Genomic DNA, 51,769 nt, shown 5'->3' with positions numbered 1-51,769 from the left:
GGTAGCCCTTCCTTTTTGAAATGCTAAAAATTCCAGTGCAAAACAATATGTTTTATATGAGCAACATAATTTTCAAAGGAGCATGCAGATACAGAACATTTATCAATATCACATTATATTGCTCAATGTGAAAATCAAGGGAGAGACTACCAGAGGCCTCTGAAGCCTCCGCAGACTAATGACATCTGAAGGATCTCTGTCTACTTGAGCGTTTAATTGCTGGTCTTAAATTAGATTTGAGCAATTACTAGTTTATGCCACAGAGATTAAGGAAAGAAAAAGACATTGGTTTTATTTCTGCTTTTATATTAAGATAATTTAGTATTATTCTTATTATATTGCTCCCGGTGTTTGTCTGTTTTTTTGCAGCTTTTTACAGGAATAGTTTTTTTATTTGGTAAGTTTCAATTCTTCTTTGACAAAGTAATGTAATATGTCATAAGAAGAAAAGTGCTGAAAATATTCTGCTTTGCAAAAGTCTTAGACATTTTGCGCTATTCTACACTTTTCATTCAATGTTCTTCCATTTTAAACAGATATACAATTTGGGGGTAATTTACTGAAGTATTTGCAAATTGTTTAAAGCTAACAACTAATATTGATCATTTTTTGTTGTAGTGAGGTTTTGGAGAAATAACCTAATGATATCAATAATGAGCAACATATGATAAATTTTAAATTACATTTGATTGCTGTATTGCTACTATAGCACTTCATACTAGTTGCTTTTACATAGTTTAAATTGAGTTGTTATAATCGAGTTTTCTGAGATTCTCATCAACGTGAAATTCAAAATGACTTCTAAATAACAGACTTATCAATAACAAATTGTTATCAAATTGTTATGATAGTCAAAAACACTAGTGGAGGCCTTTATTTTTTGCAATAATATATTGTACAGTAGCTCCTGATTCTGTGTAACATAAGACCCTTACACTGCAGTTTATATTTCCATAAAGATATGAGGTAAAACGGTATTTTGTGCTTATCAAATGACCAATTCTCAAATTATCCTGCTATCGTACGGTATTATTTTTAATTTTGTGGATACCGATGAAGAAGAACTCAAAATACTTAAACAGCTGGCCGGCTGACTTTTTGGGAGACTTGTTTTTCCAAACATTTTACAACAGTTCACAGCACAGGCTTGGAAACAGTGGTTTTGACTTCCCTGTCAACCCCCAAGTGACACAACTTAGCCAAGAGTGAACAACCACAAACAACACATGCATAACCATCAAGACCTCCTTCTTTAAGTTTATATTTAGAGTTTTAGGAAACCTGAAATATAAAAGATCTCTGCCAATAACACAAAAAGGGTGAAATAGAGCATTTGTACGATTCACATTTTAACCAGAACTGTAGCCTGCCAAATTGTCACTTACAAGTGTCCAGTTCGCTAACCAGAGATAACATTTTCAAATCATAAACAGACATTCTGGCACCCACAAGCTGTTGCTAATTTTGACTCCTTGATTCATGTGAACAAATGTTTCACAGATGACCATTCCCATAAACGTCCCTTGGTAATTTCACAATCATGGATATAGATGCTAATACTTCTTTGGCAACAATACAGGCAAAATATATCATGATTAGAACATATGAATGAATAATAACTAGTAAGTATTAGCAGTGCAAATCACATGGATTACAGCAGTGCCTAAAATTCCAGTTGTATTCCTTATGATCCAACTTTGAAATTATAATTGTGTCACTTGTGACATAATACAATTTCCTAATTAAAAGAGACATTCCGCTTATCCCTAAAATGATCAAGTATGAACGGATAAACATATAAAGTTTGTAAATTCAATTAAACTGTTTAGATAACCGGGATTATTACTATTTAGATCATTCAGATCAAAAACATAACTAGATCGGGGAAGTAAGTTTTTGTTGTGACATAATTACATCATTAAACACATTTTCGGAAAAAGGAGCCTGAACATTACAGGTTGGTTAACTGAATATAATGAATTAGTATTGCTGTAACAGTTGATCACACATTGATCAGTGAGTTAAATCACTTTATAGTAAGATTGCCATATAGAACAACAGCCTCCTAAAGCTGGCATTAAGAGCCTTCTACTTAAAACTACTGCTGCCAAAACAATGTTGTTCCCTTTGACAAGCATTTGAAAATATTGCATGTTTTATTTCTGTGGTCTGGCATTGGCAAATAATATAGACTATAGGATAGGGATTTAAGAGAGAAAAAACTCTTTGTCAATATCGTAAAGGGTGATATTCAAGGTTTATCCCTAAACCATGCAGTCTAGTAGCATCATGTCATGATATTGCATTTGTGATGGATCCTGATATCTCTAATCAGGTTTTTGTATGTTCCGTAATGCTGTATTGCATTTGCAACTATAACTGTTTGCTGTGCAGAAACTATTCTTTACATGGTGCTCTCAGATGTGACAATACTATAACTGGCTCATCAACACACATGGCTGATCAGTCCTGGATTGATTGCTTCCTGTCGTTGAGTCATGCTGAAGGATCCAAGTGATGATGGACAGGTGGTCAACGAATAACTTCAAGGTCCTGTAACTTTACCAGAGCACATTCTTTCTCTCTTTTACTGAGTCATGCCTGAGTTAAGTGCCGTTCAAACTGAACTGTGTACCTTCTTCTGTAAGCAAACGTCACCTTTGCAGATCCAAACACACTCGTAAACTCAACCGACTGTCACAGGGTTTATTTTTTATAGTCCGGAGGTTATGAGGAGTAGAGAAGGAGTATGTGAGTTCTACTATCTATGGCGATATAACAACTACTCCTACTATCATACTCGAACAAATTTTAAAAAAAAGTAATATACCCCTGAAGTAATTCAGTATAGAGGCATGTTTCTCTTGATAAACAATGATACTATAGAGATATTCGTTTTTCCATACAGACAATAAACTAATTTGAGATTAGAAACATATCTAAACATTTCTAAACAATTTGTCATGTGACGTGGTTTCAGTTTTTACTGAGGGAATCCTTTCCAAGTGAACATGTTTTTTTTCTCTTCTGGAAGCTTAATTCCATTTGATTTGAACGAATGATCATATTCAGATGGCGTGGATTAACCTCATATGCAAAACACACAATTCTGAAGGTTTTGTTAACTTCAGAAATTAGATACTATAATTTCATTCCTTCCAAACTGTAATAAATAACTCAGGCACTGCAAACAATTAGAGTTGTCGAGTTATTAGCGTTATAAATGTGACTTCAAAAGAGTCTTCTTATAAGAGAAACATACTGAGCAGTTTTGTTAGATATTTCTGCAAATACAATTACAATCAGAAAGTCAGCTGAGCTTTGGTCGAAAGTTATTTCTAAAGAAATGAATGAAGATAGAAATAATAAAGGATTCATGTACTCTACTTGCTACAGGCAAAACACCAACATGATTTACCTTTGAATGTTTTTATAAAGTCATAACCATTAGACACTCCCATGGAAAGAAAATGTCAGTCTTTCAATTTCATTTTCTCTGCTCTAATGTAGAAGTGTGGCTATAATAACGAGCTCACACTTTCATATTGTCAGTGCTTTATATTTTAAAATATGTGTTGCCATTCTACATGGCAGATTTTATCAACATCATACATGAAAGTGAGAAAGGACGTGTTTATGTTACTTTCATTAAGTGTGTTATTTTTTGTATTTTGCATTTTTTTCTTGTTCTACTCTGAAAACCAAGGGAATTCCGGTCCACAATGCATTTTTCAAAGACCCCAGTAATCAGTTATTTTATAGAACACATTTTAACAGTGAATATTATCTCTCTTACAGAGATTCCAATGAGGTAATAGTCAGGTTTCAAAAAGTAATTTACACAAATACATTTACAAGATAACCTCTAATTTATCACTTGCTTATACTTTCATACAGTGTTTCAGACACTGCTATATTTATTACCGAAAAGCACTTGAAGATGATTTTTCTCTGCTTTGAAATACGATTGTCATTGTAGTACTGTTGGAAATTAAGTGGTATATTTGTGTTAATCATGTTTTGCTGACGGGTATACATCACCCATTGCCTACCTTTTTGCAGCTGAGAAATTAATATTTTTTCTAGCAACTTTAAATGCAGTTTGTTCACTTTGTAATGTGGGGATATTTAATCCTTCCAAAAATGTGGAAGGTCAGTGTGTCTAAAGGTTTTTTAGGTCTCGTTAAAGCAACAGTACCTGAAAAGCTCTTTACTCTTTACAAAGTTTGTCTTTGTTACATTAAACTGCTTACCCAAATATTTATAGAGAATACTGTTCGGTTTCTTTTATTTTGTTATGTTCAAGAACCACTGTTAAACTGCTCATTTTGTTAGGCATACCCATTTCAAAATCCAGACACAAGCTAACAAAATTCAGTTCAAAACATTTAAATGTTTACATTTTTAACTTTTACAATGTTTTATAGTGAAAACGCTTGGGAATTTTAAATCGAACAGATCGTCTAAGGACTGTATTCCTGTTTTACAATATGTCCCATAGTTAAATGAGAATTAAAACATCATTTTTCATAGAAGTAAAGAATACTTATAGCAGAATGCGCCTGACAGAACTGCTGAAGGCTGCTTGTAGCATCGTGCGAAAATACAACCTCACAAAAGGCATGTAACTTTTGATTTATTTTTTACGTCCACTTCATACATATTCATAGCTATATCTTCGCTGAAGAAGGGCCCCTAGCGACGGCCATTTGTAGTAACTGATTCACTCCTCTGTTCCACATTTCAGTGCAGCGCTGCAGTTGGTAGCGTTTTCACAGGAGGGCGTATGAGCTGGCCGGACCGACGCATTACAGTGTGCACTTTTTTCCTTGAAAGACAGAAAATTAACTCTCTCTCCATCACACGGATTACGGCTCTTTTTAAAAGAACAATAACACAGCCGCAGCCGCCTTATTTCCCCCCGAAACATTCCTGCAGCCAGCAGGCCTGTCAAGAAGTGGGTGTCTGTTCACAGGCGAGGAAGGCTGTGTTTCCCCGATGGCTGGCTGGAAAGACGGCTCGGTGCAGGAGAAGTACCGGCTCGTTGTGGTGGGAGGCGGTGGTGTCGGCAAGTCAGCTTTAACTATCCAGTTCATCCAGGTCAGTAAACCCGGTGTCTTAAGGCGTTGCTATTTTCGAGGGGAGCCTTATGGAGGAAGAGGCGGGGGGTCGTTGCATTGAGTAAGGGGGCTCCTACTTGCGGAAAAGGGGGGTCTGACCTGTTATTACGGTGGCTTAGGCCTGCAGAGCACCTATAAAATGATATTTCCCCCCCACCAGAATTGCTGGTTTTAAGGGGGCAAATGAAAGTTTCGGGGTTGAGGAGTAGTACCCACCCGCATGCAGCCGGAGGAGACGCTGTAGTTTCAGTGCAAACGGACAATGAAGGTGTGGACTTCGATTCCTCAGCCATGAATGACTTTGAAGTTGGTTTCATCTACTTTAGCGCTTTAGAGTTAAATTGCGGTTAAGTTCTTTTTTTAATAAGTAAGGTTAAGAATGACATTAGGTTTTTCTGGGGGACGTCATCTAAGATAAGGCTTCAGTGCGTGTGTTTTTAAAGATTCGAGATGAGTCCCTTCGCCTCCTAAATAGGTGTAGTTTAGGAGTATAACTGATTTAAGTCGTAGGTCACAGCTCCTTCCCCTGACTTGAGCAGCTCCCCTTTCAAAAAAAAAAAGTTTTTGAAGTGGTTTACGCATTCAGGTAATAGATTTCTACTCGCATGGCTTAAGTGCTACGTTTGCCCTGATATAAAAGTTCCTCTCAGTAGTTTGTAATTACTTTTCTTTCCAAAGGGAGCTGAGTAAACAATCAGAGTAACAGGGCGGATCGTTTTTTTTGTTCAGGGATCTTAAACATTTGGAAGAAAAAAAGAAAACATTTGCCCTGCGGTGTTACTTCTTATGTAAACGTTTTTAAAAGAAACAACGCCTTCACAATCGAGATGTTAGTTTTTGTTTGATCTCTCAGTCTTGTCGATACTTCGGGGAAAAAACAATGTACTGAACAAGACGCTGGGGTGTATCGTCTATAGAAAGTGCAAATACGCGAGTTTGTGTGATAGCCGAGAAAGTAAAAATAACTTTAATGCGCAGTTACAAAGGGCTGTAATAGTAGGAATATGCACATAGCTGAAAATAAAAAAAAAACTGGAAGCTGGAGCGGAGTTGAAATAAAAAAAAATATATTTTCGCTTACTAATCCACCCGTGTTGTCTTTTTAAATCGACACATTTCTTTCTATCTAGATGTCCAGATTTTCAATCTATAATCGTTCGAGCCACACCCGCTTTTGAATGTTTTTAACACAAGGCTACCAGAAAGAGTTTTGCTACTTTTGACTGGAGCTGAAGCCTGTGTATATGAATACTTTAAATTTAAAATGTAAAAAGTAATTGTTTGAATAATGCCGCATTTGAATAGAGCTCTTTTATAAAGCTCAATGCAAATGTGTAAATGTTCCGTATATTAATGACTTAAAGATTTTATTCCTGAATATGCGTGAAATCAGCATGTCAGTGGTATACTCTGTGGATCTTTATTTGTAATAACGGCATTTTGTTATAAAACACCTGAATATCTGGCATAGTTTAGGATGCTGTTCTTTTTCCAATAACCCATCACCCAAGGTCTGCAGTAACAAGTTAGTTGTGGCAGAACAAAGTGAAAGGCAGTGGTAGTTATGAAACAGCTGTCATAGAAACAGCTTTTCTTCAGTTGTCATTCCTCGCCTTGGCACAGATACACTAAATTCCAACTGATAGCCACTTGTCCCCCGCTTAAAGAAACATTTTTTTATCACAAAGCATCTGACTTCCCTTTCTTAATTTACAAGGTAAATCAAAGCAATATTGTTTAGGAAATGATAGGAAGTTTTTTAAAAGAACTTTTAGACTAATGCTTTTAGACCGTTTTCTGCTTTGAATTTAATATAAATGTGCCAATCAAAAAAGAAATCCTGTGCATTGATTGGCTGGAAAGCCGGTGTTTGAATTACTGATCTCTGTTCACTGACAAAAATGACTCCATTATCTTTTAACCAGAAGGTGGTTACTGCACATTCAAGTGTTTTTTTTTTATTTTGAGATCACTGGAATGCTAAGCTCATCTAACTCTCAAGTTTAATCAGGCTACATGTCCTAAATGTATAAAATGGAATGTGTTCAAAATAGTTTAGCAGCATAGCAGTGAAATACTAATGCTTTTGGTGGAATCTCTAGTCTTGTTTTTCTGAGAACAGGTAGACCCCTTGTCCTGTTGTTCTGTTTGTTTCCAATTTATAAGATAGGCAAAAGCCCATTATTGTTCTTTCATGGACATTAGTAGGGTTGGGTTACAGACTTGTGGTTGGTCCTAATAAACCTTTTTCAGTCTGATGAGACACTATCAGAGCTATGCTTGAAGTGTTGTTGCAGAATGTATAACACACTGACCATATGCTGGATTTCCAGACTTATTTTTATATTATGTTTGACTTTAGATATGCTGGTACTTTATTTTTTAGCTCTACAATCCTGAAGCTGTTATCTGCTCCCTTTGAAAAGCATAGTTAATGTCTAATAGGGCTGGGAAATGAGGAGTGTTTTGTGTTTTTTCAGTCTGCTATGTGTAATATCCAGACTGAGACTGTGTTTGTAGACTGTAGATGTATTCTGTTGGATTGCTTAGTAGGACTCTAGTCACATTGCAGTTGGCATAACTACATCACTGCCACTTTCTGTGAAGACGTCCGTACAAACTTGCTGAGTTATTCAAACCATTCAGCAGAAATTTTGCCCATTACTTATAACAACTTGTTTGATAGTAGTGGTTTCTTTTAGAGTGGACACAAAAAGTAGGAGGCTGTATTCATACCAAATAAAATAATGTGTCAAAAGAGTCGTTTGTTTTCTTGCTCTGTACACAATCTTACAGGTTATTTAGGTTTTAGACATTTCATTTTCTTGAATATTAAAATGTATGGTTTTATTTTGTTTTATAAACACGCTGTTTGCAGTGAATGTTAAAAAAATGTTCACTAATTAGCTTGTTTGAGGTTTTTATTTATTTTATTGTAGATTTAAAAAAAATAAGCATAAGGTACACACTAAGAAAACAAACATCTTATAGATTGTAACAGTGAGGCAGTGGAAGATGAACAACAACTTGAAGAACACTGAGAAACAAATCGCTCAGCTGTCTATATGTCTTCCAAGCAATTCTGTCGCAGAGGACAAATGGTTATGCACAGCATTTATTGTTTCAAGTATTCTGCCGACTTATTGGTATTGGACAATATCCAAGCGTCTTAAAGTGAGAACTAATTCATTCCTCAAGATATGGTACATATTTGTGAGAAACACTAAACCAAAAACATGGACATTTAAACACTGAAATAGAAAGCCATCTGCACTAGAAAGTAAAAATAATGTTTTACAAATTAAAAATTAGTACCACCACGAGTGTCACTTCAGCAACCTTTATGAAACCTATTGATTTGTCATTGCAATGAAGGGATACAATTCACCACAAAGATAGCGCACTCTGTTGTATTTACAACTGACTGGTATCACTGATAAAGGACAGGACAAATAGAATACCAATTTATACTTTCTAATCCATTGTTGTTCTTAGGGCAAGGGAATCACATCATAATTCATTCATTATAGGAATGGATCAGTTGGTTCCACGTATTGATAAATCATGCAATTCAAAAAAGAGAATTAATGATGCATTGCCAAATGATATCTACATAGAGATAAGTCAAATCAAGCAAATTAAGATTTAACTATGGAACACTTCTGTTTTATTTTGTTAAAATCAGGATGAAGAATAAGTTTTTATCAGGCTGTACATGTATCATTGCACCAGATATGTGGAGGTCAGTATACACAGTATTTCTGCACTTGGATTTTGTCAGTTGATGAGGTTGGGAATGTAGCTTGGGCCTGGAATCAGCTACTGTATGTTGTGATGTTCATAGTGGTTATTTGGAGAACACGTCCAAATTCCAGTGATATTTTTCTTGCGAGCTTGTTGTGAATAATTTATTTTTAAGCTACGAGTAGAAAGAGAAACGGTGAGCTCTGTTGTTTGATTGTATTTAGACAGCAAACAAAAAAAATATGAACAGGAATACTGGGTAGGAGGCAGCTAGACATTCTATAGCTTTTCAGTCCTTGTTGTTTCCTTTGTAAATTCATTACCAAGCAGCGAGAGCAAGTGGTAGAATTGAATAATGCACTTATGTCATCACTATCTGTTACCACAAATAAACTGGTTCAGAGGCAGTAAATTCTCACTGCCGTGCCCTTAAGGTCTACTGACTAGTGTAGGAACTACATTAATCTAACCTTGAGAAAAATCAGTGTTTTTTCTGTAGTTACCATTTTGAAACATTTCTTATGTGTTGAATTGCATTTGGTTATCTCAATGAAAGCATCATGTATTGAAAACTATGTAGCTGGTGTTATCTTACCTGTTTTGGGATTGTACTTGGTATATAAATTATTTTTAGATGTGTGTTTAAAGAAATAATTCTTATTTGTCACTATACTTGATTACAATTTTGTACGAGAAATTAAACAGAGAAGTACATGAAAGTTTGTGGCATGTAAATAACCTGTTTTGAAAGGAATAGTTGTGGTTGTTTGGTTATAGTGTACACAGAATGCTAATGTATTTAACATGTTACTGATGAATAAGATTTTAATGTAATTTATTTGTAGCATGTATTGTCCTTTCTCTCATTTAATTAGTAATTCCATTCCTCTGAAACAGCACTTATTCTGGGAGAATCATGAACTGCACATTTATAGTAAAGCAATGCATAAAGATATTCTCAATTCTTGTGCTGATAGTAAAAGAGCTGAGCTTAATAAGCTTAGCAGCTTTTAATTAACCTTTTGAAGACCATGTGAACACATATCCCCTGTCCTTTAAGGTACAGTGGGCTTCCATGATGTCATGATGATTACGTGCTTGTAAAAACGACATTAAAATCTAAATAATGTTTCTGAAAACAGTTGCAGGAACTTCTATTCTTCACACATAAATCGGTTAACACATTGTCCTTCAGAAAATAATGAGAGCATTATTCTGAGTCATGTATGCTTGATGGGAGAAAACTGGAATTATAGTCTTGGAAATGGGGATTCATCGTTACATTTGTTCTCCAGTGGTTTCTTTGATAAGCTTATAGGAGGGGAAGTATGAGTCACAATGTGACTCGGAGTACCTATGGGATGTTATCTTTGCTAAGCATTAGTATTGAAGTGAAGGGGCAGACATTAGGCAATGACAAAGTCAAGAGACTGGACTTCAGGAAGCCAGGGGAGTGTTGAGTGAGATGTTAGCTTTTTCCAAATGAACAAAATTTCCCTTTTATATTATTATTCTGTGATGAGATTATATTTTCCATCATAAAAATGTTTAAAACAAAAATTCCATACTTGCAAGCAAATTTCATTCTTTTTCCCCTGTATCTTATTTATTGTAGTTTTTGCTTTGTTTGCATAGTAACGTGAAATGCATGTAATTACTAAATGGGCTAAAGCAAAGATCAAGCTCTTTCTCTGTGTCCTTTCGGCTTTATCTGAAGATCAGTATGTCACTCCATATTCCTGTATCGGCCCCGAACTCATGGAGATGTTACCCCGCCTAGTTGCTCTTGCAGATTGTTCATTACGTCAGACTCGTAAATGATCTCTTCAACCCAGACCAACAAGTCTCCAAGGGGAGTGTCACAGAGGGATGCCATGTGTCCAGTAAATGTCAGCCGGGTGACTCAGCTTGTGAATGAGAAAGGTAACAAATCATTTGGGATTAAAATAACTCCCAGGTGGAACATTACAAACAGAATTCAAAAGAATATTATATTTCCTTGTGTCAGGCACATCTTCACATTTGTTTTCCCCAATGTCATAATATAGGCCAAACCTGTTGTAGTCTTCTTAACTCCAGAGTATATATTTGCTTAGAGAGAAAATAGAGGTTTATTGCCTAAAATGTTACTTGGAAGGGTGTGGTACAAGATTCCCGTTGTGAACATGGCTCTACTGATGATGAGCATTATGCTTTTTATTTACTAGCTCCACAAATGGCATGGAACATATTAAAAAAGGAAGATTGCTCTGGTAGGCATTCTGGAAATGTTTTCATTTACTTCCTCCTTGCCTTTTCCTTTATTAGTAGAGCTGACTTTTTTTTTTAAGGAAACCGTTTCTTTTGCATTGTCTCTGCTCAGGCATTCTGCCCTTTCCAGGCTGTAGCTGAGGAGGGTGGTTTTGATTATTAAGATGTGAGGTCATATACAAAGCATGCTGTGCTGAGGAGTAATTGAATAAATATAGATCAAGATAGTGAGGTTGTTCCTGGGTATGCTTAAGCTAGGTCATGTGTAGGTATAGGTGTAGAATACAAATGGAAATCATTGTGAAAATTCTACTACAAAATAGATAACCTTTGGGTCAGACGCCTGGCAGTCTCTCCCTGCAGATTCTGATGTAACTGAAGTATTATGATTTCATAGTACATGACCGCCTGTGACCCAAAATGCATCCCACACAGAAGCTGGTCACTAAACAGAAACCTCTGTGCATGTGTGTGCTATCCTTGAACGATCCATGTAAAAACATACTAATAACTCTTCAGCAGGAAGTCTCTCAAGCAGATTCTGTGCCAGAAATAGGCTGTGATCCCACAGACCAGGATTGGTGAGCTCATCTATAATATGCATCACTTATACTGTCCTGGGTAAGGGTGGAACCATATAATATTAACACCACACATATAATGGTATGCACATTGCCTTTAATACAAAATGTTTTGTTCCAAAGCTGGACATCTGTTATATTGTTATATCTGGTCTCTTTACACATGAATTAAGTGCCTGTTGCATTGCAAAACGTATTTGTTACGGCCTGTTAAATAAAATAATTATTTCAAAATGTAAAAAGACTTTCCTATGAAACTTTTAGATTGTTTTCAGAGAAAGGACTCAGTAGTCAAAGGTACATGTTCTCACCCATGCATGTAATGATTTGTCACTTTTTATTATAAAGTGTGTGAAATTAAATATAGTTTTATACCTAGGGGGTTTTGGTGTGTAGGTCATTGCAGGCAATGAGGGGATTTGAGTTGGCAAATTGTAAATTTGGTGAAACTCAAGAAAGAAAGCAAGAGCAAGTGTGGTGCCCTCCTGACATCAAGTCCTCTTGATCATTGAGGTGGGGTTTTGTATCCATCATCCTTATGAATGTCAGCAAGTCTGGTGCTGGTGTACAGAATGATGCATGAATAATTGTGTACAAGAGAACAGTTATTGACAAGGTCCAAGTGTCCAAGTCTGAGAAGGAACATCTAGTGACAGCAAACCTGCACTTGTGGTGATTGATGGCAGCATGACTGTGTGGTGCTACATTGCTCAAACCTGAGCTCACCTGCTGCCCTTCCAGTTGGCTTGTCCTGATGGTCCCTCCATGCACATCCTCATCCTGCACATGGAAGTGCTTGCTAGCAAGACATGAAGAGAAGAGACATGCTTGTTCGGTCATCATGCAAGGAATGGGACAGAATCTCACAAGACAGCATCTAAAACCTGGTAGAAAGCATTATCATACAATCTGCAGGCTGTATTATTTCCAGTTCTTTGCCATGCATGGTAGTAGCCTGTGATTTTCTTAATAAACACCCTCTTTATTAGCCCTCTTGATGACAGTGAGCTTGTTAAAAATATTGACTGTGAAAGTATTGCATTGGTAATACATTTCTCTTCTTAACTTATTCTTAGCACCCAAAATAGTGAAATTGGTCTATTTCATATAAAACTTCAAATATATAAGCTATATGCAAATAATTTTGTCTTCCTTGTACATAATTAGGGAAGTCTGTCATCATGTATTTTTGCATAGAAAAGTACACATTAGAGATGATAATTAGTGGGACATATTTGGGACTATTTACTGCTTTAAATATGTAAAAATACATCTAGACCTAAAATTAAGGTAACTCCATGGGATAATTCTTTGGTGTTTTTAAATTTAAATATATTTTATTTGCTCTCCTGCCACCTGAATTTATTCAAAACCAAAATGATTTAAACTGTTTACAATCACTGCCAGTTGCTGTGGTGAGATAACTTATTAGTTTTGTCTTGCAAAGCAAGTGTGGATTTTACAATGTATTGCTTTGAATACTGCTCACTATTTAAATGCTGACTGTAGGTCAGGATTTATAGAAAATGAGTTTTCTTCAATATTTAAAGTGGGAAACTTGCTCTTCTGTTAATTTTCTCACCTATTTGTGCCTCCTATTTATCCAAGTACTTGGCAAGGTGTTTCTTTAAAATATGTTTTGGAATTGCAGTGCAGTGATGACATTATAAAAATATTTGGCGTCGTTGAATGATTCAGAGTATGAATTCATAGTTGGTAAAACCTGTAATTTCAAGAATGTTCCTTTGCCTTAGTTGCCTGGTGAAGTTTATACATAAGTTACACATTAAGTAACTTTATTTGCATGTGGGGCACAGCAGGGTTGGAGGCAGAAATGTTGAACAGGGCAACAGATTTTATTTAAATAAAGGGTTACTGCTGCTTCATCCAGAAAACTTTCCAGCAGATCCTTCTTGCAAACAGGGATGCTTTTTTTCCCTAATTGTCTTGTGTTCGGGTCTCAAGATAGCTGATGAATCCACTCCAGAATTGGACTGCTTTGAAACACTTGAGAGGGAAACTCGTAAGGAGCTCATTGAATTGGTTTAGGGTTCATGTGCTGTTGATGGCAAAGCTAACTTCAGAAGGCCTTCTGGAGGTCCAGAAAGATCTCTGATTTTTGTCATCGTACAGATGATCCCACTTGGCAGCGTTATCCAGGCAAGGGAAAAAAGTAGATGCTTGATTTTAAGACTCCGTCTTTCCATGTGGGATGATGCTGACGTAGTATCATTTGCACTTAAATCTGCACTCCTGTCTCTTCCAAGGCTTGACTTGTAGCTTGAACATTGACGAAGACCTACAGTGTGGGTGTAGGAAAGGTACTGAAACATGTTGTTTGAATGGAAGACTCCTGAGTGGACTGGAAAAGCTGTTGAAATCAGTGTCCACAGAGTTCCTGATTAAATAGAACCTTGATCAATGGCAAGGGCAGGTCAGGATGGTTGCAGGTCTTGTTGAGGCCCTTGTTTGCCTCCATAGCTTCTGTGCATGTCTCATCATTTTCCACCTGCTACACTGATGGCTGTGCTGTACAGTTATTTAAGCTCACTGTTGTCAAGGGTTACTTTATAGGTTAAATTTCAATGTCAATGTAAGAAATAATTACAGAGAACTCTGTACAATATTTGTGGTGGTTGTTGAATAAGCTGATTGTTGATGCAGCTACATACTTATTTTTATTATTTTTTTCAGTTCATTTCTGTCCTAAATAATTTGTTTTGTAAAACCAGAGCAGCAATGAACTTAGGCCAAGTGCACTAAATGGTGCACAATTTCATTGTTTGCTTGCTTGTCAAAAGAATGATTCTTGACTGTCTATTTTAAAAAATGAGATCTATCTTATGAATTCTCTATAAAAATATTAACTAAAATCATTTTGCAGCTCATTCTTCTGCAATATCACTGTTTCTTAAAGAAAACAAAATAAGTACCTTATTTTGGATAACAAGATATAAATGTTTAATTTTGACAGTAAATCCAGGTATTTTTCTATTAGGCAATTGTGAAAGTTTTTCCAGATTAAATATGATGTGATCTATGCTGAGCCTGTTAATGGAGCAGATGGAATGGTACTGTTTGTTTTTCAACGGAAGAATCAACTGTTTTCAGTAGCAACAGAAAAAGCTAATTTTTTTCTGAATTCTCACGTTTGTGTGGCTGCTGCTTTAGTCCTTGGAAAGAGGCCATCAGTGAAATGTTTCTCAGCAAGAACACCAATGTTTATACATAAACACACAAGTACTGTAAAGTAGCCTGCTGCTGATAGCATTTCATATTTAATTTTGTGTCAAACTGTTCATCACAATCGAGTCTTGGTGACTCTGCAATTGCAAATATTCTTCAGTTTCTTCTTAAGTTGCATAAAGGGTATTACTAAGATTTATAGGCAGTCATGTTATAAACATTGTTAATGTTTGAAATTTAAAATAAACTTACAGCATTAGAGGACCTGCAGACAAACCAGTGGACCTTCATACACCAAAGTCATGTCTTTCTCCTTTTAGAAAGTACGTCTTTGTTTATTTTAAAGTGCTTGGCTAGAAGAGTTGCTTAAAATTTGATATAGTTGCAGACCGGTGTGTTTTGGGTAAAAAAACATAAAAATGGCAAAATGATTTCTGTGAATTCCAGTTATGCCATTCTTAAAAAGTCCATTAAAGATTAAGCAACAATTGGGTTTCAAGTTAAATATGTTGATTGTCAAAATACTTTTGCCAAAATATATATTTTTTTGTATTTTGTGCGTATAATAATTTATCTTGGCTACATTGCTAATTTACAATGCAAGGGATCTACAGAATAATTAGAAATTGTTACAAGTGGTTTATAAATTGGCACGTGGCCCATGAATGTTACAGTAGATTGATTTAGATCTTTGCTACAGACTTGGTTGGATTCTAACCATAAAAACGGATGTACAGTGTCAATTGTAAGACTAAGACTAGTCTGCAGTTAAATTGCAGTGTGCAGTGCTACTCTTCTGAAATAAACACATTGAGTCAACTTACAGTGCCTTCCTAAGGCCTGTGAGGAATTAATTTGAGTGGTTACAAAGGCCGAGAGCACAGTTGTTTAAGATGCCTTTCTGCAGAGGTAGGGAGCATTAATGGTGTTGGGTTTGATTAATGTGGTTCTTAAGCTTAGTGCACTGTACAGTGCAGCTATCATCACTTCTGTTACTGGTACACACTTTACTGAACAGGAACACCATTCCGTTCACCATTCCCCATTCATGCCAGTAGTGGAGCATTGTGTTTAAATTTTATTGTGCATTGAATTGTCCCACTCCTCTGGTGGGCTGTTTTTTAATTGTTCAAAGAAAATAATACAAAGTAAAATGTGCATGGTTACTTATTCTTGGTCTTGTCTGTTGAATGAATCTTTTCAAGGGGTAAGCGGAGCTATCTGTAGGAGCTGCCTTCCTTGAACAAGGTGTTAAACAGGTTCTATGGCACAGATTGTAAGCGTAGGAGTTTCAAACCTCAGTTTTTTGTTTAAATTTACTTGTCTTAATTGGCTTACCTCAATTTTCCACTTAATTCAACATGCATCATGGCTGCTCTGAGTTACTATGATTGGGTGGCTGTGGTTTGAATTGGGTCCTCTTCTATCCCCTAGGATACAATAACAATTTTAGTTTGTTTTAGTTTGTTTTATTCAGATTGTACGTTTAGATGTTCTCATTTTGATCTCTTTAATCATAGAGAGCATAAATCGAGTGATACTTTAGATACTCCTAGATACACAGTTTTCATGAAGCATCTGTTGTCATAAAGTCAAGATATAAGAATTGCAATTGTCACGTGATTATAGAAATAAATTATGTGAGTGTAATGAGGCATTTGTTTTCACAATATAAACCTCACATGAACAACACGTAAAGCAGGTAATTCATTGTTTCTTTTACTTTTGAAAAGTAAATTACTACATTTCACAGTTCAGAAAATCTAAGAATAATTTATTAATTCTCAGTTATGTAAATTTGATCATTTATAGATAAACCTTGAGATTTGTTTATGTATGTTCTTCAGAGGTAAGTGTTGTTTATTTTGGCTCAGTCTGACTAAACCTTGGAAATGACTAAAAGTTAAGATATGGCACTGAGTTGAACAGATGAGTGTTTAAAATTAAACATACAACGGATTTTCTCCAGTCTTATGTCTTTTAGTACATTTCCACCACACCTTTTTTTCAGTTGTCGCTTCGTATTCACGTGTGGCTTTTTCAAACGCTAAAATTTCATTTGAGGTATCCTGTTTACATGAACTTACTACAGGAAGAAACTGAAAACATTCACTGCAGATTTGTTTTCTCAATTTTTCTTGAAAAAAAAACTTTGTGCTTCCTTGGTTAAACAAAATAGAAACTTCAGAGAGTGTGGAATTATTTTCAAAGTAGGTGGTCTTATAATTTTAAATGCAAAGAACAAAACAAGAATCTAACCTATATTGTTTGCTACCTAATGAGCACGAAAAAGAAAATGCTTTGTTCTTGTGAAAAAAATGAAAAGGATTGGTGCAGTTAGCTACACACAGTTTGTAATTCATGTTTTCGGGCATTCTGATAACCTGATTCATCCCCAGAGCCAATCTTTTTTAGGTATATGTATACCAGATGAATGTAATCATGTTCTATCTCAGCATGAAGACGTACACATTAAAGAAATACCTAGCTTCAGGCTTTCAGGCTTCACAAAGTTTAATGGTTGCTGAATAAGTAACATAAGCTGGGAATTTAGAAGCATTTGTTTTAAGGCCTATGAAATGATAACCAATATCAATTATAGCTTTATAATTACGCTGAATGTTTGAAGTATTTTTAAATTGTTTCTAGAAGAGGATGAAGTCATTGAAATAAAAATACATTGGTTTCTGGGGGACTGCCTAGTGTTTTTGCTGCTAGAGGCGCTCTTTCTGAGTGGGCAGAGCTCTGTGATCGAGACTGGGATAGACGTGTGAATCGGGTTAGCTGGCCTGGTCCTTCTGACAATGGGGAGATCTATGGGCTCACAGTGATGTAGATGAGGGACACCCTTCTCCTCCAGTTGACACTGAAACCCATGTATATTGTAGTGTAAAGAGATGAATGGCATCATGGCTACTGGGTTGAAGGAGCCTGTCCTTCATTCTCCAGGTATGAATGTATCGGTTGTCAGTGTAAGACACAATGGGTTCCAATCAGAAAGTTGTATAATAAAACTGTTATCTCATGTCTCCTGAGATGGATAGCGTATTGCATAAAACCTATCAAATGTCCAATCAATGTCAGTATGTAACGCCACCATCTTTATATATCTAGCACCATTGCTCTTACACATTTAACGTGTACACATGAGGAAGAGAGATGAGGATAAGTGCTGAATGCCACAAGCTGTCCCCAGTTGTTCCTTGCGTTTTTCCTGTCTTTCAACCTGAACATCTCTAAAGCACGGGGGAAGCGTACGAACATACAACACATATAACAGTGTGCTTTGGGAGACCACCACAGCAGCTGGATGTCAATGGCTGTTTTTATTGTCTCAGAAATTAGAATTAAAGCAGAACATTAGACCCCTGCCTCCCCAGGCCCACAGCCACAAATACCCTTTACAGATATTTAGCTCCCGTGTTCTTGTCCTCAGCAGCTTGTCTGCTGTGATGCTTGAAGCACTCGTGTTTGTAATTCACTCTGTGTTCTCAGGTGATTTCCACTGTCTTGACTCTTGATGTGGAGAGAATTCTGCCTTGTAACGGGCCACTGCACATACAGTAAATCGCAAACACAGTGTTTACCCGCTTGGCTGGGTTACAGACACTGAGCCGCAGTGGACCGTCATGATCTCATTGAAGGCTGACCCGGATCGATCAGGCTCTTCCCAGATCGCAAAGCCTGGCTTTTCTGCTGTACAAAACAGTCATGTGTTGACAGAATGCTAAATATGTCCCCAAATGTGTGGGAAATCATGCTTTTTTAGGTTTTGACATGTTGGGATTAACTCTTAGTACTGGTATGCATTTTTAGATCTTAGTTTAAGGCAGAAATAAGTAATCTGTGTGATGGACTGGCTTACTGTCCAGATTGCATCTTTGTTCCCATTTTCTGTCAGGTTAGGTACTTAGGGTCTGAGCTGACTTAACACCCTGTAATGGACTAAGCAATTGTTGAATGTGGATGACTATTGTAGTGCATATACATTATATATTTTCAGATATCACAATTGTGCAAGAAGGTGACCCCTTGAATGATAGAAAGATGGCATTTTTGTCTTTGGTCTCCCTGTTTCTGTACTGATTCGGCAATAAATCCCAGAGTACTGCATCTTTAAGAACTATTGTTGCTTCATCAGAAATATGCTACACCCACCAGTGTTAAAATATTTTTTACGACTGAGGGGCCCTTTGTTAAGGGCTATGCAAAGTAAAGCATAGAATCCCCACAAAATAATTCCCAGAGTGATAAATTGGTTTAATATTAATTTAGGTAAAGGATGCAGCATTTGATGAAGTTAACATTTTCTTGTACAAGTATTCTAGCAGGTTTTGATCTTGCTATAATGAGGACTTACCATTGAAGCAAAGGGAGAAAATCTCAATGATGAGCTTAATTTGCTTTAATACATTTTTAGAAAATGCAGACTTGACCAAGTAAACTGACAAACCTACTAGCAACACAGGAGTGCCAGAAGATAGACACGGGTTGACAAGTTTTTTTCTATTCATGTAGTACAGTTTTCAAGCCCCTTATTAAATGGTCTGTCATGTGGAGGTAGGAAACAGACCAAGTATCTGTACTGATATTGTTGCTTAGTTGCTCCTATAAAAAGACAACCTACATTTTCAGTTGAATTCTTGTGCAGATGTGTGAAGATAAGTTACATCAATATACTGATGTATATCCGAAATGGATTGATTTTTCTATTATTTTTTTACAAATAAATATTTATATTTCTGTGCAAATACAGAGATTTACAAATACAGGCTGAATGTACACAGTATGTTGCAGATCAACCCGGCAACTTCTGTTTGTATCTGCATGAAAATGCCATTGATAGTTGATAGTGATTTAATAAAGAATGGCCAGCTTCTAGAATGGCCAGCTTCTAAAATGCCCAGTAGGGCCTTTATGAATGGAAAGCCTGGTTTTTGCATGGTGGCTTATACAATACGAAGGATAAATTTGGTCTCAGTGCTGTGATTATAGCTCTCTTTCAAAAGTCAGTCCAGAGATGTAGTCGTCCATAAAGAGATGTCACAACACATCAGCTCAGTAATTTTCCATGATTATAAGTCAGACAGCTCCTGGAAAGAACCTTGTCATTTGAGCTTAGAGTCTGGTCAGATGTGACAAGTGTGTGTAGGGCCTTTGAAGGAAAATAAAGTTTCGAGCATGAACCTACACTTTACTTCAAGGCTCAATATGTGTGACAGTAGTGTTCTGGAACAATTTTGCTGCTTTTTAGCCTCTGGCTGGTTTGCTCAGTTCATTTCTCTACTTCAGTCTCTGATTGAAGTATCTTCTTTTTGTCAAAACAACGATTAGTTGCATGTTTCTGGACTGTAAAGAAATCCAGAAACATTGTAAAGACTGTCATGATCTGATGGCAGAATTAATGTTACTGCAATCTGAACAGGCTATATAGACTAGTGCACATTTGCATTGCAGGTGTTTCAAGTGATGTAAACAAAGAGTGTGTTCCTGCAGTACACAAATAAGTCTGCTGACAATGAGCATTTTTGAACAAGAGCTGCTATTGTCTGCTTCGCTTACTGCATTCTGGGGTTTAACTCTGCTGGGCCGTTTGGCCTAAAACGGGACTCGTAAAATAAACAGAATTAATCTGGCTCATGTGCATGTTATTTTTTGTCTCTCCTGTTACTGCAATTTGCTGCTAGTTTTTTTTGTTGCTTTGAAATCAGATTAGAAAATGAAAGGGTCCTGGTTTTATTTAGGTTTTTTTTTTATAAACAACAATGCCTGGTTAATTCACTATTTTTGCCACGATTTGACTGTTCAGGAAACTTGGGTAATACTAAAGCACAGCAACAGCATTCAGCATGACATTTTTCAGTTATTTTTGTAGTAGGAAGAGAGTTGATTAAACATTAGGCAAATGAGAGCAAAATCTGCAGTACTTCAAAGTTTCAAACATTTCAAAAGGTTTTGGACTCCCTGCCTCTTTGGACTATATAGGTTCTGAAATTAGAAACGGTGTATTTTACAGAAGAGTAAGCTTAACCTTTACAGCAGAGTTAAAACCCTTTGAAGATTCTCATGTCTAGTGTGCCTCTAACTGCTTATTTTGTTTGAAACCACTATCAAAGCGAACTACAGTACAAAATACCAGACTGTTTGCAAAGGTAGCTTTCTAAAAGCTGAAGGTGTCTAAACTCTCATTATTTTCGTGTTTCTGGTTTGATATGTAAAATTGAAAGTATCCAACAAAGCTATTTTAATACTTGGAAGATTCTTCAGGTTATTAAAATTCATGCATATGGTTTGATAGTTTGAAATAATTTAACAGAAATGAAGCAGAAGGTGAAAAATGCTGGAGCAGACAAATGCAATTATAACGACTGATGTTTGTATTTAAGATCTTCAAAATGAAGGAGTAAAGTCTATATTATTTGATATTTAACTTTTAATTCTAAATGTTACACACCGATTAGTTAGCATTGCTCTGAATTGTTGATAGGTTTTTAAATCTAACCGCCACTCTTCGTTGTTTGACCAGTTAGAGACTATAAAATTCTAAAAATATTCCCACTTCAAATATAGAATAAGAGGTACATGTGTAGTTTTTAGGGTGGTTTCTATAAAATATTCCTTACATTACTAGTGGATGTTTAAAAAGGACAACTTACTAGAGAGAGAAAACCAAATAACCAGCTAATATTCTGTTAATTACATGCCACTCATAAAACAAACAGGACTGCTTTTCAAAAGCACATGTACTCCAATACTTGCTTCACATCATCAAATGCCCCATTATGGCCTCCCTTGCTTTAGTGCTGCCAATGTTTAATTAACAGGCAGGTGTTCAAAAACCTTCTTGTGTAAATATTTCAGCTTTGCTATCTTTTTGCAGCAGAATCCAGTGTTCATAGACTAAGTAAATTAAACAATGTCAGAATAATTATGTAAAAAAGAACTCGTGTGTATGATACCCTGTATGTGCACATACAGGGAAACATGAAAACTCCTGCTTTCACATACAGTGAAATAGAGTAGTAATCAGTCTTACTGGTCCTTCCAGTCAAACTTAAAAATCAACACCAAACTATCTATACGCTACATATTGTATAAATTACAGGTCCGTATGGATTAATTTAGTTCTTATCTTTATAATGACCTGATGTCAGCCAGACACAGGAAAAATGGAGAAAGCTATTTCATAGAAGTGTAACGATTATGACCTTTTATGTCGGCATTGTTCCAGAAATAAAAGAGTGCATACATTTCAAAAATGTTCCGGTTACAGATAGAAATGAAAGCTCCCGTGATGGAAATGGGAATCACCTTTCGGTAATGGGGCTGAGTGACCTGGAGTTAGTCGGTTCATACTAGTTCAAGAAACTAGACATAAGCCACGTAGGAGAAAACATCACAAGCCCTTCTGTTCTTGACTTCTGTTTTGTTGTTCTTGTTGCCTCAGTCTGTCTTTGTCCTTCCTATGTAGCAATGTCAGAGCTAAACTGGACATGAAATGCATTTTTTTTAAATTCTGGTTAGTCTTGCATAAACAAGTAAGCAAAGATTACATTAATTCTGTAAGTACCATTTTAACTGTTTTGCACTGTGCATGAACATTAGCTCCAACTTATCAGCTGTATGCATTTATTCTTAGCCTGTAATCCTCTATCAGCTAATTCCCAGTGTTCCCACCAGAATATTCTAAAAGAGCCGGTACTTGTTTCTTTAAAAAGATCAAAAAGAAACGGAGATAAATTAGACCATGTATGAGTATAGCAAACAGGGGTAATTGATGTGCTCTTGCTGTTTTTGTGACTGTCTTTGTGGTGAACAGTTGTTCGTTGTGTTATGAGTGTGTGTTTTGTATTGCATGCTTGCTTTTTGCCCTGAAGATAGAAGCTGTCGTGCTGCTTGTTTCTAATGTGGTCTCATTCTACTCGGGCTTCTTGTTGGTCTGTTTTGCTTTGCAGGAATCAGGGCTGCATCTCTAAAAATGCATCAAGAATAGAAAGACCTAAGTGTAAGAGAACATGTTTCGTCCTCTTAATTTGAAATGAGTAATGGTTGAAAAAACGTGAAAATATTTTTTTTTAATTAAAACAGATCATTTGTCTAATTTTGTTTAGGAAAAAAACAATTCTTATTTTGTACCATAGAAAAAAAATACTGAAACTAGAGATATTTGGTAACTTAAGGGATTTTGGCCTTCCTGACTTACAGTACACGCCTGATGACAGTACATCAAGCTCCAGTGTGCATGAGTTACAGAATCGTCATTGTGCGAACTACATTTCTGTAACACATTGTAGGGAAAAACAGTTAGACGTCTACTTGAATCTTCTTTCGAACGTACTTAGTTTTTACAACAAGATTTTCTTACCACTGGAGTCTGGGAAAACTCTCATAATCTCTTATGCCCAAATAAGCAAATAATATACATTAACCAGCGATGAGGTTCTCTCTTAGCAGTGTACATTTGGTGCGCTGTTACATCAGGATACCTGTAACTGGCTCACCCTTTATTACTTTTGACATTTGTTGTCTTGTATTGTCAGTGACCCCAGAAATTTCTTAGATGTCTCTAACTTCCCTTGTTTTTTGTTAAGTGTCTGACACCCTCCAAGTCAGATGGCTATTTAACGCTTTCTGTGTAAAAATAAACATTATTTGATGTACTATTATTTTGCCAGTGGGAAGCTTCAGCAACCTTCCTAAAATTATTAAATGTATGTGAAGCTCCTCAAAGATGATTTGGCAATGTAATATGTTCTCCCTGGGTTTCCAAAAGCATTTTGATTTAGATTTTGTTTTTGTGCATCACATTACAAATCCTGTTTTGAGGACTGAGAAAGAATTCTGGGAAACCTGCCACAGTGTTTTCTTGATAAGCCCCCTTTCATATACACTGCGGCAGATGTATTTTTCATTATGACAGAACACTGTATCAGTCAATGTATCTCAGTTTCATAAAAAATAAAAAAGGGGATAAAAATGAGTCATACTGTGCATTCTTGCTTGTAAATCACATAAAGTAAATGAATCACCCAAATCAATCCAGGTCTGTAAAATGATCATTGTCAATAAGAATAGTTCAGTTAAATTTAGTGTGCAACAGCACAAACTACCTAGTTTTCACCTTATGAATGACAAATTACCTTCAGACACAGGCTTTGTGTTGCCTAGGCTGTGCTCTTGCTCTTCGTGTTGGACGTTGGTTGTACGTTTTCATAGCTTGACACAGTTTTTCAGCCATTTCTTCCTTAAAGGCGTCTTACCCCTTTTTAACTTAATTAATTTTTCCACAATGCACACATCCATTTCCTAAATTACATTTTAGAAACTATCAAATTAAATGTTCTACTGGAAATTATTTAACCAAATATTTTGAAGTGAACTCGCTCAGCCATTGATAATCACTTTTTAAAACATGAGAAAACTCTTTCTCAACGTCGACTTCACCTTTATCCTGCTTTAGTAGGACCAAAAAGAGGGATTCATTTTACATTGGCTTCTTTAAAAGTACTTTTTTCTAGATCTTACAATATTGTATAATTTTAAAGCAAAAATAGTTCACAGAAAGTGCTAGACTAAATGATAGGCTAAATTAAACTCAAAGACAGGTTGTCAGAAGACTTTGAGTTAATCCTGTATGTCATCAAGCTTCTGTATACTTTTCCAGACGCAGGAGGAAAGTAGACATGTGCTACTGTGGTAATGTTAGTTCCATTAAATGTGGGACAGAGTGTTTGTTACATAAGTCTTCAGCTGTTCTAAATGGGCAGTTGGTTTTAGGGGCTGGTTCAGGCAGCTGAATTAATTTATTGCTCAGTGAAGGAGAGTACCAGCTGGTTTAAAATCGTTTTGTCCTGTAAGTAGTACTCAAGAAAATGAGTGTTTTTTCTTTATGTAAAACACCTTTTAAATGGCTAAATTTAGATGTGTGTGTTTAAGATAGGAGGTAGATTCTAGGAATTGTTTGAAGTAATGCTGGTACAATAGCCTTTTTATAGCTGAACTACGAAGGACATCAAAAGCATTTGATAACGACTACCTTCTTAAGAAGGATTGTAGTCTTAATTTGCCTTATATTTGTGCAATTTTCTGATAAATACTATTTAGTTTATGGAATTTGTTCCAAGCATTTTATTTTGCATAGACTTGTTCAATGTACAATATATATTGTTGGACTAAAGATGTTAGCCAGTGATTTTAAGATAGCAGATTGACCAAGAAAGACAATGTTAAATGTGGTTAGCTTTTTAGTTAAATTATACTACATCATTTGTAGTCCTTTTTAGATACGTCCTAAGAATCGTGTTGCTGAAACACAACTTGAGTGCTAGTTAGACTAAAACATGCATAATATGTGCCTTATACCCTAAATTTTTCACTGATATGTTAAATATTAGCGACATCAAGCAATAAATGCCTAGCTTTATTTATTACTAGTATGTTAGGAATAAAAATACTAACATTAAAACCTTAAAAGTTACTACTGTATAGTGGTACAATTAAATTATTCTTTCATTCTTGAATCATATTTTTAATCAAGAAGCTCAGGCCTTATATCACAACCCCATGGCAACTGCTTCTAGATTGTACCTCATCCAGCAAAGGAACTGAAAAAGTATTTAAAACATGGACAAAAAATGGAAGCATGAATGAAAAATTATTTCGGGGGTCTTTGGACTACCATGGATGTCTGCAAGCTATGGGGCAACTACACATGCTCTGTAATAATAATAATAATAATAATAATAATAATAATAATAACTTACACTTACATGATGCTTTTCTGGACACTCCTGGATGGTGCAACAGCAGCCAGAGTGCGCCAGTACACTTGCCACACACCAACTCTCAGTGAGGAGGAGAACAGTGTAATAAAGCTAATTCATAGATGGGGGATTATCAGGAGGCTTTAGTTGGTAAAGTCCATTGGGAAAATTGGCCAGGATGCTGGAGTAAGACACTTAAACTTTTCGAAAACCCCCCTTGCAGGTTGATAGCTACTGCTGATAAATGAACTGTAAATAAATAAATGAATCTATGAATGGGGGAGTTGTCATCCTGCAAGATGCTCGTCTTGGCTGCAATACAAAGCCAGGATGATCACTCAGTAACAATAAGCATTGACCTTTCCTTCTAAGGGAATGAGTGTATCCAAGCTGTGCCAGGAAATTGTGCTCTGCATCATTACAGCAGTACCAGACTCTTTAACTGTTGGAACCATGGTGTAAAATTCTTCAGGTTTGCTCCACACATTCACTCATCCATTTCAAGGGTAAAACAGGGTAAAATGATTCTACCAAATTGCATTTTTCCACTGCTCAGCCTGTTGCCTTTGCTCTTGGCACCACTGGACTTGCATATGTGTGAGGAATGATTTGTTCACCGCAATGCGAGTTTGGTTTGCCACTCTGTGGAGTTCTTGGCAGACTGTTTTTGATTACTGTCTCTTCGCACCCTAGGTTGACTTTTGCGCTGAACTTAACTGCAGTTGCTTGCCTGAATGTCTTAGACTTTGAATTCATGCACGGGTATGTGTGTCTGCCCACTGTTGCCCTTCGCAGATGATGTCTCTTCCCTGGGGGTTTCATGCTGACACCATCAGCAAGTTGAGCAGTCTTGTTTATTGAAGCTCCTGCCTAATTTACCCAACAAAGAAATGGGTAAAAGTTTATTTCATGCTGAAAGCAAAAAACTCCTTTAACAAACCTTTACCTGTTCCTTTGCAGGAATCTGCACATGCTGACGCGTAGCTACCTACTTAAACTTCTTTACCCCAACATACTCTTTCAAGTCACTGAGATTAACCCTTGATGGCCTGTCCAGGACTTTTATACGTGACTCTAAACATACCTAAATGCTATTTGCTTGATTAACATGAGTCACACTTGTGTGTCAGACCTTGCTTTTGGTATACTTGGTGCCCCTCATGAACCCAGGTGTTTCCATTTTTGTCCACTACCTGTACCAACTGCATTTGTAAACTCACAGGTGCATTTTGAAGACCTGCAGGAGGACCCTTTTGTGATTCATTTTCATATTGATTTTATTTAGTGCTATAGAAAACAATATATAGGGTCCACACCATTAGGTTATTGCAGCTAATTATTTTTGTGTTCTAGGGTGAGTAGTGTCCATTTCCCTGAGCCAAAGGAATCATGTTTTCTAAAGCTTTCCCTTATCTAGTTGTTTTTTTCCAAATCAGATTTAGGATACATCTCCTACATTTAATATGGTGTTTCTGCAGCACATATTAAGTTAAAGGACAGAATGTGGGAGATTTACCTACATTAAAGCTTATTTATGAGCTTGTTTATGATATTATAGAACATCACAGTAATACAATTTCCTAAGATGTTAATGGTGTTGGTCTCATGGGATTACTTGCTCTGCTGGCAAGCAATGCTGGAAAACTGGCACGCGAGATTTTTCCATTAATACAAAGCTATTGAATATACTATTTGTTTTTAGTGACAAAGTAAGTGCAAAGTATGTAGTTACAATCTAAAAGATAACTTGTATTGGAAGAGCAGGAGTACTCAAATATTGCTCTTTTCAGAGCATTGCAGCATACATCGAAGTCCATCATTAAGTATTGGAGTTAAATGTCAACTAGTGAAGCAGTAATGATCCCATTGTCAAAATGCTGCAGCAAAATGGATTAGGACTAACGTGTTATCCTTCTTTTACAGTCTACCCTGATGCACTGCAGTGACCTAGTGCCATCTGTTTTTTGTTCCAACCTAATTAAACAATTAACCTAATTGTTTTATTAGTCATAGGATTTTTACAGCTGACTAGTCAAAACATTATTTTCATTAAGAGTACATCAGGTTAATCTGTAAACCATCCTGTAGCCTGTTTTAAAATGGTTACAGTTTAAAATTGTTACAGTTAGGTAGTTATTTAAATAAGTAGACCAACTGAGAGCTTGAATCAAACAAAAAAACATTTTCACACTGAATGCTACCTTAAGCAGGGGTGTGGAACTCTGGTCTTTGAGAATCATAGCCTTGCAGGTTTTATATTCATATGCAGGTCTGGAAGGAATGTGAGCTTAAAAGCAACTGATTTTAAGTCATTCAAAGTTCAGCTGAAACAAAATCCATAGGACCCAATGAGCTTTCCAGTGCCAGTGTGAGTCAATTTTCGCCTAATAGATTCTTCTGCTGCTTTACAAGGGATGAGCAGTTCAGGGTATATGAGGTCAGTAGTGCGCAAATCCAGGTGTGAAGGTCTTGCAGACTCTTTGGGTTATCATTCCACCTAAGGTCGACAGGTTTTCAGCTGCTGCTGGTTTAAAGAGCTTGTGCTGCTGTAGACTGGGTCCCTACAAGACTCCTATATTTAATTTGGTGTTAAGTCAATCACATGTCAAACGTAAAAATGATGCAAAATATATTTTGCAACAATCGCAAACTAAAGTCTGCAGTTATTGACCAGAAAATGTTGAAAAATGCCCGTTATCTTGTCATGTATGTAAAGTGTCCTTGGGATTATATTGCTCTTAACAGTTTATCTTGTATTGGTGATGCCTTTTAAAATAATGCCTAACTGTAATCTCCCCCTTTCCAGCTCTAACCAGCTGAATTATTTGGTTTTCCCTTTTCACTGGCAATCGCCTTAACACAGTAAGCTTTCTAAAACTGGATTTGTAGTTCATCTTTCAGATTTGTTTTCAATTAAGCAATGGAAAATAGAGGCATTGTGGGCTCTGTTGGAGCTGTTTTAATTTTCCCCACTTTTAGAAGTAACAGCTTCTTTACTTTAATCTCTGACCAAGAACATTTTAGAAAATGAGCAAATGTATTTCTAGTTCATGTTATTGGAACAAATGCAGTAAAGACATTTTCCTGCATAATACGATCCCTGAAATGTTAAAATAACTGTTGAAAAGCAGATTGAAAACAAATAGCCTAATCTGAATGTCGTGAGTACACAGAGCAAAATATGAATGGAGTTTGTTGCAAGGCCTTTTCATTGGCCTTTCTGTCTGGTTGCTGGAAAACCATTTGATTTCAAATATATAGCTCTGTTACAGTAACAGCACCAGTAAAACCTAAGAAAGAGGAATGAAGCTCTTGTTTGTCACTTTACCAGCAAGGTCAGTCAGTGCGCTGTTATTGAGGTTTTGTTTGCTGAGCTGTAATTACTTGGTGCGGCCCAGTCTAGAATTATCCTGGCGGTTAACTGTCATATCCTGCAATGAAGAGAACGCTACATCTTGATGAAAGCTCCATCCCTATAATTGCAAGAGAAGCTTTCAGTGTTCACTGAACGAGAGTGGAGAGGTAACTGGTCAAGAGTAATATACGTCATATTATTTACAAAATAAGTCCACACTGCATTCTCCAGGTGTCAGTAAAAAAAAAACCTAGGATAGATAATGCTTCAAATATCTGTAATAACAGTAGAAAAACAGGGAGAGGGATTGCTTGAATTGCTCTAAAAGCCTGTGGTTAGCTATTGTTGAATCACTGTAATGCACAAAAAATACTTATATGACTGCAGGATTTTTACTCATTTCAATAGTGTCCCAACAGGTTAAGAACTATATTGTGCAATATATAGCACATGACATATACAATTTATAAAAATATTTGTTTTGTAATTGAAAAAGCAATCATGTTTACATCTTCATTTGAATGTGGGTGATTGTGAATCCAGTGCCTGTTAAATACACAGTGCCTGACTTGCTCACTATCACCCAGAAAATGTAATTTTACCCAGGGTATTGAAACTCTGATGGAATGTACTACTGCAGTTTTAAAACATTCTTTTTCCTCTGTTAGCATTCAGTGTTGACGCTTTCTTAATTTGCTGTAGTAGGGAGGCGGTCCTATCTTTTCTGTTGGAAAGAAGAGAATTAATATCTCCAGGATTTAGGAGTAAGTGCAGGGACTCATTAGCAAGCCTTCGCCCAATCAGCTGAATCATGAGTTCCATTTATCTCAATCAGCTCCATTTATCTCAATCAACAGGGCCCTAATAAACATTAAAGTGGTTAAATAGACGTAGGCAACTTAAATAGTGTAGGGATGTAGAGTGAGGTAGGTTTAAAACGCAAATCCTTGTCACTATCTCGATGCAACTTACAATACATGTCTGACTAGTTAGTTCCCTTAATGTTTTATTTGAGGCATGGGCTAATTGCCTCCTTTCTGTTCTTGTTTGTTTCACAGTATCTAACACATGCAAATATGAGGTCCATGGATGCTTTTTGGAAGAAGTGTGGTTAACAGGGTTTAGAAATAGAAACTACTGCATGACAACACAAGACCTGACAGGTGGTATCTGGCATGGAAATGCATTTTTTTTTCATGCTTCCACAACTGTCAATCTCATAGTTTTTCTCATCTGTAGCAGAATAAATTCAGAATAAAACAAGAAGACAGCTGGACGTTACAGTGCAGGGCATTCTGGGGTTTCCAAACATTGCATCCTAAGTACAATGGTATTTTTCTGTGTAAATTTAGAAACATTCAGTGTGCGATTTTAAATAGTTTTTTTTTTCATATGAAAAAACTTGACACTGTGCTAAAACTGCTTTAATGCTTGTATCTTCAATATACTGTATGTATAACTATTTTTATTATTTCCCTATGTGTTCTCCTCCCCTGTTTTATTTTATGAATACAATTAATGATTGAATGAATAATGTGTTATAAGAAATGTTTAAAAGTGGTAGTTAAAAAGCAGATATTTCATACAATGTATTGCTATATTGTATTTAGGCAGTCTTGCTTGTTTAGTTACTAGGAGCTTATTCAGAAAATCTCTTCCAGGCATTTCCTGAAGAATCACATGGTATCTGCTTTATCAACATGACAAAGTAGCTTGCTGTAGACATCTACAAACGTTTGTATAAAGAAGTCCATCCTGTTTTCTGTTCTAAGTACACAGCGTCTTTTTTAACTTGTGTCCTTGGGTCTTTAACTTCACGCTTCTTTGAGGTTATTTTACTCTATGGATACTGTTAACTGTTTTCAGTTTCCTTTATCAAATTAGTGATTCAGATGATGGGATTTATAGGAAAAATAAACTTAACATCTTAACATTTCCATTACATGACACACATGCATTTAATGTGCACAAGCAAAACTAGAAGTTACCATTATGTATAGAATCTCAGTTTTCAAAATGTAGTAAAGTTAAGAATTTTCCTCATTTTTTTATTTTCAAAAAGATCTGGGAAAATGGGCCAAATTGAATGAAGCAATTTTTATTTGTCACCATGCAATTGCTGGTACCTTGTGAAAAGCCCTAAGAAAAAATGGCACTATTTACATTGACCATAGAAATGACTTGAAAATTAAATATATATATATTGGTGGTAAATTTGTCATCTTTATTCTTTTCATTCTCTTATTGATGGCCCTCACTGTAGCTTGCATTATGTCTCTTCTTGTCTGACATTTATCACTGCTCATGATTTTTTTTGGGCAGAAGTATGTTTGCTTATTGTAAAACAAGAGCTGAAGGTTGCTGTCTCGGAAACAAATGGAGGCCAAAGGTCATACCTGTCAGCAGGTTAGTTACTAGAGCTTTCAGTCCAGCTTTGTGCTCTTTTATCACTTTCCTTTGATGGGCCCACCTGAGTCTTTTCAAACAGAGAGAGGTCCGCCAAAATACCCTGATATTTAACAGTTTGTTTGAAATTGTAATGGCAGCACTGTTCGACTGGAACCCATGGTCAGTGTCTACTTTTTCTGAAGCAGCTTGAAACACAAGCTGTGCCCTATTGCGACAGCTACGTGCTGTATGAGTCAATGCATGTTAAAGTTTTAAATAGTATAGGTTGAACGTATCATGCGTGTATTGATACTGATGGTCACCTGATTTCAATGACTTCAGCAATGAATGGAAGCATGTTTTAGCAAACAGTGCATCAGTCAAGAAATCCAATGTATATAATATTCCAAATTTATGCTGCTACATTTTTTACATGCCACAGAAATTAATATAATATCCATTGACATCAACCAGCATTATGGGGACCAGTTTTACTTGTTTTGAATATGGAAGAAAATGTCACCTAAATAAGGTCTTGCGTGCAGAAACGAAAGAAAGAAAACTCTTTTGAGAACCTTTGTTTAATCTGGTAAGTTTACAGTACACAACTGGCCCATCTTTGTATTTTTAAAATTGTAGATCTTTCCTGAAACAGCAAGCATGAGCATGTACTGGTTAGACTGATCTCCACGTAAGACATCAGTCTTTTTCAAGATCTTTTATGTTCATTTTGAATTAAATTGGAGACTAGCTGTGCTGCCAGCAGATGGGCAACATAAATCGTCTAAATTAAAGCAACAGGTGTTATTTCTTTGGTGGTTATCAGTACATACTGTAGCTTGCCTTGGGAGTTCCAAACTCTGAACACGTTGGGTGGGATACACTGTAAAACATTGGAATTAAAGCAGGATATTGGGCAAAGGGTGGTGGTACTTTGTAAATTTCATGTCTAGAGGATTTTATTTTAAAAAAGAAAGAAAACTATGAATGCTTTTAGACAGGAGGATTATGGTCACAAGTGTCCTGCAATTACGGGACAAAGATGTACAAAAAGCATGGTGATGTATTAATATCTAAAAGTATTTTTCAAGAGGTTATCAAGACTAAATTGATTAGAAATGGCCTGTCATTCTGACCAGTAAACATTGCTTTGAATTAGTATATTTTTAATTCCGGTAAGCATTTATTTGCTCATTATATTTTCTACACAGCACCATGCATGAATAAAACCACATTGCCTGAGTTATTGAATATTATTGCTATTTTATAAATGTATGTTTTCTTTAGTAAAATGTGGCATTTCTGGTGGCATACAGCCTGTTCTTCAGTTTGAGCAAGACTGTTTGAGCAGGCAGTTGTGCTTGGCATGTGTCTGGAAGGTAAAGAGCAAAGTTGTTTAAAAAATAATGATCTTTTACTTCATAAACCAAAATATTATACTGTTCTTGTAGAACCTTTTCTTTCAAAAGCAGAATTTTGTGGGTTATTAAGTAGTTTAAACACAAAAGGCTTTGATGTGTTACCACAGTAGTGTTGATGGTGTTTTGAAAGCTGGCCCAATAAAACAATGTAGGTGAATAGTATTTCACGTCTGCTGTTCTGACATTCTATCCTGGAGGTGCCTGGCAGTTGTTTTTATAATCTGGATGGTGGCCAAAGAATCGATATAATACCAAGGAGGTCAGAGTGGCAGGTAGAGTTTGTGGATGGCTAATTTAATCAGATTCCAACACACAGTGACTCAAGCCTCAACAGCGTGTCCTGACATATTTGTGTTATATCATCAGATGGCTTTAAGACCTTTGGCTGTTCTAATCCACAGATTTTGAGCCCTTGTATAAGACAAGCCTGCATAATAGTTAAAAATGCTTGTTAACAAGCTGTATCCAATTTTTAACACATAGTCTGTGTAATTAGAATTTCTTAGCATGAGATGTAATGATAAGTTAAATGACTGCCCTTGCATAATTTTTAAGTAATCTGCCACAGTTTATGGAGAAAATGGTACTTTCAGTTTTCAGTCTCTGTAGTGGAAGGCACAGCGTGGTTGATATAAAGTTAATATGTTTATGTAGCGGTGCATTATGGTTATGCTTTAGTAATTCCATTTCAGCTTCTTTCAGGAACACTGAACATGTTGTGTGTAGACCTGTTATTAGAGTAATGGCTATATATGAGTGTTGTGAGATAAAAGAAACATTACGTTTCAGAAAGAAAAACCTTTTAGTGGTCCACTAAGTTCTTGCGTCCCATGTATAAATATAATAAAAGAAATTAGAAGAAAGAGTATTAGACAAACTGCAGGACCAGGAGAGTGAGATGGTTGAATGGGAACTGCCTTTCTATCCACAACTCCCAAACCCACCCAATAGCAGCCAAGAAACACACTTTTCTGTATAGCTTCTGATGCGGGTTAAGATCTTTCCCAGAGATTGACATCTTACAGTGACTTTAAATAATGATAGATACTTCGTTGACCACTGCTTATGTAATAATGAAAGTGTTTTTGAAGGTCTTTCTTCTAATATTGGTATAGAAAGAGTTGTCTCCATGCTCTGCAGTAGCTTGAAATGCAGTAACTCATCCAGATCAGCCCATTAATGAACTGGATTATTAATGGCAATCTTTGCAGTGCAGCCATGGAAAACACCTGAACAGATCTGAGGGCATGAGTGCACTGGCAAGATTATTACATCTCATTTACAAAGGCAGTGCAGCTGTGCCACTGCCACCTTTCAGTAACATCCTGGACCCTTGAGAAAGGTAGTTTTTCAAAGGATGTTTTTGCCGTGCTTGTCCGTGAGAAAATAAAGTCCTGAGAGAAAAGTCCATGCGAGCGAAGTTAAAATTAAGCGTTTTTTTTTGTATTTAAAAGTGACAATTTGCAAGTGATATAGCTTCACCTTTGGGACAAATAGCGTGTGTAAATTTTGTTAGTTTTGTCTAAATATTGTTAGTAGCAAAAGACTTAAGCGTACTTCATGTAATCATGGGATGGTATAAACTTTTATATGTACATAGCTGCGTTCCATGAATATGCAAAAACAGCCATTGAAGCGTGCACTGTGCAAAGAACACGAGCGATGAACCGTGCAGTGATGAACTACTGAAGCTCAGCTTTCACACTGAAACCTTGTTTTTGTAGTTGTTTTTTTTCCTTTGTTCATTGTCTCAGGATGGTAGACAATCCTCCGTGCTTATCGGTTCTGGTTGAAAAGGGTTTTGATTAATGTTCAGTTGAGTTTACTACTAATACATTATTTGTAACAGATTGTATAGGTACAGTGGAAGACTCAAGTATTTAGGGAGCAGTTGTCTGACTTAACATGGCATAAATGCACAAATTGCAGATCCAAAATTACAGTTGTAGAGGGTGTGTAATTGAATAGTTAGTATAGAACTAAAACACATTTCATATACTTATGCCATATGCTTAGTCTAAAAGAACTATTTTCCTATGGTAGAATTTTAGTATAATGAAACACGCTTGCCATTCGCTTCTGGCTATAAGTCAGGGCTGTGTTTAAGGCAGCATGTAGTGTTGTGTGAGCTGTCACTTAGGAGATGTGTAACTCACAAAACATGTTCCAAAGATAAGATATAAAACACACAAGCAGCTACCTCTGATAGCAGTCTATGAGCCATGAAAAACAGAAGTTATGGCTGAAAGTGTAGTTTTGTTTGTGTTATTGCTGTAAGCAACCCATTTTGCTGACAACAAGATGTTCTTCTGTGTGCCATTGGAAAGAGAGATTCTACATATTAATGGAGTCTAAAGGTGATATGTATGTACACAAACTCTTTATTGATGCCCTGGAGCAAGAATAAAGCATTTGATTTAAAGAATTTGCAGATCTCAATAAACTTAAGTAAATCTGATTATTACTGTTGCTCTTCTAAGATATTCTGAGTTGTATAACCTCCTAAGTCATTGCGAGCAGTGTCATTCCTCTCTCATGTGTTTGGTGGAGTTTACTGTCTGGTTTGCCGTTGGCTCCTCAGTTTTATATTTTCTATAATTCTTAACTTCTATGACTGCAAGGTATAAAAGTCGTAATGAATGTAGTTAAATCACATTCTGGAATTTGCAGGTACAAGTTAACCATTATGCCACCATGCAGTAAAACCTTTCCAGCTCACTGTCTTGGTGTCTATAGTATACGCAGACAGCTTCATAGTATATGAACCTCCTGACCAATTTAATTGATTTCCAATGTAGACTGGGGGTTGTTTATCGTAACTGCAATTGCTGAAATTCGTGAGCAGGAAAGTGTGTGAAGGTCTTCTTTGGTGTCTAGACCTTGAATGTATCTAGATTTCAGTGCGTGTGTGCCATTGAAACCCATCCTTCCTTGTTCTGGGCTACAACAGATCTGAGGACGTGCTGAATGGGGTCTTGACCCCCTTACATTTGCTTCAAGTGAACCTGAGTTTGCTGGTCCCATTACCATGGTTACTCTGTTTTTAAACTTGGAAGAGAGAGTCTGTTTTATCTTTTTGTATCTCCTACATCTTGAGTTGTGCCACTTTTCTACGGAGCCTTTGACCAATATACTGTGAATCAATCACAACTGCATACATAAATGAACATTTTGTCTTGGTTTAAGATAAACCTTGAATTATTCTCCTCTTAACACTCTTTTTGGATTTCATGTTTTCATTTTGGAGGCCCATAGTTTTTTCAGAGCAACCTGTATCTCTCATCTGGGGTCTTTTAAAAACGTAAGCAGAGGCGGTGGAGATAAAGCAAAGATTTACAAATACTGTATACTGTTATACAGTATAGGGCAGTAGGAAATCACAGTGCCATATTATTAATCCTGTCTGGCAAAGTGCCACTTTAACTGTAGTGACCTGGATGACTTGTTGGTGTCAGCCTTAGCTAAAGTGCTTACCAGGCCCACTCCCAGCTACACTGTGTGCTGATACCATGTACTAAAACAAACTCAGCACCTGGTGCTGAAGGGACATGCATTGGGCTATGAAAATCCTGCGATAATGGAAGTAGCATCGTTTCACTATTAAGTCTTACACATTGAAGATGCAGAGGGGGCTTGAATTTATCTTCAAACAGGGCCTCCTCTTGCTGTGTCAGCTTAAGGAGTAATTGATTGAGCAGGATAGATATACAGAAACCTGCTAATGTGAGCAGACTTTTTCCTGGTGTAGAATTTTTTTTTACATATATTAAAGTTTTCTTGGTAGATTCTTTCTTGGTTCTAAAGTGAGGTTGTTAGTGGTCTTGTCGTGTCTGTGTGGCAGTTTAAACCCGATGTGGTTAGTCTTATCTGTTTCTTTGTAATGGAGTATGGTAATGAATGTCTAAGAGCATTCAGAAGAAAATTAAGCTTCACAGTTTCATCTCTGGACATTGTTAAATTTCAGGATGATCTATTAGTTGGAAATACCTTTTGCATGTGTGTTTTTGGTAAGCCTGTCCGATGGATGGAGTTGCCAGAATTTGAGATGCGTTGTTTTTCATAGATAAGTGGGCAGTGCTTTGAATATGTATAGTAGTAGCTTAATGTGGACTTCTAAATTATTCTGTAATGAAGCTGGTCTTTGCTTTGATGTTTGGTTCTAAAAGTAAACAGAATTGGAACTTTAAAGCCTCTCTGATAGTGATGGCATCTGTGAACAGATTTTGGAAACTAAATTCTAGAAGTCTGTCGGAAATACAGGCCAGGGTGATTGTCATATCATTTAAAAAACAAGCTACTTGTTATGCTGAGATGTACTATACAAGAGATCGCATTGCTGAGCTATTGTCTAAAACCAATCTGTAACTGTCCAGCACCAGCCTTTAATAGATTATTTTTCAGCTTCATGTTCTGTTAAAAGGTTTTAGGCTTACACGAACATTGGGTTGCTTTTCATTCCAAAGATTTTCTTCAGAACTTTTTTAAAGATTTTTTCAATTTTCTACACATTAAATGCCAGTCACATTTCATAAATCAATACCCTGCTGACTCTGAATGACAAAGGAAAAGTTCAGTAGATCTGGCATGCAGCCTGCATTACCAGGAAGTGGGTGCATCATGCAAGCATTGAGTTTACAGCACGCCTACATGCATACTTATTTTCCTTCTCTGAGAAGAAAAAAGCATCTGCCAATAACTGTAATGTAATAAGACTTTATTTTTATTCTGTTGGATCATAGAAGCCGATTCTGTATTACCTAGGAGTGGTGTCTGAGAATATTCCTGGACTGTGCCTGTCGCCAGTTGCAATTTAATACTGACTGTATTCCAGAACTAGTATAAGCAGCTATATCGGTAACATACAGTACATCTTGAATGGGTAAAGCTATTCATTCATCAAGCCCCCAGTTATGAAGTGTTTTGTTACAGTTAGCATAAAACATTGATGAAAAGCAACAATAAATATTTCTGTTTTATTAGCTATGAAAAAGAGGACCTCCTGTGTGCAATTCATTTAATGGAAAAAAACGTTTAACAAGTTAGATCAGGGCACAAACAACTATGACTTTCAAAGCTGTAAAAAACAAAAAAAAGTCCCAGAAGGCTGAAAGGGAATATCCCCTCAATGACATCATCGTCCAGAGCACCATGGTTGGCTGACTGCCCTGTGTGTGGGTGGAGCTTCCTTCCTCCTATCCTGACTGGAACTTGTTCCACCTAGAGCCATCACAGACCCCGTAGCCCTCTTGGTACTGTGGGCAAAATGTGCTCTCACATGGTGCTTTCTCTGTAGTTTTTAAAATCAGTCCAGTCTACAGTAAAATCAGTCTAAGCTACAGTGTATTCCAATATTGAAATTCTGATTTACAGTATCACTGGGCTTTCTTTAAATTCCTTCAATTTATAAACTTAGTAGCCAAGTAAAATCACTAACTTGGTTAGTAGTGTTAGACTTAGTAGATGGTTTTCGCTGGGCTTAATATCTATAGTAATGTAGATAGACACGGCTATTAAAAGTTATCCATTGTATTTGGAAGATCGTTTTTTTTTATTTGAATTAATTTGTTCGTGTTTTTTTTTTATTTGAATTTATTCTGTTCCTTCTGTCAGAGGACTGTAAAACAGCGTGCTAACTTCCTATCCACTTTCTCATTTTAGAGCACAAGAGGTTAAAAAAGAGAGGAGCCCATTGGGCCCTTCTATTTAATTTGATAGTCCCCATTAATCCCAGCCCTTTTCTGAAAGATGCCAGAGTATTGCCTTCAACAGCATGACTTGGTTCATACTCCCACAGTCCATTGGGTGAAGATGAGCCTCCAGTTCTTGATTTTAAATGCCTTTCTGTATAGTTCCTGCTGTTTCGTGTTTCACTGTTGATTGTGAAGACCCTTGCTGGGTTGACGTGATCGATGCCCTTGAAGTTTTTGAGTATTTGTAGCAGGTCCACTCATCCTTCTCTGTTCAAGACTGAAAAGGTCCAGTTCCTTCAGCTGCCTGTCAGTGTAGGACATCCCTGTGAGTCCCAGAATGTATCTAGTTACTGTTCTCTGGACAGACTCAAGAGAAGAAAATATCTTTTCTGACCAAAATTTTTTCACCGTTTTATAAATGAGGCCTTAGTAGTGTGTTGTACAATTTTAACCTCCCTTGGTTTTATTCTATGCTTTTAATAATGTCGTAACATTTTGTTCGCCTTTTTAATTGGTTCTCCGTATTGCCTAGAAGAAGTAAACAATGTTTCAATAGAAATACTTTAGTCCTTTTCAGAATTAGCCCCATCTATCTCCCATTTTGTATTTATAGACTGTTTTTACTAAGTGCTAAGTGCATACTAAACCCTGCACTTGATTATAATAAATGTAACCTGACAGGTGTGTGCCCATCCTCGTATTTTATTCTAATATTTCTGAATTTCATTTGCTGCTTCTACTGTGTTTTAAGTTTTAAAATGTTGCTGTTTTTCCATTGTGTGTCAACAGCACCGAAGATGAATGAAGTCACTTTGCCTTTAAGCTAGTAGACCTAAATGTCAGCTTTAGATTTCAGGCAACCACTGGTAGTGTGGCATAAATTGAATAAAAACGTCAAGGGTTGTGCCAATTGTTTTGTACCTTACTAGACGAGATGTGATCCTTATCAACCTTTTCAAGGTCTCTTGACCCTTGACCCTGAGCTTTCTTGGGTCACAAGGATTCTGGGAGAATTCTGTCATGTCTTACCTTAAATCTGAAGCTTTCAATGAGGTGACTATAATACAGGTGAGCATGAATGTCATGCAGCATGTATATTTTACTCAGGCTAATAGCAACTCCCATATAGAGGGGCAAGATCACCAGAAACATTTTTACTTTGTACTTTTACAGGGCATTCAGGTTTAGAGTGTTAGAATGTTTTATGGATAGTTGAACAGTGTTTCCATGAGCAACAACAGGATTGGTTTAGATTTAACCAACCACAAATTAAAAACTATTAGTATATTTTATTAGAAATTTGCTTAATTTCATATTTACAATTTATCCTTTAAAAGTGTTTACGTTTAGGATTTCTTTTTGTTAATGGACTAACTGCGATAAATGGGCGAGTGAGAAGTGGGTTTTATAGCTGGCAACCTCTAGTTTGTCCTGATTTATTTTCCTCTAAGCTGTAGCTTTCATTTTTTTTTACTATAAACTGTGCCCCATTTTCACTTAACAGCCAAGGTGATATGAGAAAGCCTGAAATAGGACAAAAAAGATGCCATTTTGGTATTTTTCCTCATTAATTGAACTAAGTGTGTATATTTATCATAAAACATTGTTTTATGGAATAAAAATGAACATTTTCTAGAAGGTATTTCCAAAAGAAATTAACCTCTTTGATGAAAAGAGAACATTCCACAGTCCTTGGTAGAATATTTTGGAGATATTAAAACCTTAAAAATGGCCTGCTAGATTCTAGGTGCCTTATCAAAGCTTCAAGAACAGTTTATAAGTGATGATGACCATTAATCCTAGAGTCTCTTTGACTCGCATTTCTGTTCAGCAGTTCATATGTCTGCTCTATATGGGTGCATTTGTTTTTAACACTCGTTAAAGGGGACGTCCCAGCCACCGTCTTTTCAACGGCAGATGAACATAGTTTACAATAACAGCAACTATATTATATACATTTATTTTTAACAATGATAAAACACACTCTATGCTGGGAAGGTGATGAATACATTTTGCTAGATTGGGTTTTAGTGACGACTTCGTGACTGTTAATTGCATTCTAAAGGGTGGTATGCCATTGCAAAATAAGCACACATAAGTGGAGAACTATTAAAAACCCAGTGATAAAAATATGGTCTTTTAAATTTCTTGTATAATTGTGCTGCAAGTATGTTTAAATCTTTCTGAAGTAGCTTTTAAATGGCTTTAAGGAGGGCAAAGTTTGCATTAATTAAAACTGAGAAATCATTCATGTTATTGTTACAGTCAAGGCCAGTCCCATCTAACAGCCAATGTTTTGACTGAGATGATGTACTGTATGCTGACCTTGTTGCTGAAAGCTATCATTAAAGTAGCATTGATTTGGCTGGAATTTTGTGTTCATTTTGCCTCATTATCCAAGAGTTAAAAAAGATGCCAAAGTGTTTGGGTTTGCTTTGCAGCAGGGTTGTCTGATGTCAACTGCTACGTTATTGACTCAACCTATTCTAGATATTTTCTCATGAAAAATATATTTGAAATATTATTAAACGCTTTAAACCTTTACAGTGGATATGTTTACATCGGGCTTAATACTGTGAAAAGCAAAGATGAAAGCTAGAGTTGAAAGAGGATCAATATGAACTGAACAGTTTCGGATGAGCTGTGCTCAATTACTTAATGGGAACTTTGTGCTTGAATTTGGCACACCACCGAAGTATTAGTCTATAGCAGGTAAAATCAGGCTAATACAACCTAAGGTATTTATCAACATAATTTATCTAATTCTACTAAATAGTGCACTAGAGGCCAACTTATTTTTGTGTTATCCAGCTGATCGATAAATGTGATGTAATTAAAAACTGACTTCATCAGTTTAGTTGTGTACTTTCTAATATTTTGCTTCACTACAGCAACCAAACCATTGAAAAGAGATTTTGGTTTGGTGAGTATTTGTCCGTAAAGAGCCATTTGCAACAACGTCCTAAGAATGATACATTTATAGTATTTGAAGGCAGGGTTACCACTATAGAACCAGTGTTTTCCGTTATTTGTAAAAAGGCTAGATCTAAATAAAGACCTTCATTATAGAATCCTATGTAGAACGTTTAATATTAAATTTATAATTCCTTCTACAAAAAACATTTAACCAAAACTATACCTTTGTGTGAGATTGCACAACAGTTGACTGTTTTCATCATCTGATAGATTTACATTATTTTTTTCTCTTTTTGTTGCAGTCTTACTTCGTCACAGATTATGATCCCACGATTGAAGATTCCTACACAAAGCAGTGTGTGATAGATGACAGAGCAGCTCGACTGGATAGTAAGTACACCGTTAAGGCATGAATCGCGTTTAACGCCCAAAAGCTACCCTAGATTAAATGTATAGAAACACATTCTAAATTGAACCTTGAACGTCAGAACTATTGGATTGATGAAGATATAAATTTGCACCAAAAACATATAGTGGTCAGCCATTAATTTGCATAGATATCATTACATTGTCTCACTGTAATTTGAGTCTCCTCACAGAAATATCAAGTCCTTCACAAGTTAGAGATATAATTATATTCCAGCTAAAGCACGAGGAAGGTTTTAATAAACAGCGTGTAAAACTTTAATTTAATGAAGGAACTTGCCCTGAAACATCATTTCTCGTAATCGGAAAGTAATTCCACATTGGTGGGTAGTTCCTGCAATCCATAATATAACTAGACTGCTGTGTGATCCAATTTCTTTTGATTAGCAGCTGTATTGCAGTGGCCGATTAGTTCTCATTTCCATGCTGTCAGGAAGCCTTTGTCTTTATTAGCCTGCGATGAGGTGACAGTCTCAAACCCGTGTTTTAATTTGTGTTTTGACTGCGTCTGCTGCCTTGCATTTCGTGCCGTGGCAACGACTGACTTGTGGGGCTTCCCTTTTGTTGTCAGTCTTAGACACAGCGGGACAGGAAGAATTTGGAGCCATGAGAGAACAATACATGAGGACAGGGGAAGGCTTCCTGCTCGTGTTCTCCGTCACCGATAGAGGAAGGTAAGTGGGACACAGTGGCCAAACGCAGCCTCTGGCTAACTCCAGTCCTTTCCTTTGTGAAACTGGTTTTAGGGTGTAAAAGACCTCTCCCCCCCCCCCCCCCCCCCCTCAAAACGTGCCTCGAGCTGATCCTAATCCACCTCTGGAGTGTTGATGTGCCCTGCTGCGTGTATTAATTAAACTGCCATGCATCAGGAGTCCTGCCACTTTCACTTTCACTCCAGTCTACTCTAATTGCTTGTGTAAAAGGATCTGTAGAGGCAGCTATAAGGGGAAGACTGTTCTGTTTAATTCAATTAGTTACCTGTGCCTTGAATGCATACAGTTTTTTAATCTGTATGTTGAAACGGCAATTTTTAAACAAATTAAGGACTTCCAGAATTTCAAAAACCCAGCTATGATTTATTTTTAATGTTTTTGTAATTTACCTGGTAGCATGTATAAAATCCCATCATTGTTAGTAATATCAGTCAAAAGGCTTGTGATATGTTGTGTGAGAACCTCAGAAATTTCACAATTGTCATAGTTTGTCCTAAGGTCCATTTTTCATGGTATGGTATGGCAGTTGAATCTGTATTTACAATACACGAATAAGTCCTTGTGCTTTCTCCTTTCTATGTGGGCTATAAACAGTTTTTCCTTTTGTGGTTTGTATTATTGAGCTATGACTTTAACCTCAGAACAGGATTTACAGTTAAGTCTAGTAAATCTGCCAAGTAGTTATTTGTTGGAACCCATTCCTGTTTTGGTAGGAAACGTTTTGTTTACACTTTAGGTGTTCCTTTATATTTATGGCTTTCTGTACAATACAGAGAATTAAACTTTAAACCTCTTAGTAGAAGAAAAGGGAACTGTGGTGCCTCAAAAATAACCTCTTCTTTCTATGACTGCTTGACAAAGTGTTCAGAAGGTGTGGACTTTCTTATATGCGGTCACTTGAGGGATAACCAGATTTCTTGTCTGAAAGGCTTTCCTTTGCCTTGTTCAGAATTTCTCTCCTGCCAGGGCTATCACGTTATGTTTCGCAAAAATGCTTCCAGCTGACTGAGTCCAAAGGAAGAGGTTTAATTCATGTGGTTTTGGTTACATACAATTGAGATTTTCAGGAGATGGAAACCCTTTTCTGGGACAGGGAAAGTATTGAGCATTTTCTCCAAATGTCATCTAATAGTAGCCACTCCATGGTCCATGTTACAGCACTATAAAGAATTTACTTTTTAATCTGGGAAGTTGTTCTATATGCAGTACATGTGTATCTTTAGAGCTGCATGAATATTTGTTGCACAGAGAATATGTGCAGAAAACCTTACATCTAAGCACTAGACTCTAAAAAATGAGAAAAATAAATTCTACTCCTACTGAAGTGTCTTTTGTGAGCCTTTATCCTAGAGAACACTTTAACATTTGGCAGAAAAAATCTCTCAGAAATTTATGATATCACAAATTGTAGAACAGTATCAAGATTGCCCTTATGCTTGTTTCCCGTTTCTGTTATTGACTATCTGCAATACACAACAAACAACCTAAAATAAGTTAACTCTCTAACAACTCGTAATACAGTATATCCACTTTGGATGAATACAATATCTTATGGGTTAAAGGAGGATACAGATGCCTAAAGCTTCCCATTAATGCTTAGATGTGTAGAATTTTTGCACCCTGATTAATGTATGGCTCTATTTTTAATATGCATAAGTTTAAAATAAACTGTAAATAAATATTAAGAATGCTACCACATACTTTTAGATTGATTATGATGCATTTGGAATCTAGGGGGTTAATTGTGTGGATCCTCTGGATTTTCGACCTCGGACTTCATGGAAGCAAAAGCAAATGTTGATGGTTGGGTAACAGTTGGGGAAGTTGGAGTGGATGCAGACCACTTAGGCTGGGAAACAAAGATGCTGATTCTTTTTTTCCCCCTGTTATTCTTCATAAATCCAAGAGATCCATGTAGGGCGCTAACCTGTGATCAAGTTCTGTTTTGAATTTGAAGCTTCACTCTTCGGTTGACTCTTTCTTGGCTTTTTGTAATGGGATTCTGACAGCTTATTCACCTCCTCTCCTCTAATATCGTCCGACCCTTCAGAGTGGAAGCCAAAGATCTGCATTTCAAATGATCAGAAGCATTCCCACCAAAAAATCAACGCTTGCCAATCCTTAAAGGCTTTGATCTCAGTTGTTCCCTTTTATTCCTTGCTGGTCCTGCTGCCCATCTCATAAAAGTGTACCATTTCATCTACCTTTAAGACCTAGTATCTGTTCTCCTTAATGAACTTTAGAAACTCTGCCTTGAATGGTACAGATGCTTCATGATGGACTGTCTCAGTTTTTTCCCCTTGCAGCTTCACACTACCCAAGTTGCTGTTTAAACTTCGCAAACCAGCCTTTACTTGCTTTGGAAGCTGCGCTCAACACTACTGCCACCTTCGTGCTTCACCACATGCTCATGTAAACTAGGAGCTTCCTCTCATGTTGCGATTCCATCAACATCATTTTTCATTGTTCACTTGTCATGTGTTGATTAACACTCTCATTTGTCCAGTGTCTGTCTTCCCCCTAGGTACTCGAGAAACCTCAGCTCTTACTGAGCTGGCAGCCTTAACAGTTGCGTGACCTTTACGCCGCTCTTTCTGATGGTGCATATGGCAGATTTGTTCACTTGATAACTGACAGTGTGTCCAGAATGACCGTGGACCTATTCTCATCGTGTATCATTCATTCATTCTGTAGTTACTGAAATAAATGAATGGTTCTTTGATCTTGACACCTCCGGTTTCATTTCAGAATTGTCTAACCTTTATTCATTCTGCACTATTTATAGTTTTGAAGAAATCTACAAATTCCAAAGACAAATCCTCAGAGTAAAAGATCGTGATGAGTTTCCCATGATCCTTGTTGGAAACAAAGCTGATCTGGAGCTCCAGAGACAGGTAAGATAAATAGCAGAATTGCAGGGACTCCATTTTCTACTGTATATAGGCCAGCTGTGCCCTGAGCTATTTGGTTTCTGTCTTATCGGTCATGTCCACTGTGTTGCTAGCAGTTTTTTAATGCAATAGTAGAAACCCTTCCCTTAGCTCACTGAGATTTAGAACATTTTATACACCCCTTGTAGGCTTTTTTTATTGTGTTTAAAGGATGGCTTACTTCATAGAGCCATATGTTCCTTTCTTACTAGAAAAAGCATCTTGCAAACCAATCTGAATTTCCATTAAATTAAACTTGTTTTGTTTATCGGTACTTTCAGAAAGTGTTCTAAAACTTCAGTGTAAAGCAAGGTCTCTGAGAATGAAGACCACTGTGATTTATAATTTATCAATAACCTATTTGCAATGGACAGGTTTTTATTGTTTGATATTTAGAATGTTTAAAAAGTTTTCATGTCCTTTCATTGCTCATATAGAAGAAAGAGGAAGAGATGGAGTAGAGTAGTTGGTTGGAAATGCAAGTTTTTGGTTTGCACTACTGATGCAGAAATGGGAATGTTTTGAAAAACTGGTTCACTGTATTTTTATTTTAGGGATTGATAATTGTAATGTCATACTTGAAGGATCTCATCACCCTTTCTTAGAGTCCATGCGCTGGCTTCTTGTCAGGTTTTGGGTTGACTTTCAAATTCCTCTGCTACATTAAGACTCTGTGTGCAGTGGTATCATGCAAGGATGGTCTTGGAATACTCCATTAACACATCATTGTGTAAGGTTGAAGTGAGGTGCAGAACGTCTGTTTGCATGTAGAAACCAAAACAATAGTGGCGATGAAATGGCATTCAATACCTGCTATTCAGATGAAAGTGAACTAGTGGCTTTGTTGTGTGGGCAATGTGGTAGAAGCCTGAGCTGGCTTCCTTAACATTGCTTATAGGTTGCCATCTTGTGGAGACAAAAGTAAGTTCACCAGATGTACAGTACAAAAGCTAGTTAAGCAAATATGATAGAGCATTGTTTTTTAACTGATGCAACATAATCTGCGACATTTGCAATATTGACTTTATTGTAGTGATATTTTATGAGTAAATAGTCTTTTGGACCATAGAGCTCCTTAATAACCATGTAGATGCGCAAAACTGTACATTATTTTAACTTACTTCAGAATATATTTAGACCTCATATCTAAGCTTGTAATTTAAAATCATCTGCTGTTAGGCAGTGAGGTTATTTTTTTAGATAATTTCATATTGTAGGTGCAATGAAGGGTATGTTAAAAGATTAACATTGTGAAATTCAAGTGGCTAAGGATATTTCCTGACATTATCACTTTAACTTTAATAATTAAAATAGGTTATAGAAACAATATGTTTAGGCCCTTATTATGGAAAAGAAAAATGTAAACATAGAAAAATATGGTTATTTGCTCTGGAGTATTTCAATGTACTGACTCTGTCATGCAACTCAGCACGTTTTCCAGCAGAGGGCACATCAACTAATAACATCCTTCAGCTCTCCTCAGGTTTAAGTTGTAGTTCTTGCTTCTATCTGTGTTTTTTTTTTCAACAAGTTCCTAGCAAATTGCAAAGTTGCAAGTGTATGTCAGCTATCACTTTAATTAATCTACAGTATGATTTAATTTTTATTTTCTAAACTTGCTGATTGTAGATGAAGGCCAATGTCATATACTATTGGACAGGTCACCCTTTTAGGGTAAACCATAGAGCTGGAATTCTCCCCTCCCTTCTGCTAAACAAAAGTGAACTGTGCTCCCCTGAAGCCTGATCTTGTCAAATTTCAGAAGAACCAGAGATGGCGCAACCTATAAGAAAAATCTAGTCACTGCTGTAAATGGTATTATTCACCAGTAGACGGCTCTCTTCTTTATAGACTGTTCCAAGCCAGTGCTCCAGTGACAGGGGATGCTATGGTCTTAACTCATGATAACAGAGCTGCTAACCCAAGTGATCTGGCTCAGTTCCACTTTAGGCTTGCTCAGTCCGCTGCTCCTGACCGGCTCTGTTTTTATATTTTTTGTGTTGCCTTTTTTTACTTGTTTTAGGTGACGCAAGAAGAAGGTCAGCAGCTAGCAAGGCAGCTGAAAGTAACTTATATGGAAGCCTCTGCTAAAATCCGAATGAACGTAGACCAAGCCTTTCATGAACTTGTTAGAGTAATAAGGTGGGTAAAGTGTCATTCTTTAACATTTTTACTTACTTCCTGAAATAAATGGCCTCTTTTCGTCAGGTACAGTTTAGTTATTCAGTAAGTAGATTTACCGATGAGTACAGCACCTTCTTGGATTTTGTGGTTGTAAGTGTTAAGTACTTACACAAAAATCTTGACAGGAAGCATACATATACCTGGGGTTCGTAACCTGGAGGTTGCACAATAGGCACCAGAGACAGAATCAGTCAAAGGGTAACACACACACTAGGGCGGTAAACGGGACACGTATGCCGAGTCAGGGTGGTTACACATCAACGGACAATAACAGAGGTAAACAACTAACTATTGTATTGATAGATGATAGATAGATACTTTATTGATCCTGTGAGGGAAATTGCAGTGCAACAGCAGCTTAACACAGACAACACAGTCACAGTGTAACGAATGATACAATAATAATAATAGTACAATACATACAATACGATCAGTACAGTGAGGGGTGCACTAAAAGAGTTACTCACAGTCCAGGACACACAAAGAACAAACTAGAACAGAACAGTACACAGAAAATTGTCACACATATGAATGTAAATATAGATGTAAATATAGATATAGATATAAATATAGATATAAATGTATTGCACAGGTCCCTGACATATATTGCACGAAAAACGGTTGTAGACGGGAAAAGAAAAGAAAGAGAACAGATGTAGCAGTAGATGCGTTCAGTCCAGAAACAGGTCACTGTCAATGTTGCCTCTGCCCAGACGCAAGGTGGATGCGTTGTACAGCCTTATGGCAGAAGGCAAGAATGACCTCCTGTAGCGCTCCCTGTCGCACCGCGGATGAATCAGTCTATTGCTGAACGTGCTCTTCATTTCTGCAAGCCTGTCATAGAGGGGATGGGGGATGTGGTCCATGATGGCCTCTAGTTTGGACACAATTCTCCTCTCTGCATGGTTAAGACGGTTACATTAGCAGGGTGACTTAGTGGTCTACAGAGAAGAAAAGAAACCCGGCTCTGCGGTGCTACATGAATTCCTTGGGTGGCCACGACCACATTTATGTTTTTAGCGCTTTTTTCTTTTGGGCAAGGTAGTCATGATTATCCTAGCAATGGGGCGTTTTTTATTAGGTGGCATTGGAAGAGTGAGGGCTAAAGAAAATGTGGAGAAACGAGCAGCAGAAAAGTAACTTCACCAGATGTACTGTACAAAAGCTAGATGAGCAAATATTCAAATAACATAATAGTATTCCTAAAAATATTAGAGAGGCTGGCTCTGTGGATATTTTTAAACAGCAGGTCAAAACGTATTTTTTTACTCTTGCTTTTACTTAATTTTTCTTATATAATTTCAGTGCTATTTGTATTGTGCATGGTTCTTTTAGTTTGTTATTGTTATTTTAAGTTGCTTACAGGTTTTTTAACCTATTTTTTTGTGAAAGGCACTTTGAATTGCAAAAAAATTGTATGAAAGGTGCCATATAAATAAAATTAATTAATAATAATAATAATAATAAGTGAGTAGGCTTACACTTTATACAACGTGACAAGGGCGGTGGGAGGGGTCGTGAAATATTTTTAACCCCAAAAAAGGTTCGCGCTCTCAAAAAGGTTAAGAACCCCTGATCTAGACCATTTTGGGTACTTACCAGTAGTCAATTTTGTACATTACTAAGATACACCAGTGTGTCTTTTTTAAATGCCTGTTTATATTCATTTTGTGAAACCAGGACAGCAAAAGTGAAATATGCACCATGATAGATGTTATTTTCACGAGCTCCGTTTGCTTTGTTGTGTTTGTCACAGGAAGTTTCAAGAGCAGGAATGCCCCCCCTCTCCTGAACCTACACGCAAGGAAAAGGACAAGAGCGGCTGTCACTGTGTGATTGTCTGAGAGGGTCACTCATTTTCAATTCATAACCAGCTGCTGTCACCAGTCCCTACTCCTGCCTTCTGACATCACTTCCTGTGTCACTCAGTACTGCCTTCTATACCTGCATGACTTACAAGAACGGCCACTGTGACAGCCTTATTCCAAGAAGCTGACTCTGTATAGACATGAAAGGAAGAACTAAGGCAACTGGCAAAGAACAAAACATTAACATCAAAATCCACAAAAGAATCCCAACACTAAGGCTGCTTCTTAAAGCGCTAGATGATTCCATTTTTGTATTTTAAAAGACTTTTGTTTGCCTTGTAGTGAGATTTGTACTTTTGAAAAGACAGAAACAAAAAGAAAATCTGGAATGTAGATGGAAAACTGTTTTTAGCTACAGGTATGCCTTATGGAGTGAGGTGTTATAATCAAGCTTCTTGTATGTCGTGCCATTTCAGTTTTACTTTAACGTGCTAATCAGCTACTGTACATAACTGAAATTTCTTGTGATTGAAAATATATTTCTAATTAAATTGCCTAAGTACAGTGATGAGGAAAAGTGAATGATGTGCCAGGTTTAACGTGTATATGTATATATACTGGTAGCCAAAAACAATGCTAACTGTAAATTCCACTGTTGGCGAATGTATTCAGTTAACTTTTATTTGGATGCTATGATTTCTTTCAGTGGCCAAATCTGCCAATTTTGTGAATAATAATTAGACTTTCTAAATGAAAACTAGCTTGAGTCCTGAAGGGCCTGGTTCCTTAACTCATTACCTCTCTTGGGTTATGTTTCCAATGACTAAACTAAACTGTCTGGCCAAACCAAGTAACAGCGCTTGGTGTTCCACATTCACATTGCAAATGAATAAATAGGTTACATTGCAGAGCCTGTGTGTGGAAACAGGAGATGCCTTTTCACAACTTCTGATGCATGGAAACCTGAGATGAACCAACTTTGTGTTTTTGTTTTAATATTTTTTTTATTGCAGTTCCTGTGGAAACAAGCTCCAGCTTGAAAATTTAGCACTGAAAAAAGCAGGCATACGCAACATAATTTTAGCTAGGGATTGGTTACCCTTGGTTAAATAGGAACTGACATTTTTTAAGAACAGTCCTGGTGGTTTTGACTAGGCCTGATTTAGTCCCAAAGTCATATTCTTAAATTGGGACGAAAGGATCATTCCCCATATTTTACTGTCACAGCCCAGGGAGCTCTAAGCTCAGTGTGATCACACTGGGATTACCGGGGCAGAAGTTTATACTAGCTCTGAGTTTTCATCATTCGTGAGGGTTCACATCACTCTTAAGAAATTTCACTATTTGTTTTGTCTTCCTTTTTGATGTGAGTATTTCTAGATAAGGGATACAAAGAAACTATTGTAGTTTTTGTTTTATCTTCATGTAATATAAGAAAAAAGATGGAAATGATCCTTCCATTGTTGGAGATGATTAAATGTTTTTTGCTATATACTTTTATACATTATTTTCTTATCAGACTAGTTAACAAGTATTTTTATATGTTTGTAAGCGAATATGCTCTCACGGCATAACTTGTGTATATGTAAAGATGAGTATTTAATTCTCACGGTTTGTTTTTAACTGACAAGACTGTAGGCCTATGCTGCAAAACTGTGGTCCAGAACATATCTTTTCTGATACCCATCTTATCATTTGGCAATGCACAGCTGTAGCCGGTTACTCGCATGCTAAATGAACATATGTTTATCAGAGTTAACCTATCCCAGTTTCTCTGACTGTCCATTATGAGACCAGTGTGTATTTTTTTTTCCAACAAGAGCCCCTTCAGAACTTGTCCTCACTATTTGGTTTGACTGTGGATCTGTCAATTCTGTGTTCTGTAGGTAGTTGTAAAAGTTCCAAAAACACCAGAGTTCCACCTTTTGGAATCTTGAAGACTAGTGCATGACTCTTCTTCCCAATGACAAAAGTTTGTCTACATCAATGCCATGATGTGTTTTGGATCTTCTACCCCTGTATAGCTTCTGGTGGTGCTATAATAAAAAACATAATTAAGACAATTAAAACTGTTACTGATTAATTTTGCATGTTTCTGTTTTTCCTGTCCCCTTTGTGAGACATGGGCACAGTCATTTTTCTCATTATGAAATGAGAAACATAAACCTAATATTCTTGATTTCTTAATGTTGGGACGGGGACATAGCTGTAAGGCAAGTAGGCTAAACTGAATTTTCTTAAAGTCTACTTGCTTTTCTGTGTATATTAAGTGAATAATAATCTCTCGTAACTCT

General features: G+C 36.6%; 1 protein-coding gene across 1 annotated transcript; it reads left to right on the top strand.

The window, feature by feature from the left end:
• Positions 1-4,718: 4,718 nt before the first annotated feature.
• rras2 (RAS related 2) lies at positions 4,719-51,544 on the top strand. The gene is made up of 6 exons (XM_006642488.3): positions 4,719-5,100; positions 41,717-41,804; positions 42,412-42,514; positions 45,339-45,447; positions 47,507-47,625; positions 49,424-51,544. The coding sequence occupies exons 1-6, from the start codon at positions 4,999-5,001 to the stop codon at positions 49,509-49,511; spliced, it is 609 nt and encodes a 202-aa protein (XP_006642551.1). The 5' UTR covers positions 4,719-4,998; the 3' UTR covers positions 49,512-51,544.
• The last annotated feature ends 225 nt before the right edge of the window (positions 51,545-51,769 follow it).

This window comes from Lepisosteus oculatus, chromosome 21, assembly GCF_040954835.1.
Source record: "Lepisosteus oculatus isolate fLepOcu1 chromosome 21, fLepOcu1.hap2, whole genome shotgun sequence".
Classification (NCBI taxonomy): domain Eukaryota; kingdom Metazoa; phylum Chordata; class Actinopteri; order Semionotiformes; family Lepisosteidae; genus Lepisosteus; species Lepisosteus oculatus.
Note: the sequence above shows the minus strand (reverse complement) of the source record. Positions and strands in the feature narration are given on the sequence as shown.

Excerpts from the sequence above, each read along its gene's own strand:
- rras2 (XM_006642488.3), top strand. The coding sequence starts at position 4,999 with ATGGCTGGCTGGAAAGACGGCTCGGTGCAGGAGAAGTACCGGCTCGTT. Across the intron at positions 45,448-47,506 it reads ATCTGGAGCTCCAGAGACAG|GTGACGCAAGAAGAAGGTCA; the intron begins GTAAGATAAATA and ends TACTTGTTTTAG. Across the intron at positions 47,626-49,423 it reads GAACTTGTTAGAGTAATAAG|GAAGTTTCAAGAGCAGGAAT; the intron begins GTGGGTAAAGTG and ends TGTTTGTCACAG.